The following is a 72,089-nucleotide window of genomic DNA, read 5'->3' as shown; positions in this document are numbered from 1 at the left end:
TTTTCCCATTCGTAAGGACACTAGTCATATTGGACTTAAGACCAAATAATTTTAAGTTTATTATATTTGCAAAGATACTATTTCCAAACAAAGTCACATTCACAGGTTCTGGATGGATATGAATTTGGGGAGGACACTATTAAACCCAGGACATGCTCTAAAGATCATGCTGGTGTTTCAGTGTGTTTATATAATTACCATCTTTCTTGGCCCCATCATAGAAACCTCATGTCTTTCTCTCTCCCAGGAAGGTTGGGGTAGAGATTCACCCATAAGGAACACCTAAATGAGCTAACACAAGAGTTGATACATTCACTGTTCCTATTATTATTCCCCTGGTCTTTTCCAATTCCAATCCTGTGACAATGTTGGTCACCAGTTTTAGGTATTTCTACTCAAACCACTTCCCACTGGTATTATTTTAATAGTAAGGTTAAACTAAAGGACTTACTTGAGAATAACCACCACACTGTGATAAATTGCTGAGGGTATTTACTAAGTTGTTAAACTAAGTATAAGGCGCTAACCACAATACAAATATGAGTTAGGTTCTTACTTGTATTTTACTTTCCTAGGAAATAAATAATATTCTCTAGTTGGGGACAGCAGTTTAGTTTTGTAGTCCTGATCTTGTAATCTATGAATTATGATCTAGCATCTTATTCTTGGCTGTACTGAGGAGTTAACAGTCTTACTCTTCATTTTACTCAACATCCAGTTGTTCTGTTACTGAGCTCTGCTGCTGTTGCCAAAAATGCTCACAGGGCCACTTCTTCCTTATTCATCTCCTTTGCTTCCCTTCATCCCTTGTGTCTTCTGCAACAAGCCCTGCATCATACTGTGTTCTCTGGCCCCTACTATGAAAGAATAAAGACAGAGAAGATGGTAGTCAAGACACAGGATGTGGATTTCAATTACCTGGGCTCAGATCTCAAACGTGTTACTTACTAGAGGAGCAGCCTCACAGAAGTTACTGTACTTCTCTGAGCCTCAGCTGGCAAGGAAGGCCTCTCTGAAGAGGTGACATGAATCTGAGACTTGAATGATGTGAAGATGTACGGAAACAGTGTTCAAGGCAGAGAATCAGCAAGTACAAAGGCCCTGAGATAGAAACAAAATTGACCAATGAAGACAAGTAGGCTGGGGAGTTGGCAGCATGGTATTCCAGTGCATAAGTATGTCGATGGGTGATGAAGGGGTAGGGGTGCCAACTGAAGTCAGAAAAATAAGGTAGAGGGCTTCCCTGGTGGCGCAGTGGTTGAGAATCTGCCTGCCAATGCAGGGGACACGGGTTCGAGCCCTGGTCTGGGAAGATCCCACATGCCGCGAAGCAACTAGGCCCGTGAGCCACAGTTACTGAGCCTGCGCATCTGGAGCCTGTGCTCCGCAACAAGAGAGGCCGCGATAATGAGAGGCCCGCGCACCGTGATGAAGAGTGGACCCCACTTGCCGCAACTAGAGAAAGCCCTCGCACAGAAACGAAGACCCAACACAGCCAAAAGTAAATAAATAAATAAATAAATAATAAAAAAATAAAGGAAAAAAAAAAAGAAAAATAAGGTAGAGCCAGATTAAGAGAGCTTGGAGGATTTTTTCTTAAGTATAATTGTTACTGAACTCAGGTCCAGCTGCTAACTGCTCGAAAGCCAATACTCAAGAGAAGAGTGTTGGTAGGAAAGGAAAGGTTGCTTTATCCCAGAGGTTGGCAACCGGGAGAGAAGCTGGACTCATGTCCAATAGCCAACTCCCCACTGCTGATTAGGGCACAAGAGCTTTTAAAGGGGAGTTTCAGGGGTGTATAGGCAGAAGTAGGGAGCTACATGCACAGCAGCACAGTCAGCTCGGACAGCCATCTTGAAATTGGTCATGTGATGGTCTGATCAGTGTCATCTTGATTGTTTTAAGTACAGTTAATCTTTAGTTCCAGGGTTGGTTTGTTCCCATTTCCTTGAGGCCAGTTCTTGAAAATGTGTAAGGTGGAGCAGCTATGTCATGGCTACAGTCTGGTCATCATGTAGTTAACTTCTTCCACCTGGTGGGGGTTTCAGTATCTACAAAACAGCTCAAAGGATATGGCTCAGAATATTATCTGTAGCCCTTGAGGAGGAACTAAAAGTACTTCACTTTGTGTAATGACTAAACTATTATTATTTTGTCCTGTTTGACTATTTTCCTTCACTTCTGCATTTTCTCACTTCTCTGATTAAACTTATTCTTTGTCTAAAGTTTTCTACAGACAAGAGGCAGGCAGAGGACATGGGGCAGGGGGGCCAAGGGTTTGTCCCAGGAAGGCCCCATAGGGTCCTGCTCCATTTCATAATGAGAAGTCATTGGATAGTTTTAACAACGGAAATAGTATTATCTGATTTACATTTCTAAAGACTCTCCTTACTATTTGGAGAATGACGTGTACTGGAGCTAGAGTGAAAGCAAGGAGACCAGTGAAGAGACTAGGGCAGTTGTCTAGAGAGGCGGTGATGATGGCTTGGACCAGCTTGGGAGCTGTGGGGATGAGCCAAGTGGATGGGTTGGGGAAGTACATTGTGGAAGGAGAGCTAGCAGGACTTGCTGATGGATTTGGATATGTCGATAATGGAAAGAGAAGAACCAAGGATTACTTCTAGATTATTTTTTTCATTTTATAGTGAGGGATCAAAAGTTCTGTTTTAAACTTTTTGGTTCAGCAGCCTAGTAGACCTTGAAATAGATATGTCAAGGGGGCAGTTGCATATATGATATTAGAGCTCAGGGAAGAAGTCAGGGTTGAACATCAATTTGGAAGTCATCAGCATTTAGATGTTATTCAAAGTCATGAGACCATAAAAAAACACCTGAGGGGAAAACATAAATGAAGAAAGAAGGACAGTCAACCACGAGGAATTTTCCAACATGTCATCTGGTAAAAACAAGCAATAATGAAGGCAGTTTGAGGGAGGAAGAAAATCAAGAAAATGAATCAACTTGGAAACCAAAGAAGAAAGTCTTCCAAGAGAAGGAAGTGGTCAACTTGATCTAACACTGCCAAGAGGACCTGTGAGGTAACCCATGTGGATGTCTTTGATCCTGACAAAATGGTAGTCATTGGTGACCTTGACAGGAGCTGATTCCATACTGTGCTGGGGGAAGAAGCTGGACTGAGTCAAAAAGGGAATGGAGGAGGAGGGATTGTGCATATAAAGTGCTGTTCTTAGCACAGAGCCTGGCACAGAGTAAGCTCCAATGAATGATAGGATGTATCTCTAGGCATCACAGGGCATGGCTCCTCTGCGGCCCCACGTGACTCCTAAGCTGTAGATTGCTACAGATAGAAATTCTAAAGTTAACATGTGCTCCAAAATGCTACATCACCCAGGAAAAGGGTACCAGCAGAGGAACTTGACCAAGACAAAGTACTTTTTTAATTTAAAAAAATGTAAATTTCTATTTTCCAATCATAGTAAAAAACTGATGATCAAAACTACTAGAAAATACATGATGTAAATGAAGAAGCTACAGAAGCTTGAGTCCTAATGTGCCAGCTGGGTCCTGAAACATGGGTGGAAGGAAGCGCACAGTGATTTGGAGGCGTTGTGCTGGTCATGTAGACCCAAGTACACACCTCGCTAGATGAAGGAGTTGTTCTGTGAATAAGTTTTTGTTTTTTTTTTTTAACATCGCATGCCCTGATGTCTCAGCACTTCAGCAATGTCATCAGAAGTGAGAGATGCTAGATGTGTGACTTAATTGGAAGATCACACTCGGTGACCTCTCCCACAGGCTGTAACAGCATGGTACCAGATCATCCTGTACATGGGAGGAGAGGAGAACCTTCTTCTTGCCATCATTATATTCATAAAGCATGTGAGTTCAGCCAAAAACCAAAGAAGCAAGCAAAATGCCATGGCCTCTTGCATCTCTGAGCCCCAAAGTTCTGAGACAGCAGCTGACCAGCACTGTCAGATGCTCTCCCTGTTTGCCTTGCCTCTTGGGCTCTGATTCCGCTGTGTTGGGACATGAGCAACGTGCTAGCCCAACCTAGCCCCACTTCTTTCCAAGCTCTGCAGAGATCCTTCACCCAGTGAGCCAATTGATGTGTCGATATGTCTGATAAAGAAGTAATCATGTAGAAAATGGAGAGCATCTCTCTCCATTCCCTCTCCAAGCACTTGAGGTGCAGAAGAGATGGATTCATTGACTCAAAGACTCAGATACTCTAGCTACATTCTGTGCTTCCTCACTCATTCAACAAAAATATATTAAAACCCTACTACAGGCCAGAAGCTGTTCTAGCCAACAATGCACAAAACAGCAACACACAAGGCAAAATTTTAGGGGCCCTCATGAAGCTAATTTTCTAGTGGCAGAGACAGACAATAAACTAGCGAAGGAAAGAGACTATAATACCCATTTTGAATACTAATAAATGCTATCAAAAATAGTATAACAGGTGAAGGAATAGAGGTGGCAGGAGTGGGACATGGGATGATTGCAGATATGGCCGACCAAGAGTCCTGTCTGTGGAGGTGCTGTGTTACCACTGAACTGGATGAAATGAGGGGACAAACCTGGTGAATATCTGGAAAAACAGCAAGGATTCAAGGGAAAAGTTACAGCAAGGATAAAAGCCCTGGGGCAGGGATGAGCTTGGTCTGTTCTAGAAATAACAAGATCAATGTCTTTGAAGCAAAATGAGAGAGAAGACACATGAAAGAATTCAAGGTTATAAAGTTACATAGACATCAGACATGTAGAAATTTGTGTGTCATGATAAAAAAATTTGGATTTTTTTCTAAATATGCTGAGAAGATTTTAGAGCAGAAGAATAGTTTTGAAACAGGATAATGGCATTTTCTAGTTTATATTTTTAAATATCACTTTGGTTATTTTGTAAAGTAGAAGCAACGGGAAGACTATTGCCAAGAGACGACGGTGCCTTCTACAGGGTGATAGTAATGGAGGTTGTATTAGTTTTCTATTGCTGCTGTAATGAGTTACCATAAACTCAGTGCCTTAAAACTACACTGATTTATTACCTTACAGTTCCTTAGGTCAGAAGTCCCATACAGTCTCATGATGCTAAAATGAAGGTGTTGGCAGGGTTGCATTCCTCTCTGGAGGCTGTAGGGAAGAATTTACTGTTCATTCGAGTTGTCAGAATTCAGTTCCTTGTGGGTACAGAACCAAGGTCTCTGTTTCCTTTCAGGCTCTAAAATGAGAGCTGTGCCAAGCTTCTAGAAGCTGCCACATTCTTTAGCCCATGGCCTCTTTTCTCCATCTTCAAAGCCAGCAACAGTGGTTGAGTCCTTCTTACATCTTATCTTTCTTACTGACCTTTTGCCTTCTGCTTCCACTTTGAAGGGCTCATGTAACTAGATTGGGCCACCAGATAATCTAAAATAATCTCCCATCCAAGGTCTGCAACCTTAATTACATCTGCACAGTCCCTCTTGCCATGTAAGGTGACAGTCATAGGTTCTAGAGATTAGAGCATGGACATTTTTGGGGGGCCATTATGTTGTCAACCACAGAAGTGGTGACAATAGATGGGTTCCAGATGTACTTGAAGGATATTTCCAACAAGACAATGGATGAAAGATGTGAAAAGGAGAACCAAAACCAGATGGCCTGACTCCAAGTGACATCACTTACTGACATGGGAAGCAGTGGGCTTGGGGAGAAATTTAGCACTGATGGGTAGATTTGAGGTGTCTATTCAACATCTAAGTGAGATGCCAAGTAGTAATTTGGATAACAAGTCTGAAGCTTAGGGGGAAAGTCAAGGACAAATATAAAAATGTGGAACTATCAGCTTACGCCTGTTTTTTAAAGCCATGAGACCTAGGGAGAGATTGTAGATAGAGAAGAAAATCAAAGACTCAGTCCAAAATGAACCAACATTTAGATATGACAAGAAGAGAAGAAGCCTAAACAACCAACAAGAAAAAAACATGGGAAGAGAAGTTAGTAAAGTAGGAGGGGGAGAAGGGAGCCTCATGGAAACCAAATGAGAGATTTTAAGGAGGAAGTGAGCAACTCTACCAAATCTCACCAATGCGTCAAGATGAATGCCACAATATCCATTAGATTTCATAAGATGGTGGTTGTTGGTGACCTTGACCACTGTGATCCTAACGGGAGAATAAAATCTTGTTGGAATTTGGAGGTGAGACAGTGGACTGTAATTTGGGGCAACTCTTTTGAGGAATTTTGCTATAAAGAACAGCAAGTTGAGTTGGTGACAAGAGTGGGATGAAAAATCAAAGAAGGACAATGTTTTGGTGTGGGAGCTGGTCAGCATGTCTGCTGATGGGGGTGACCCAGGAGAGAAGGAAAAATTGATGGTGCAGGGAAGCCACCTGCAGTAGCCAGAAGAGAGAGGGTCCAGGGCACTCTGGAGGGTGGGGTTTAGACACAGCAGACCCTTTATCACAAGAGAGAAGGCAGAGGGCACGAGTCAGACAGAGACTCTTGTTGGGCTGGCAATTGAAATAAAACATGATCATCAATTGGGAGTGATTATCATTCAGCAAATACGTGCTTCCTTCCCCCAACATCTCCATCGGAGGAGTAGACTTTCCCACCATGTTGATGTGGGGTTTGGTCTTATGACTTAGTTTGGCCAGTGGAATGTGAGTGAATGTGAGATGAACAGAGAATTGAAATGACCTTGCCCAGCTGGGCCTGGTCTCTTTACTTCTCCCACTGTCATGAGAAGAATGTTTCCCTGACCTCCAGAATAAGAAGAGACACATGGAACAAGCAAACCTGCTGATCCATAGATCGGTAAGCACGATCACAAATTCTTACTGTTGTATGCAAGTACAGGGATTTTTGTACTTGCTTGTTACACAGCAAAAACTGACTGATGCAAAAGGATATTGGCAGTTCCAAGGAGAGAGGAGAAAGTGTGAAGTAGTTCTCTCTAGATGTAATAGAAAGAATTGAATGGAGGAAGTAACAGGATAGCTGGGCAGTGCTGAGGAACTATGTGAGGTGATGTAATGAATTCAAAGTGGGACAAGTCAACACTGCTGGCAATTGTTTCTAGCACATTTGGTTGCTTGGAAGCAGGTGTGAAATAGTCAGAAAATTTACTTCAGCCACGTCTGAAGTTGCCAAGCAAATCTGAGAAGGGCAAAGAGCTGAGGGCATTCACAAGGGAGTGATTATAGTTAAGGACAAGGAACTCTAAACTGGGTTTTAAAAAAAGGAGTAATGCTCAGTGAAAAAGGAGGACCTAACCCTAACCAGTGGCCCCGGTGTAGACTAAGCATTGTGGGGACACAGGACTTAAGTACGTAAAGATAATAATTGAGGAGTTTGACGAACAACCCAATCCAAAAATGGGCAGAAGACCTAAATAGACATTTCTCCAAAGAAGATATACAGATGGCCTACAGACACATGAAAGAATGCTCAACATCATTAATCATTAGAGAAATGCAAATCAAAACTACAATGAGATATCATCTCACACCGGTCAGAATGGCCATCATCAAAAAATCTAGAAACAATAAATGCTGGAGAGGATGTGGAGGAAAGGGAACACTCTTGCACTGTTGGTGGGAATGTAAATTGATACAGCCACTATGGAGAACAGTATGGAGGTTCCTTAAAAAACTACAAATAGAACTACCATACGACCCAGCAATCCCACTACTGGGCATATACCCTGAGAAAACCATAGGTCAAAAAGTGTCATGTACCACAATGTTCATTGCAGCTCTATTTACAATAGCCAGGACCTGGAAGCAACCTAAATGTCCATCGACAGATGAATGGATAAAGAAGATGTGGCACATATATACAATGGAATATTACTCAGCCATAAAAAGAAATGAAATGGAGGTATTTGTAATGAGGTGGATGGAGTTAGAGTCTGTCATACAGAGTGAAGTAAGTCAGAAAGAGAAAAACAAATACAGTATGCTAACACATATATACGGAATCTAAGGAAAAAAAAAAAAAAAAAAAAAGGCCATGAAGAACCTAGTGGCAAGACGGGAATAAAGACACAGACCTACTAGAGAATGGACTTGAGGATATGGGGAGGGGGTGGGGTGAGATGTGACAGGGTAAGAGAGTGTCATGGACATATATACACTACCAAATGTAAAATAGATAGCTAGTGGGAAGCAGCCGCATAGCACAGGGAGATCAGCTCGGTACTTTGTGACCACCTAGAGGGGTGGGATGGGGAGGGTGGGAGGGAGGGAGATGCAAGAGGGAAGAGAAATGGGAACATATTGTATATGTATAACTGATTCACTTTGTTATAAAGCAGAAACTAACACACTATTGTAAGGCAATTATACTTCAATAAAGATGTTTAAAAAAAAAAAATTGAGGAGTTTGAGATAAATATATTTAGAATTAAAATTACGGAGGTCTAAAGAATGACCAAAAGAGCAAATGCTTGAGGTGAAACAGAGAAAACCTGTGTGTGAGCAGTGAGGAAAGGAAGGAGCTGAGAAGGAGCTGCATGTAGGTTTGTCATGAATGTTGAATCACTGAGAACCTAGAGCAGCGCTGAAGACAATGTGAAGTGTTCAGTATCTATATTTCCTCATATGAAGTTGGAGGTAGATGTGAGTCCCCAGAGAAAGAATAAATTAATTTTACTCACTTATCATAACTACACCCCTCCCCATCCCACACCCCAATTCTTGCCCCTGGGTTGATGCAGTGAAGGCTACATCAGATGTTCCCCTACATGTACTGCAGTTGCAAATGGAAATATGCATCTGAGTAGTTTAATAGGATGGCTTGTATAGTAGCCCTCCTCCCCTTCTTGAAAAAGAAAATTAAGACTTATCTCCTATCTAAGAAAAAACAGAGTTGGACAGGAAAGTGGTAAAAAACAGATTTTATTCAGAACTATTGCAAAAGGGAAAAAGAGACCCCAGTATAGACCAGGTTCAACTCTGAGTACAGAGTGGGCAATTGGGAATCACAGTCAAGGAGCAGGGTGGGTGCAGTGGAGGTGAAATTACTGAGAGGAAACATCAGGGGTAAGTGAGGGTTCTGGGTAAACTAACCTATCAAGACTCTTGCTAGAGGCAGCCCAGAGTGACCAGATATCATCTGGGGGATGGTGGAGGATGAGGAACCTGATCAGATATCAAGGATGGGGCTTCTGGTTAAACCGACTTAGCAAGGGTCTTGCCAAAACTGGCTTCTAGAAGGAAGTACACAGATGAGTCTAGGAGAATGTGCAGGAGCCCAACTGAAATTGGTCAAGGAAAGGATTTTTGTCACTCCCTAGGGAAAAAAATTCCCCTTGGAAAGGATCCTGGGTTCTTACCGTTTGGAATGTAAATAAATGACTCCAAGAAGGAGAGGAAGTGAGTGTCTCCAGCTTGAGAACCCAGGGACATGCAAAGGTGCTGAGTCCCATCCCCACCTTGAAATGTAAACACACACCTCCAGGGAGGTAGATCTCTCAGGAAAGCCTCTTGCTGTCTCATCACCCTTCATCTTCCAAGCCTTGTTCTTTTAGCCCAGGTCCCGAGTTTCAATAAAATTGGCTCAGAAAACCCTAACTGTACAGAAACATAAAAATATCTTCTCTACAGTTGCCCAGATAATAAGAATGAACTAAGTGTTCAAATCTTCAATGAGCAAGGAGAAGTGACCAGAAGATGAGCTGAGGATGGTGACAGGTAAGTGTGGTGTGATGGCTGATACCATGTGTCAACTTTCCTGGGCCACAGGGCACCCAGACATATGGTTAAACATTATTCTGGGTGTGTCTACAAGGGTGTTTCTTGGTGAGATTATAAAAAAAAAAAAGAATGTACATATATGTATAACTGAATCAATTTGCTGTACAGCACAAATTAACACAACACTGTAAATCAACAATACTCCAATAAAAAAATATAGGACAGGAGAAGTAAAGGTATGTGTGAGAAAATGAAAAAAAAATTTGAATCGGTAGATGGGAGTAAAGAAGGTTGCCCTTCCAGTATGGGTGGCCTTGTCTAATCTGTTGAAGGTCTGAATAGAATAAAAGGCTCAGTAAGAAAGAACTCTTTCTCTCTGCCTCATTGTCTTTAAGCTGGAACAGCCGTCTACTCCTACCTTCAGACTCGGATCCAGATGGGACCTTGCATAAATCAGCTCTGCTGGTTCTCAGGCCTTTGATCTTAGACTAGAACTTTACCATCAGCTCTCCTGGGTCTGCAGCTTGTCAACTGCAGATATTGGAGCTTCTCAGCCTCCATAATGGTGTGACCCAATTCCTTATAGTAAATATATACACATATTTTAGAATATATATATAGTAAATTTTAGTGTATATATATATAGAGAGAGAAATATATACTATATATTTAAAATAAAACATATAAAATATATAATATATACAAAACATTATATTGTATTATAATAATATATCCTATTATAGGAGATATAAATAGATATAGATATAAATATACAAATATATTCTATCTATTCTGTTTCTCTGGAAAATCCAAGACTAATACATATGGTAATGGCAATTACCTCAAAAGGCCAGAATCTTCGAGGAAAGCAGGGAGAAAATGGTCAGGGAGAAACCACATGAAGCAGAAAGGACGCTACCCCAGCTCCCAACCTGTGTTCCGTGGGGAATGGGAGAAGAAACAGCCACCACTCAAAAGGACGGCAGTGTCCTCAGGGGAGAGCAGATCTCATTCTGGGAAAGAAGAGAGCTTTCTGAGAAGAGATTGAAGGTTCAGGGGATTTTGAGGATGACAGACTTGATTGCAGAGGATACACTGGAAGGTTTTGAGTGGTGAGGAAGGGACGGGAGACTGAATCCTATTAAGGGATACAAAGAAATTTATGGGGCACAAATCAGGGTGGAAAAAGACCACCTTAAAGGCTTGGCATTCTGGTGGAGACTGACCTAAATGAGATGTACATACAGAGTGATGAGATGATTTCTGATGGCCTTTTAGAAGAAAGTGACTAAGCAGCTCTAATTCCATCCTCGGGCAGGGAAGCTGGGGGAGGGAGGTCCCCTTAAATATTTCAGTGACACATGAGCCCAAGAGAGGCAGCTCCTCCTGCAGGAATCACTGGCTGTGACCTTGGAGGGGGCTGTAGGGACACTGACCAGGCAGACTGCTCAGGTCACCAGTGACTAGCTCTTACTACCAAGAAAACAGGAGGTGAAGCTCAGGACTTTGGTTACAGACTGGAAGATGATTCGTGGTCAATGTCATCTGAGGAGACCCTGGCCATACAAACACTCTCCCTGAGAAGATCCTCAGTAACCCATCCCCCACGAATCATGGAAGACCCAGCCCAAGGGCAGGTCCTTTGTAATGTTTCCCACCTTCTCTGCTCTGGGCTCCACCCTGCTCCTCGTTGGAACCTGCTCCTCCCTAGACCACCTGTCTGCTGCCTGAGCATCTCTTGGGCTTCACCCTAACCCACTGGTAATATTCCTTCCTCTTCCAAGGACTTCTCTCCCCTTGGAGCCCTCCCTCCCTCGCACCGTGAATCAGTACACAATCCACCACATCACTGTCTTTGTACAACCTTTCCTGGGCTTCCTTGCTTCACACACCATCTCTCTACTCATTCATTCAACATTATTAAGAGCCTGGGGCTTCCCTAGTGATGCAGTGGTTGAGAATCTGCCTGATAATGCAGGGGACATGGGTTCGAGCCCTGGTCTGGGAAGATCCCACATGCTGCGGAGCAACTAGGCCCGTGAGCCACAACTACTGAGACTGCGCGTCTGGAGTCTGTGCACTGCAACAAGAGAGGCCGCGATAGTGAGAGGCCCGCGCACCGCGATGAAGAGTGGCCCCCGTTTGCCACAACTAGAGAAAGCCCTCGCACAGAAACGAAGACCCAACACAGCCAAAAATAAATAAATTAATTAAAAAAAAAAAAAAAAGGAGACTGCCCTCTGAAAACAACTCTTTCTAAATTGCCTAAAGGATGTGTTCTTCTCTGGAAAACATGTATGATGGACCGCTGGCCACAGTCCCATCTCTGGGTCATCTTTGGGGTCCCAGTCGCGCCATCCTTGACCGCCTCTCTTAGCATTATCTCTTCCTAAATGTGAAAAGCCCTTGAGATGAATTTTTTCCAAATAACTCACTGCTATATGAAAACAACAGCAAAATCTCCCAGACCCCACTCCCCGAAGTCAACTGTCCTCAATCACAAACTTGCTACTTGGTAATGAGGCTAACAGCTCACTTTTCAAAACATTCATTCAAACATTTACTCAGTTGATGCTACATTATCTAGTCTCTTACTTCAGCCGTCTGTTCTATGTTTTAATCTTTTAAGAAGGCATCAAATTACATCTTTATATCATGGCATGTCACATTGAGACAGACGTTAACTATTTTTATCTTAGTGATGAAATAAAAGTCAAGGGTACGTTGGTGCTAACCCAACACATGACCAATTGTAGCCAACGCCCTCTCACCATGATCTTCCATTGGTCACTGAAGCTTAAGAGTCGTCCATTTTCCAGAGAATAGATCTAAATTTTGCATTTTGCAGGTTGCCCTTGCGCCTGCCCACATTGGCCCTGAAAAGATGCATGAGTTTAGAGCCTGTTACACTCATTCATTTTTAGGTCTAGTTACTCCCATAGACCATGGAGAGGACCACTTGCATATCAGTGACAAGGGAAGCATGTTCATCTATACCCCTGAGCTTCTTCATTCGTTCGTTTCCTTATAATTATCATAATCAAAGAGCAGCTGCAAGCTCTGCACAATTTCTCAGCGGTTTGCCAATAAAGCAGAAAGACTTAGTCTTCAAATCGGGGTACCAAAGTTATATTCATCAAATCTGAGCTTTTTCAAGTCCTCCTCTTCTCCTCCTCCCCCATCTTCGCTTGTTTGATTGTGGAGTCAATCGATCAATAGGATAAGGAAAAGGGAGATGAGGGTCCCTGAGGCAGATGCTTTCTGGTGCCCTGAGTACCACCTCCTCGACCCACTGTCCACTGATGTGAGGAATTAGGGGATCCCTCAGACTCATCTTGCACTTTGCAGCCCCCTTCCACTCCCGACTCAGGCAGTCACCTTTAGTCTTTCCCATTTGTGCTGCAGGGTTTTCTCAGAAGCTGGGAGAGAAGGAGAAGGAAATTAATGTCCCCATCAGTGGGGATGGAGCAGGTGACAGGTGCTGCAGCCTATTGTCTTTCAGGGGGTTCTTTCCGGGGGCTCCCGTACCCTTCCTCAAGGAGCCCTCACTGGGTCAACAGCATCCCCGCTGGCTTTATAGATGAGACTGGTGACATGCATGCCTGCACATTGACTTCCCCTTTCCCTGCTTCCCTCTCTCGCTCCCTAACTCCCGCCTCGTGGAATCACCTTCTTTGGCCTTTGGTAGGCCTTTGGAATCACCTTCTTTGGCCTTTGGTAGGGGAGGAGACTCACACTAAAACTCTCCCCTTACCCCATCAATTTTGCTATGTGTGTCCTCAAGAAACTGAGTGAGGAGGTAACTGAATTTATGAGCCAATTTTGTTAAGTGACAATTTTGGATGATCTGAAAATTTCCCTAATTCCTCAGAAAGTCCTGGCCTGTACATTGGCTGCAATATAGCCAGTCTTTGAAGAAACACAAAGTAGACAGACCCAAGAAGCACAGATGTCTCTCTCTCTCAGACAATATTAGCTCATGTGAGAACCCAAACACAAGTCTACAGGGAGACCATGGTAAGCAGCAGCCAGCCTTAAAACAAGACTTTAACAAACAAATGACTTGAAAATTGGATGTGAACAGTATCTTATTCTTTGTGTCCTAAGGAACCTTGGAAAATCAATGAATGTTTATTGACTGACTCTTCAACTGAAGATAGCAAAATAAAGGTTCTGAAGCAAATTTGGCAGGATACTTCTGTAGTCCCAGAAAAGCTATGTCCCAGAGCAAATCAAGGGTTTATCTTAAAAGTCAGATCATCCAGCAGTGGTAAATCTCTCCTCAGTTATTCATTTGTAATTTTTATATAACTTTCACTCACAGTGTTTGCTGACTCACATGACAGAAAAATGTTTTATTAAAGTTTTCCTCTATTTTTTAAATGAACACGAATCATGTCATAACAACAAGTATTTAAATAACAGTCTTTATGTATTAACATATAAAAATACACTTTGGAAAAATCTCTATATTAAAAAATATTTATAAGCTTTAGGCCTGAATTTGTATAATTCTAGAGTGTTTTGGTTTGGGGGCGTTTGGGTGTTTTCAGTTTTGTTTTTTGTTTTGCTTATTTGTTCATTTGCTCATGTGTTTGTTTCCTGGTACATGAAAGGGATGATCTAAAAAAAAGAGAAAAATAAATGTCAGAATTAGGGTACCACTTTGTTACTGATAAGCTTAAAAGTACAAAATATATACTTTTGAATTATGGGATATCAGTGTTAGGATCTGACATAGATTTTCAAAAAGTATTTAAATGAGAGAAGTGCATTTGAATATCTTAAGTTACAGATGACAGAAAAGTCTATTCAGAAGGGGTAGGCACAGAGAAGTTTATGTAAACAGCCAGAAGAAAAGCAGCTAACTTTTAATATGGGCATTTATAGATAAGTAATGCATGTGTGGAAATGGGTTGTAATAGTCTGCTCAGTCTACCATTCAACATACCACAGAAGGGGTGGCTCTAACTACAGAAATTTTTTTTCCCCAGTTCTAGAGGCTGGAAATCCAAGATCAAAGTGCCAGGAAATTTGATTCCTGGTGATGTTTCCTCCTGGCTTGCAGAAGGCTGCCATCTCACTGTGTGCTTGTATGGCCTTTCCTCTGTGGGCGTTTGCTCAGAGAGAGAGAGAGAGCTCTCTGGTGTCTCCTCCTCCTCTTATAAGGACACCAATCCCTTCGGATTAGGGCCCCACCCTTATGACCTTGTTTAACCCTATTACCTCCCAAAGGCCCCACCACCAAATACTATCATATTAGGGTTAGGGGCTTCAACACATGAATTTTGGGGGAGACACAATTTAGCCCATGAGAGGGGTCATGCCCTTTGATGCAATAATGTCTCTTTTTAGAATCTATACTAAGGGATGATTCTAAAATCATCATTTATGCACATGGAAAAACATGTGCATAAAGATTTTTACTTGCAGAAAAAAAATACAGCACTAACCTAAAATGTGTAACAACAATAAGGAACATAAGGATGACAAAACCACATGAAGAAATATTATGTAGCCATTAAACATGGCAACTACAAAGATTGTACAGCAACAGGGAAAGAATTTATAATATAATGGCAGGTGATTTTTTAAAAGTGTGAGGAATTGAGTAAATCTAGGATCGAACTGGGTTTCAGTTTTTTTTTTATTGTTACTGTTGTAGACTGAGTTGCTCACCCCAAAATCCAGATGTTGAAGCCCTAACCCCCAGTAACTCAGAACATGACTGCATTTGGAGATGGACATTTAAAGAGGTAATAAATGTTAAATGAAGTCAAAAGAGTGAACTCTAATCCAACTTGACTGATGTCCTTATAAGAAGAGGAAGAGACACCAGGGATGCATGTGCACAGAGGAAAAACCATGTGAGGACACAGTGAGAAGACAGTCATCGTCTGCAAGCCAAGGAGAGAGACCTCAGGAGAAACCAACCCTGCTGACACATTGATCTTGGACTTCCAGCCTCCAGAACTGTGAGAAAATGAATTCTGTTGTTCCAAACCCCCAAGTCGGTGGTACTTTGTTATGGCAGCCCAAGCTGACTGATCCAGTTACCTTCATGGAACCAAAGGCTTGACTTTCCCTAAGATGCTCTGTGCTCAGGTGGGGGCTGGAGTGCAGAAAGGTTCTTCTCTGTGTTTGTGCCCCATCCTCAACTTTCACGCAGCCCTGCGCAGCTGCCTCTCTGAGTTTCCTGAGCTTCTGGGTGCTCTCGCTCCTTCCCCTGCAGCCTGCTGTTGGCTGCTCGGTCCTTGTTGGGCTGGCAGGACGACGTGCCCGGCATCTCTGTCACCCAGCCCAGCATCAGCCTCAGATGGTCCTGTGTGCTTGGGACTTGATGGTGGAGCTTTTTGGGTATCCCTGAGCCTTCTTCCCATGAAGGTCAAGCTGCTCTGTATCTTCAGTGAGTCCTACACAAGAGCGCTCCCTACCCACCCCAGCGACAGGAGATCCTAGTGGTGTGTGTAGGATTCTGGGCCCATGGCTTTCTCTGCCCCTCTCTCGGCTAGAGGGTCCATCTTCTCTCCTTCCCTCAGCAGCAGTGGGTGTGTACCTGCACCTTGGAGGCTACAGATCCCACTGCCTCTTCTCCCAGAAGCTTAAGGCTTTGAGTGAAGGATCAGGCCTTAGGGTGGGGTTTCCTGACCCTCCCCCCAACTTCCTGCCCACTCTACCCCTGCAATGATACCTAGATTGTCTGCAGGCCTGCACCACCAACGAGGCTCTCTCCAGCCTCACACCCGATCCACCTGGAGAGTCCCAGGTGGAGCTCCATAGGAGAGAGTCTGGGAGTGAGTGTGAACCCCATTACGTCTGGGGGTCTCTCTGCTGTCCCCATGCTAGTCCACACTAGGCCTGTAACGATTAGTTAAATTTTGCTGATTTCTTTGAAACACTTTTATGGCAGAGGTGACTTTCTCTCTGTTCTGATGCAGTACTTGTGTCCTGACTTTTCTCAGGGGAGAGACTCTGCCCCCTTGGAATTCAGGCTACTCGATTACCACTCTGATGGGTTCAGGAAAAGCTATGATTTTGTAGCTTATCTGGCTTTTTCTCATGAACGTCTGAGTGATGTTCTTTCCAGCTTTCTCCATCCTAGGCAGGAGTGGAACCCACATCCAATTTTAAGTGGCACCTTAGCTGCATGTAAATGCTGAATTCAGCACCGGCAGAAACACATTTTGCAAAAAGACAATGTCAAGCCCAGCACAATAATTACCACGAGGCTCTGAAAACTTCCAAGGAATGTGTAAATATCCAGTTAAGAAAAACAACAGATGGGAAGAGAAAAAATGAATACCTGAACATACCTAAACAGTTTGGGGGATTCCTCTCTTTTCCCTTTGCCAAACGTCCTTCAGAAGCCACACGTGACTCTGTGGACTGGGGGAAACACAGAGATATTTTAAAGCTAAAACGACAATCATGAGCAGATAGTCTAAAGACTCTTACACTTTCAAATGCAACGCCATATGAGTAAAGATTATTTTGCATATGAGTAACAATTATTTTGCAATGTCTATTTTACTTTTCTGAAATTAAATTCATAGATAATGTAACTTAACTACATACCTAAATTTCAAGATAAAAACTCCAACATAATGCCCTGTATATGATATAAAGGAGGTATACACTAATTATTAGAGAAATGCAAATCAAAACTACAATGAGATACCACCTCACACAGGTCAGAAAGGCCATCATTAAAAAGTCTATGAATAACAAATGCTGGAGAGGGTGTGGAGAAAAGGGAACCCTCCTGTACTGCTAGTGGGAATGTAAATTGGTGCAATCACTATGGAAACCAGTATGGAGTTTCCTCAAAAAGCTAAAAATAGAGTTGCATATGATCCAGCAATCCCACTCCTGGGCATCTATCCAGACAAAACTATAATTTGAAAAGATACGTGCACCCCTATGTTCATAGAATAGCAGCACTATTCACAATAGCCAAAATATGGCAACAACCTAAATGTTCATCAACAGATGAATGGATAAAGAATATGTGGTACTAATAAGAACCTGCTGTATAAAAAAATAAATAAAATAAAATTCAAAAAAAAAAAAGAATATGTGGTACATATATACAATGGAATACTACTCAGCCATAAAAAAGAATGAAATAATGCCATTTGTGGCAACATGGATGGACCTAGAGATAATCACACTAAGTGAAGTAAGTCAGAAAGGAAAAGACAAATACCATAGGATATCACTTATCTGTGGAATCTAAAATATGACACAAATGAACCTATCTATGAAACAGAAACAGACTCACAGATGAAGAGAACAGACTTGTGGTTGGGGGGGAAGGGCAGGGGGAGGATGGACTGGGAGATTGGGGTCAGCAGATGCCAACTAGTGTATATAGGATGGATAAGCAACAAGGTCCTACTGTAGAGCACAGGGGACTACATTCAACATCTTGTGATAAACCGTAATGGAAAAGAATATGAAAAAGAATGTATATATATATAGGTATAACTGAACCACTTTACTGTACAGCAGAAGTTAACACAACATTGTAAATCAACTACTTTTAATAAAATAAATTTTTTTAAAAATAAAGGAGATATAAAAGGGAAGTCATTTATAAGACAGCAAAAATAACACCCAGTAGGACAACACCAGAAGACATATGAAGTAGTCAAATCCCTGAATCTACAATAAGAATTACCAAGGATGCAGCAGCTATAAATCCAGATGGATCCCAGTACGCTGTAATAGCAACTCAGATATTCTAAGTAGCAGTGTTATCGGTGATGCGGTTTTCCAAAATGGCAAACAAGTCTTGAAGAAGCTTCTCCCAAAACCAACTTTAACTTTCCCTTGATTTTCAAGGTAGCTTCATTCATAGAAAATTAGATATACCTTACACACATGATAACTATACTTTATGATTTTTTTATTGTGAAATATTTATAGTGAAATATAGGCTCAAGTAAACAGAGTTATCACTTATGTAGATGTCAGATGGGATATTTGAAATTTTTCAGGCTTTTCCCAAGTATTGCAGGACATCTAGGAACCCGCCCTCAACTGAAAGTCACCAGGACTGTCAATCACTAAGAAGTTCAAGCATTGCACCTACACCAGAAGAAGGGCCACGCCTTTGACCAACGATGCCATGACTCAGAGGAGGTCACAGAGCAAGTTGGCTGCAAGCCCAGTCGCTTCTTTGCAGGGTGTTTCCTCTGCATCATGTTTCTGGGGGCTTCTAAGCTCCAAAAAGGAAAAATCTAACTCTGCAACAACCCCCACAAAATTTTTTTAAATCGTGATGATTACCTTAACTGTGCGTCTTTGAGCCTCAGCTTGTGTCCCCTTGGCTGGGGACACTGTGGAACCAGGTGAGCCAAGGAGGGGAGAGTGGCCACTAACGTGTGTTTTGGTCAACGGGTCTCGACAGCCTGGAGGTTCTGAAAATAATGTGAACCACAGCCTAAGAGCAAAACCAATTTCCATGTTCCCTTGCTGGTTCTGGAATAAATCGTTCATTCTGCAAACATTTATAGACCACGCGGAATGCACCTGCCCCGATGGGAGCAACGCCAGGGCCATGTGGGAGCAGGTGGAGGAGAAGCCCTCCCACCTTCGCGGAATTTAATGGGAAAGTAGGCAGTCCGTGATTAATTATACAATTACATCATTAATGCAATGAAGGAGACGCCTAAAATGACATATTAGCAGCATGGAAGCATTAACCCAGCAGGGAGAGAGTCAGAGTTCCATTAGGGAAGCAGAAAGTTCCGAGTGATACAGAGTAAGGGATTAATTACCAGAATTCCACCTCCCACATCACAGGAGATGCCAGGGAGGAAAAGGTCCAGAAGCGGAGGGTTAGATGGTCAGAAAAGAGTCACTAACCAGGGCCTGCGAAGGGAAGCTGAGAAGCCCACCGCAAGCGTGGTCCCTGCAATCAGGCCCCAGTAGAAGAGTGTGGTGTGAAGCAACAGTCAGCAGCCACGCAAACTTGAACCCGGGGAGAAACACGGCCGCCTGCCTTTCTCTCAGCTCACCCACCCGCAATGACGCAGTCGCCCTGCAGAAGCTGGCACCCTTCCCCCTAGAGCCACACACACGTGCCAGGACCCAGAGAAGCAAAGGAGAAGGTCACGACAGTGCTGGAGGGGCTGCAGATCCAGCAGGCAGCAGGCCAGCCTCCGCAGGCGTGAGCTCCCAGGGCACGGGAAGCTGCACACCACCCTTCCACGTGCATTGCCTCTGGCCCTTCACGGGCATCTTTCTGTGCGGGCAGCTCCCGCCCGGAACCACAGCAGGAAGAGTGGCTAACTGACAGAGTACAGAAACATCCAAAAGGCTTCACCAAGGATAAACTGAAGGATCAGCCGGAGTTGGACAAAGTGAGGGGAGGAGGAGTGAGTGATCCAAGCAGGAACAAAGACCCTCGGGTGGGCAGGACCACAGACCCCGGGGGAACCTTCCGTGCTTCGGAGACCACAGTGGGATTTGTAGAGAGTGGTGCCTGGCCAGGGAGGGTTGGGGATACACCCAGCTGATCCCTGGAGGCCTTGGCAGGATTTTAGATTTCGTCCTAAGAGTGGTGGAGATGCAGGGGAGATTCTGCCCTGCACAGAGGGTAGGCAGAGCACCAGCCTAGGAGTCCAAAAGGCCTGGGGTCAGAAGGCATACATGTTGCTCTGTGACCACAGCTTATGAGCTCACTTTGTTCATTGGAACCGCACAGGACTGAGCGAGGATTAAGGGAAATAACCCATGAAACTGCCTGTGTGCATGAGGCAGGTGGGCACACTTCTTCTGCAAAGGGCTATCTTATAGTGACTATCTCAGGCTTTGTGGGCTAAATGGTCTCAGCGGCTCAACTCTGCCATCAGGCCTGAAAGTAGCCATAGAAAACATGTAAATATTGACTGGGTACCGAAAAAATCTTACTTGTGGACACAGACGTTTGAATTTAACCTAATTTTCACATGTCATGAGATATTATTCTTCTTTCAATTTTCTTCAACCACTTCAAAATGTAAAAACCATTCTTAGTTCATGGGCCATATAAAACTAAGCAGCAGCTGAGTTTGACTCATGGGCTAGAGTTTGTTGGCCCCCGAGGTAGACACAAAACTAGTGTCTCTCCCCTTAACTTTGCTCTTTACACACACATGCACACACATATATATACTACCATATACACCCACACATAGAGCCACACATACACACACACCACACAAACACACACACATGCACGCGTGTACACCACACAACTGTGAAGAGGCTGTTGCCATAATATAAGCCTTCGTGCTGACTGCATTTCCTTTAATTCAGTCCAATTTGTACATTCTGAGGAAAACAAACAAAACTAGATCAACCAGAATTTTTAAAATTGGTTTTTGATTTAGACAATAATGTGCTATGATTTGAACTACCACAGACTTTATTAGCCATGAAATTGAAGCAGTTATTACCAAGAGTTCCCAAATTAAGTTACTCTGTGAAACATCCCACATTCTTAAGGTTTCTGTAGAGAAATGTAATCAATACATTCTGTACTACATTTTCCCCATAGACTTTACTGGAATCTTATACATCTTCTGCTTTGTCAACACAGTATGATTATGAGGCCAAGCATGAATCTCTCATTCTGAAGCCATTGGTTGAGCAATGATTCTCACAAAGCTTCCCACCAGCCCGCAGGGTCCTGAATCTCACTGTAGTTTTAGAAATAACATGTCTCACCCAACAAAAGAAGGAAGACAGTTTTGGGGTTGTTTCAGCTCAGGACCCAGCCTGCTGCCCCAAACTCTGCATTTTCCAGGCTGAGAAGCCAGGGCACCTGCTTCATAAACGTTGGAGAGTGAGTCTCATCCGAGGCCGTGGCCTGTGGCATGATTTACAGGCTGTGCAGGGTGAGAATTAAATATTTACCATCTGCAGGGGAACGCAGCTCCCTCCAAATGCTGCGGGGATGAGGGAGGCCTGCACGCACTCAGAGCAGGGCAGCCTCGGGCCTATGAACTGGGCCATGTCAGGTGAAGACAGGGCAGGGCGTGTATGTGTGCATGTGTGTCTGTGTGTGAACATCTCCACGAGGGTAAGCACCAGAAGGGACTTCAGGGGTCCATAATTCAATCCCTTTGTTCTACTGATGTGTCACCAAAGACATGACTTACTCAACTTCAATGCAGCCAAATTCCTTTCCCCGCCATGTGTGTCCTCTTTCGTTAAATGGATTCACCCCAAGGAGAGGAAAAAGCAGAACCCTACAAGGCAAAACGTCTTTCCCCGTGATGTCACGAGCACAAGACATGTCTCCATGCCTTGATTTGTTTCCTAAAGGTTGCCAAACCCTCCTGGCTGGGTGTCTTCTGCCTGCCTCTCCCATCCATTGGCTGCCCTCGCCCTTCTCCATCCCGTGTGGATGCCATCAGTGGGCTCCCTGGACCCCTGGCTCTGGATGGGCTTGGTGAGCAGGAGAGTGAGGAGGTGGCATCTTTGTCACCTGACTCCCTCCCTGCCAGCTTTCCAGAGCTTGGCTGTGTCCCTCTACCTGTGGCCCAGCAACCGTCAGAGACCCTCTCCATACAGGGCTGGCCACCTCTCCTACCCCGTCAGCCCTATGGATGGTGACAGCTCCGCAGACATACACATCCTTCACAGGCCTGCTGCACTGCCATCTATCCCATCCTACGTGCCCTTGAACCCTCCCTCCTGTCTTGCCGCTCACCTATTCCTCTCGTCTCTGAACTCCATGCTCCCATCTGTTCCACAGAGAGCATTTTCCTCCCTCTTTGCACAGGACACGTGTTCTTCCCCAAGGGCATCGTACTCACGTAAATGGCAGGTCCAGATGCTGACACAGCATCTCCTGTATCCTCCGCAGCATCCATTCACCCTGAGGTCATCACCGCCTAGGAACTGGCAACCCAGCCTTCATGCCCCTAAGTGTTTTCCAAGAACAGGGCCACATAGAGCAAAGGAAGTGCTTCTATTGGACCTCTCCAATTATCTTCAATGTGTTGACGTTATGACTTGAGTCCTACTCGTAAGTAAACGATGAAAGATCCTTGACTCCATAGGGCAGGCTTGGAATCTGGCAGCATAACCAGGGTCAAAGACCCTTGGAAGGATGGGCAGGTGTGGTCTCCCTGGGTAGCATTTTATGACTCAAGACTCTGAGGAACATTTGTTTAAATATATCTGGGCCTTCATCAGCCATTTATTAGCAGAGAGCCGTATCTATCTTTCTGAGAAACACCCTTGGTCGTGATGTTTTGACTCCTCTCACCCCTTCCCCTTGAGGCTGCTTCAGCTCTCTGCACTGCAGGAGTGAGAGATAAATTTGCCACATCAGCAAAATCCCATTATCAGTTGAGAGCTGCCCTGGGGTTTGCAGGATTCCTAAATAGAAACTGGCAAGTACACAGACATAACACTGAGAGAAAACATGGATTGCGTGCTTGTGTAAAAGAGCCCACCCTTGACACATCAAGGTCATTTCCAAGTAGCTAGCTCTAGGTCAGCACTGTCCAGAAAAAACTTTTTGCAACAATGAAGACTGTAATCTGCGTGTCCAATACAGTAGCCACTAGCCAGACGTGGTATTGAGCACTTGACATGTGGCTAGTAGGACTGAGGAAATAAATCTTATATTTTACTTAATTTCAAATAATTTAAATGCAAATAACCACGTGTGTCTATTGTATTGGACAGAGCAGCTCTAGATAGTTTTGTTTATAAAATATCCATACCCCTTGCAAAATAAAAACTAGCTAGGGGTCCCTTTGAGAAAACTTACTCGTAGAATAAGCTACTATAAGAAAGAACCTTTTTATTTGTGACACAGGAAAACTTCCCGAGCCTGATAAATGAAAAAATATTATAGACTGATTCACCAAGCACATAGCAAATTGAAGAAATTTCTATGAAGATCATTCGGCATTGATCTCCAGAGTTTAAAACTTGACGTTCAACTATATTCTACATGCAACCCCCCACCGACTTCTAAAATAACCACAAGAATATGATTCTTATAGTAGGCAGATGGCAAATATTCATTATACTTCAATATACTGTGTTTCTCAATATTGACTTGTTTGAGGTCAATATTTACTCTGTGCCTCCAGAATGCTAGGTTCTGTAAAGGTTACAAAAAGTGTAAATGACATGACATTTGCTTTGTCTCAGGATCCGTGTCCTGTGGCAATTTAAGGAGAGTAAACTATGAAGCGAAGAATATGGAATTCACTCACTGAACAGCTCTGCTTAACAGGAGACCAGAAGGTCTCCTGAACCTTCTGGGCTTTATCTTTGACTTGTACCCATTCAAGGATGGTGGCAGGAGACAGGATCACATTGACAGGGAGTAAAGAAGTTATAATAAACAAGAGTCTCACTTTTAAGCAGTTGAATTGTCAATTTTTCTCATAAAAAGGACTCTTTGGAAAGTACCAACTGAAAAAAATGCACAACGTGAGAGTTGTGAGTTAAGTTTTATTGGGGGCAAGATGAGGACTATAGGCCAGGAGACAGCATCTCAGATAGCTCTGAGAGACTGTTCTAAAGAGGCAGGGGAGAAGGTCAGTACATATGTGATTTTGTGGTGAAGGGGGAGTCCATGCCATCAAGCACATATTTTTTGCAGAAGGTTCTGCTAGTCTCGTGAAGGTTACTGCTAGTCGCAAGGAGCAGACGTCACCATGAAGGATTTTAATGTGTTTCTAGATATGTGGAGATGCAAGAATTAGGCTCATAAAAACCATCTCCTGAAAATAACTATCTGAAGGCCTGTTCTGCCAGTTTTTTCTAGAGCACAGAGGGCCTCACTCCTCATCTCCACCCTGAACTCCTTTCAGACGGTGTTGAAGGTCAGCAGCTGCAGTGGCTCATAATTTAATCCTTGTAAATCTAGATGGCAAGTGCCAATTTGTAGGTGACAAAAGTGATATAGCTATATTCATGGTGTTTCGAAATTTTGCATTTTAGTTCTACTCTAAAGAAAATAGTGACCAATTCCCTCACATTAGGGACACAGTCTTAGAAGAGGTGATCTTTTTTTTAGGATCCTCTAAGTAGCGGGCATATACAAAATATTTGACAACCTATAAAACAGGAACACCACCCAATCAGAACGGATAGTGTATGGGCACCACCCAATCAGAGTGGGTAGTGTAGGGGCACCGACCAATCAGAACAGTACAGAACAGAACACAGCCCCACTTTGTACCAGCAAATACCCCTTGAATTAGTTGTCAATTCATAGGAGGGGGTCCAGGGTAGAGACCAAATGTGATTTATGATGAAGAAATACTTTAAAAATCATGGTAGTATACAGGTACACCTTGTTTTATCACTCTTTGCTTTATTCTGCTACGCAGATATTGCATTATTTACAAACTGAAGTCTTGTGACAACCCAGCACAAGTCTATCGGCACCATTTTTCCAAAAGCATTTGCTCACTTCACGTCTCTGAGTCCATTTTTGTAATTCTTGCAATATTTCAAACTTTTTCATTATTATTATACTCGTTATGGTTGTGGATGAAAAACGTTGCCTGCCATATCAGCAAACAAAGGGTGGTGCAGCCATCAAGACCTCAGCCACTGCAGCCCCCCACAAGCGGTGTCCCTGAGGGGACTCAGGATGGGAAAGAAGAGGCTCCTGGCCCCAGAGAGCTGAGGTGCACATCGAAGGAATGATTGCAATGAGCCCAGACTCTTGCATCTTCCCATACATAGAAAAGCACTAAATTCCTTAGCTTGAGGTGTCTGGTTTTCTTTAATTAACAGTAACTTTTTGATGTTCCAACGATCTGCTCTTTGCTGCAAAACTACTATATATCCTGGCTCCACCCTGCCCTCTTTGGAGCGTTCCCTCAGAGTTAACTGAGAGGCTGCCTTCCAGGCTTGAAGTCCTCAGAAAGTCTGCCAAGTAAAACGTAATTCTCAACTTTTAGGTTGTGCAGCTTTATTCAATTGACATGGTGACCTGTGATCAGTGATCTTTGATGTGCCTATCGCAAAAGGATTGCAACTCACTGAACTCTCAGATGATGGTGAGCATTTTTTAGCAAGAAAATATTTTTTAATTAAGGTCTGTGCATTGTTTTTTATACATAGTGCTAGGGCACATTTAATAGACTACTGTATAGTGTAAGTGTCACTTTCACATGCACTGGGAAACCAAAACATTCTTGTTACTTGCTTTATTACTGTGTTCTGGAACCGAACCTGCAACATCTCCAAGGTCTGCCTGTATAGACTTCTCTACCACTGGATTAGCACGCAGGGGTGTGGAGTGATAAGAAACATCATCACGATGAATTTGTGCCTTTTACCAGGTAACTTCAAGGAATTCACCACAATCTTAACACTTTTAAAAGTCGAATTCCATAAAGACGCAGACCTATTAGAGAATGGACTTGAGGACACGGGGAGGGGGAAGGGTAAGCTGGGACGAAGTGAGAGAGTGGCATGGACATATATACACTACCAAATGTAAAATAGATAGCTAGTGGGAAGCAGTCGCATAGCACAGGGAGATCAGCTTGGTGCTTTATGACCAGCTAGAGGGGTGGGATAGGGAGGGTGGGAGGGAGACGCAAGAAGGAGGAGATATGGGGATATATGTATATGTATAACTGATTCACTTTGTTAAAAAGCAGAAACTAACACACCATTGTAAAGCAATTATACTCCAATAAAAATGTTAAAAAAAAAAAAAAAAAGTCGAATTCCACTTCAGCGATAGCGTGGTTGGGCCTGGGGGCCCAGAGCAGTTGCTAATTACTGACCATCATAGCAATCTGTTCCAACCAGTGCAGAGCACTGCCAAATAATAGCATCTACATTAAATATGAAGCGATGGGGTGGACAGCGAAATACACTGAGAATCTCTACATGAAAAAAGAAAAAAATTTTTTATAGAGGTCTCTGTTTTGTTTCTTGGAAAATTTTTGGTTCCTAAACTTTATGATTCTTTAAACTACCCCCAGAATAGTAAAGAGTTAAGAAAAGCAATACAAGTTTTTTGGTGTTTTCCCTTTTATTTATGAAAGAACATATTGCCCATTTCCAATTTTTTCATGGCTGGAGGTATGTCCCCCACAAAACATCATCCACATCTAACTCATCCGAGGACATGAGAACAAGACTGATAAGGGAGCAGATAAAAATGAATGTCTTCATGTCAATATTCAATAATGAGATATTTCTCAAGGTATGCATTAGCTTTAGAATTTAAAATTACTTATAACCTATAAGTTCTGATTTTCTGGGAAATTTTAATTTTTTGCCACGCCACGCGGCTTGAAGGATCTTAGTTCCCCGACCAGGGATCGAACCCGGGCTATGGCAGTGAAAGCGCCAAGTCCTAACCACTGGACCACCAGGGAGCTCCCCATTCTGGGCAATTTTAGATGTCTGATTGATCCTAATTTTTATCCTCTTTTTTTCACAGATAATATGCAATAATACCCACATAGTAAACATACATAAATATCACTTCATAGGATTTCAGATAATAAGAACTTCTTAAATGTCATGGTGGGATGTAGACTTATCTACCATTTGTTGGGTTAGCAAGCAGGAGTGGTGAGTGGTGAGAAGCACGATCATGATGAATTTGCAGCTTTTACTTAGTAACTATGGAATTCACTGAAATCTCGAAACATTTTAAAAGTCAAATTCCACTTTAGAAGCTGGGAAAATGGATTCCTCCCCTCCGTATAAAATATCCATTCTGATGATGCCAACATTGCTTCTTCTAGGTCATGTTGGCAAAGCTGGAGCCCAGCCACAGGATGATGGAGAGCAATGGCGACACCATTGTGAGCAATGATGACATCATCATGAGCAGGGATGACATCATCATGAGCGCTGACAATATCTCAATGTAGGTCATCAGCCAAGTGCCATGTGGAGCCAAAGGGATGCCTATACTATACCAAAGTCACATTCCTGACCTTCTTAGGACTGGCCACGTTAAAGGAAACCTGTGGGCGACTTGCTGGGCCCAGCTGGTGCTGATCAGATCCCTGGAGACAGAGAGAAAAGGGTAGATTGAGTTGGTTGAGATCACCATAACGGCACACTTGAGAAGGAAGCTCAACTCGTCAGCTAAGATAAAACGAGGGTGCAGAGAGGAACACAAATGTTAACACAGGTCCTTCCTCTATGATTTTCAATAACACACACTGCAGATGTTTCCCAAGTTCAGGGCCTAAAGAGCGATCCAATTCAAAGAATCCAGCGTTTGTATGAAGGCAAATTACAGTAAAGATTCACTGTTGTGTTTTTCAATATTACTATGGAAATTCTCACCATTGTGTGAAAATGTAAAATATTTCTAACCTTCTTTAAATAACACACATTCTTTCTAAAGGAAAGGAGCAAAACTGAAGAACTGACTCCGTGTCGATCACCCTTCTGTCTCCTCGGACAGTGTTCCTGGCTCTTACATTCTGAAATGTACTACCAAGCAGACCACTCACTCCTCTGAGGGGCCAATGCCTGTGGAAGAGTGTTGCCCTATTAAAATACATGCACTGGACTTCCCTGGTGGTGCAGTGGTTAAGAATCCGCCTGCCAGTGCAGGGGACACAGGTTCAAGCCCTGGTCCGGGAAGATCCCACATGCCCTGGAGCAACTAAGCCCGTGTGCCACAACTACTGAGCCCACGTGCCACAACTATTGAATCCCGTGCACCTAGAGCCTGTGCTCCACAACAGGAGAAGCCACCACAGTGAGAAGCCCACACACCACAACAAAGAGTAGCCCTTGCTCGCCACAACTAGAGAAAGCCCGTGTGCAGCAACAAAGACCCAACACAGCCAAAACTTAATTAATTAATTAATTAATTAAAAGTCATCAGTCCTTTACATTAAAAATAAATAAATAATTAAAATAAAATACAATACATGCAGCGTATTTTCCCGCCGCCCTGAGGATGCTGACTCAGACTCCAGGGCACCCGAGCTGCATTTAACGTCTTAAATAATGTAACTGGGTGCCATAAATAATTTACATCACAATGGAACGTCAGCAAGTCTGGGGGGTGGAATCACTCTGACTCGTGGTTTTAATTCATTGACTCCCCATCACACAAGGATGTAGCCCCACAGGGCTGATGGGGTTACATTGCACCGTAAAGACAGTTCTTCTTCTGTGATAATGCCTGGGATTTTTGCTGGCGTTTGCCTTTTGTCCCCATGACACGGTTGCACCAACCATTGTTGTTTTCTAAGTTTGTCAAGAGTTTATTTCTGTTGACCTCAATGGGGAAAAGATTAGCAGGGAAGACATCGTCCAGGTTTCAAGTTATTCATAAGCTCACCCCCCAAAACTGAAAGATTCAGGAGGAAAGACACAGAATTGCCTGAAATAACCAGAGAAATGGACTGACAGCGAGTCAAGGAGAGGAAAAGGTGGATCGTTTGACTGAAATATTCATCATGATGCAAAATATTTGCAAACCCTATGGCTTCCTAACAAAATAAAAGGTGCTCCCTTTCCCATTAACTGTAATTTTCAGAAAGAATTTCTGATGTTATTTATTAGTTTTGCACCAGTGTGTTTCGTGGGCAGTTATACCTGCGTTATCTGTACTTCACCAACAGAAATTCTTGTCTGGAAAATAACGTCAGTGTTATATATCCTAACCGGAGATGCAGCCAGGATAGAAATAATCAGTGTAGAAAAGTGTCATGTTTTGGTTTATGTCAGTTTGGAAAATCAGTCTCTTTTTTTACCTTCTGAGCCTTCTTAAAATTTAGTGCATGACCTGGGGTCTCTACAACCCAAAATTCTCTTTCTATCATTCATATATATTGAATGAGATGTGCCTTAGACCCACCTAAAACATGGGAGATTTAAAAAGTGTTCCTCAGCTATGGTGCCACGTGGTTATGGAATATTCTGGTGCTGAGACACTTCCATTTGACCCTCATCACGGCCCCACCACAAGCATCTCGGATCCTCCATGCTCTGTGGCAAGCTCCATGCAGTGAGGTTGTGAACACGGATCATTCCAAATGCACAGATGTAAGCAAACCCCCAAAACTCAGAATGACTTTCCCTTAGAAGCAATGCAATATGTGTCTGTTTTCATGCTGAGCCACAAAACAATTTCCTTAAAGCAGATTGCCTGGGGAACAAGGTAAAAATGCCCTTTCTTCAGTCGTACCTTCCAGATATTCTGATCCAGAAGTTCTGGAAGAGACTCAGGAGTGTGCATTTTAACAAGCCCTCCCCCCGCCCACAAAGAGCTTCTCTGTACTGAGGACCACGGCTCGATCAGCAGGTACCCAGATAAGTGTGTCTCTAGGCGCTGGCTGCACCTCCACGCTCAGTGAGCATTCTTTGGGACCCAGGATACAGGAAACACTTCCCCCGTTTCTGCCCATTGGTGATAGGAACGAGGATTCTCCATCTCAGCCTCTGGTAAAGAGCCCCAAGTTCACGGGGCACCCTGGCAAGGCAGCGGGCTGAGAGGTAGGGATGAGCATGGGAGATGCTCCAGGCGGCTAGCGGGGGCGTCTTCCCATGGTTTACAAGCCAGCAACTCCCAACGGACCTGGCCTACATCAGCCATGGCCCCCTGTGGCCTCTGACCGCAGTGGCTGGCCTTCTGTGGAGCCGACCTCCAGCCCACAGCCTGTCCCCGATGACACTGTCCCTGATGACACTGTCCCTGAGCTGAGCCCTCACCCCCTCTGATGTTTTCAAGGACGGTCAGCACTGAAAACATCGGGAGACACCTGGAGATCTCAGAAAAGAGGTTCGCCACGACATCCATACTGCCCTTCCCCACAGAAGAGTGGGCCTCTGGCGTTCCGGACCTTAACGGGAAGGATGTCGGAGGAGCGAGGGTCATGGGGGGCTGGTGCCGTGGCGGACGGGGTTTCACCCCTTCCTAAAGCATTAAGAATCCAGGCTCCTGTTCTAGTAACTGTTGAGCGTAGGATGTAATTTAAATCATACTTGGCAATGCATGATGAAGACACAGCATGTAGAAGCTCTCTGCAGCCTGCGGATGTAGACACAGGTGGTGGAACTCTGGGTGGGAGTAACCCTGAAAACCGCCCGCTCCTCAGCACCTGTGCTCAGCTCTGAGCGGACATGGCCACAGACTCCAGGGTCTTCTCTCCTTGTAAGGGGGTCCACATGATGCCAGCAAGAGTACAGGCACCATCAACCCCGGGGAGGGGTCCAGTACAGCCTCTGCCCGCTGTGGTTACCGTGAATGCCTTGGGACTCCGAACAAATCATAAGTACTGGATGGGGTGAAATGACAAAGTAGGCAAGTCCATCTTTGGCAAAGTCGCACTCTTCCCTCCTGCAAGCCCCACTGCCATCTTACTATAAGGCAGCCAATAACCCTTCAGTCTAGCCACGTGTCAGAGCCCCCTCAGCTGGCTCTAAAACGCAGAGATGCCCAGGCTGCCTCCCCAGCTCTACTGAGACAGGAAGTCTGCAGGTGGGGCCAAGAGCCTGGGCATCCCAAAGGCCACAGTGATGAGTCCCCTAAGCACCCCAGGCCCTTCGGGTTTCCCCTTTCTTGGATCATGTTTGAACGAGAGAGCCTTGAAGAAAACCCAAAGTGACCAAGATTACAAAGGAGCAAAATGGCAGTTTGACCTGGAATCATGTAACTTTCTTCAGGGATCCAAAACAAAATGTTGCATACTCGTCTATGTTGGTCAAATAGTATTTTTTGTCATGATTGCCCTGTGATGATCAGTCTATATGCACACAGGCTCCTGGTGTCACCCTGTTGGTTACACACAATGCTGGGCGTTGAGAACATTCTCCGCCGGAAGGAATTACTGTGTAAGGAACGCCCAGAATGTTGTGCCAGACTGTGTGTAGTCAATGGCCGCCCACTACGTAAGACCTCCTGAGATGCAGGGGGCAAGTAAGACACCGGCCGAGCAGAAGAGAAGACAGCGTGGAGAGAACACGCGCACGTGGACTTGTGAGTTGTTGTGCTTGCCAAAGCCAAGATGGCCCTGCTCTGAGTGAGACCTGTTGACCCAGAGCAGGAGCCTTAGCTGCTGTCATGCACACCCTGTCTCCACCCACAGGACTTGCATCCGACCCAACCAGCTCCACAGTGATGGAGTCTGGGCTGTGCTTTTGCTGCAGGCTGACTCACAGCTTGAGATATCTCAGTTTAACTGACAGGTTTTTCGGGACCTGAGCCTAGCGCAGATTTTCTGCAAAACTGTGTCATCTGTAGTCAACTACCCGGAACTCTAACAAGCCAGCTTCTCGGGCAGGAGTCTTGCTGGGCACCTGCTCTGGGCCCCTGAGGCCCACGTGGGTGGCCACACCCCACAGCAGCAAGGACGGCAAAGTGGACAAAATGAGTCACACAGAGACACGCAGAGAGGAAGGCAGGATGAAAGGACAAAGGACAGGGTCTGAATATCTCTCAGCTGCCTGTCCTGGGCCCTCCAGGGAGCAAAGCTCATTGCACATGGAGAAAGGTTATGAGGAAAGAAAGGACAGATTGCACTGTCCTTGCTCCGTGTCCTAAGGAGTTCTGAGGAAAGTCCGCATGAGCCTGCACAGCAGGGGATGTGGCCACACAGACCAGGCTGGGCTGCAGGCCTGGCCTTGGCAAGTTCTAAAGGAACCTCTGGCTAAGGGTCGCCTGGACCTGCTTCTACAGGCTATGGCTTGACAACCTGGTGGCTCTTCTGTAGCCAGATGATCGCATGCAGGACTATGTCTTCTTTGGAATAAGGACACAGAAGGGACCTACTGAAGGCCCAGCCCTTTCCTCTACTGACCATCTTGTTCCCTCCCTCCTTTTTTTTTTTAATTGAAGTATAGTTGATTTACAATGTTGTGTTAGTTTCAGGTGTACAGCAAAGTGATTCAGTTACATATATTGGGTTGGCCAAAAAGTTCGTTCGGGTTTTTCCATAAGATGGTACAGAAAACCCGAATGAACTTTTTGGCCAATCCCAATGTATATATATTCAGATTCTTTTCCCTCATAGGTTATTATAAAATACTGAGTAGAGTTCCCTGTGCTATACAGTAGGACCTTGTTGTTTATCTATTTTATATATAGTAGTGCGTACCTGTTAATCCAAAACTCCTAATTTATCTCTCCTCCCCCTTTCCCCTTTGGGAACCATAATTTTCTTTTCTATGTCTGTGGGTCTATTTCTGTTTTGTAAATAAGTTCATTTGTATCATTTTTTTAGATTCCACACAGAAGTGATATTATATGATATTTGTCTGCTCCTGTCCTCCTTTAAGTGCCTCACGGGAAGCATAGCTCACAGTACATCTCATGTTCAGGTTCTTCAAATGGGCATCCAGGACACAGTGCCTGGGCCCACACCAGCAAGTCACCCTTTGCTTAATGACCAAAGATGGGCCTCTTCATAAACGTGCTTGTCCAAGTTCCCTCGCTTAGAAAAATCCAGCTATTTAAAAACCCTTTGTCAGTTTCTAGCTCAGGAAAAAATAGTTCATCTTCCTTTCATCCTCTTTGTTTCTTAAGGACCCTGGTGCTCTGGCCAAGATGCCCTGCTTCCCCAGTAGCCTTACATACACTTCAAGAAACACAGATATGTGAGTTACCAGCCCCCAGGGCCCAGCACCTCAATGGCCACTGTTCTTTTTCCACCAATAGATTATTTAACCGGTTACATGTTTAAGTAGCAGAAACTTCTTAAATTTCTCTCCCTGTATATTTTCAAAACAACACTTCAAGCTTAAGAGCATCCATTCAGAGCTCCAAACGTCAGCCTCCATTCTTGTATCCAAATGCATCTAGACTTCCCCTTTCTCCTCATTTATATCAAGGGGGATCAACTGACATGACCCTCTTCTGTACCTCCTCCCCACCTGCCCCATCCTACACTGCAGACCTGAGCATTGTGGCTTGTCAGGTGGAAAGACACACAACAGAAAAAGGTAACCACAGAAAGGCCACGGAAGTAAAGATTGGCTTAAGTGTGTTCTTGGGGTGACCATGCTTGGTGCTTGGGGAGAGAGAGCCACTTCATCAGACTACATTCCCCACTCAGGTCCAGTCGTGGGGTCTTGACAGGAAACATCCTTCACAGCCCGGCGATTACTCCCTTTCACCCACCATCTCTTAGTCAAGAGACCAGCCCTTCGAAGGGGAAACAGTTGCATCTCTACAGCCAAAAGATATATGTGCCCAAGAGAGCAGCCTTGATGGGAAGAATTTTACGTCTCTATTTTCCTGCCACCCAGCCTGAGGAAGTAGCTTGAACTCGTACCGGGGGCTCACAATTTGTCACGTAGACCCATCTGCTTTTGTGAAGACCCCTCATACGTCTTCCCGCCTGGCTACCTTGGTTGCCGCTAACAGCATCATTTCGTTCCTCCCGATACATGGCTGAGCATCAATCAAAACTCCCCTTCCCCCCAAAGGCCGGGGAGGCACACATCACTGGCAAGCTGTATGTATGGAGCTGAATCCCGACTGCAGGAAGGAATATTACAGCCTGGAGCTGCCTGGAAACTCAAGTGAACAGCTAGGCCAGGAAGGAAACATGGGGCTTCGAAGGCACACGCTCAGCAGTAGCGCCTCAGGCCAGTAGCAACTCCAAGGCAGAACAAAGCCAAGGCCACCTGATCCAGCAAACTGCCGGAAACCCAATCTGTGAGTCTGGCTTTCCCAAAAGCTAAATGGGGAAAACACCCACTGGGGATATTATGGCAGAATCGCATCCAAGTACTTCTCCTTTGAAGATGCACAGGCCAGAAAATGGTCCTGGCTATATACACGTTTGTTTAATATGATTTTTGGATATAGAGAATCATATTTTCTGCATATGAACTCTAATTCATTCATGAGTGACAACCAATGCTAACTCGGTGTTGGAAAAAAAATGTACCGTGTCCTCACGGTTCCTAATGGATGGTTTTCTTTATGTGTAACGTCCCTTGGAAGGGAGGTGCCCATCAAAAGTTGCCTAGCAACCAGGAACACCTGCGATCGTGCCTCTACCTGGAGCCCCAGACTCACACATCCATCTGCACGCCCCATACCTCTGTGTGGACGTCTAACAGACACCTCAAGATTACCAGCCCCCAATTAAACTTCTGCTCTTTCCCCCAAAAACCCACTACAAAGAGATACTACGTGTTCCAGCCCCATTCCTCCATGCTGTCCCGTTGACTTGGAGGTGAGCAAAGGCCACATTTGTCCATCATGAATGTAATGTAATCACCTACCACGGGGGAAGGGTTTTTAAGTAGCAAAAAAAAAGTCCAAAAGGGAGAGGAAGGTCTGAGTCACCTGATGCGGTTGCCTACTGCCACGTTGTTCTGGAACACTGGATTCAGAGGACTTTGCAGGGAGAGAAGCAGTCTCTGCAACAGAAAAATGATTTTAGCGTCACAAGTGACCAAAACCACACTACCTATTCTAACAATTCCGATCCGTAAAGAAATACCTTTGCTTTTAAGTAGTGCCCCTGGCATCAATAATCTGTAACCACAAATGGGTTTTTTTAAGTTTACTTGAGGTTACATATTTTTAGAACTTTATCTTTCTAATGAAATTTAAAACGTAGCAAAAGGACTCAAAATCGATTCCTTTCTTGACACGTTAGTCTCATCCAGAGACAAGATGAATCCATAGCTTTAACCGCTTGTGGAGGGAAATAAACACAGGGGAAAAAAAGGAGCCAGAGAGTTTCAGTTTGGGCCATGATTTTGGTCAAGCTACATGATTAATCATATAAAATATTAATGAATAAATATTCTATCACAGGAAATTCTGCAAGAGGCTTTGATCAGATTATCAAAAGAAACTGTCTATGCTTTGTGGAATTCTTTTAAATCTGAAGCATACAGTCTGGAATGTACATAGGAGACAGCCACGGAAAAATGGAAATTATGGGGTTGCCAAGAATAGAGTCCCAATCTCAGTGAACAAAAGTTTTCTAGCCTCTCAGCAAGAATCAATTAACCAAAAATCTATCTCTGGAATTTGTTTTGTCGGCAACTTGTGAGGGCCAGTCTCCCTCCCCAACCGCTAAGGGGTAATTTGTACCATCTCTCTTTCTCTCAACTGCTTTCAAAAGGATCTTGGTTCAAATACTACCCTTGCCTCTCACTAGTGACAGTGGTTTCAGAGACACCCCCCGTTATGACTGTCAGATTGAAGAGGAAAAGATTTCTTTCAGAATTTCAGATTTAATTGAAGTTTTGGGGCCGTTACCCTCAATGTATTCAAATGCCTCCTCACACACTTTAAGGTAGAAGCATTTTTTTAAAAAGAGAGAAAACATTGAGAAAAAAATTATTTTTAAAAAACTCTTAGATTTCCACCTCGATTTCTTTTAAACTTTAGACAAATAGGTGGGTTTTGACTGTTATCTTCTCCTAGAATATTTCTAGTTCTGGAATGTCTCCTTCTTCTAAAAATTACTCCCCAAATAATGACCGCCAACCGCTAAGGCAGCCGCCTTCAGAAGCCGGTGTTTGATGGGCCAGTCTTTCTCCCGACACTTTCCCTTCCAGATCTTTCCACTGCACCCGCCCGGCCGCTCACTTGTGGTCCTCGGCTCATCTGAACTGTAGCCATAGTTTTCATTTCCGCTTTTTAACTTTGTCCCAGAAGTGTCTTTGTTTGTCTTCATATTTGCAGATTTCCTAGAATTAGACCATTTGAAAAAGCCAAATGTTAATCAGCAACGGATGCTCGGGTCTCACTACTCCACCCAGAGCATTCACACACGGTGAACTCACCACGAGGCCGAAGCTCGGGCACTGGCCTCTGGAGGGTGGCTAGCCACGGGATATACCCTCACAGCCACCAGCACGGCTGTGTGGACGGCCTGTGTCGACGGCCTGTGTCTCGCACACTCCCCTTATGGGGAGAAATGGAACTTCATCATGATAGGCCCATAGACTCCAGTCCCCAGGTGGTTGGTACTCAACTCTCAGACACCAGTGACCAAATAAAGCAGGGCTGGCCAGCTATGACCCACAGGCCAAATCCAGCTCCCTGTCTGTTTTTTTAACTAAAGTTTTACTGGAACCCGTCTGCTTCCATATTGTCTATGGCTGCTTTCCTCTTACAGCAGCAGGGTTGAGTAGTTGTGACAGAGAGCATGTGGCCCACAAAACCCCAAAGATTTACCATCTGGCCCTTGATAGAAGAAGTATGCCAGCCTCTGAAATAAAGCAAAAATTGGTGCAGCTTCCCAGGGAAAAGAAGTTTGGCAATAGATACCCAAAGATTTTTTAATATTTATGCTTAACCACTAAGAACTGATTATAATAAGCAAGGGAAATACACAAGGGTATGTGCAAAGATTTATCTGAAAGAATGTTCATTCATGAGCTATTTATACTAGCAAAAGTGCAAACACAGGTGCCCAGCCATAGGTAGGGAACTAGTAAACTAAATGACAATGTATCTCTAAAATGGAATTCCATGCCACCTGTAAAAATTATTACAGGTGAGAACTCTCATACACTGCTGGTAGAAGTGTAAACTGCTACACCTACTTTGAAAATTGTATGGTAACATCATCTAAAGCTGAACATATACCTGCCCTATGACCCAGCTTGCACTAATAGAGTATACCCAACAGAATGCAAAACAGGAATGAGGACTGGTATACATGTCACCAAAAGACACACACAAGATCGCTTAGTGCAGTAATGTTCGTCATGGTCCCAAATGCCCTTCAGTGTAAAATGGAAAAATCAACTGCCTATATGCCCCTTACTTGGTATTATATAGTAATAAACCACTGACATCTACATTCAATAACATGATCGATCTCACAGCCTGAAGTTCAAGAAGGCAGACATATCACGTGACTTCATTTATATCAAGTTTATACAACTCTAACTTCTGGGGATGTGGGGATAGATGTCAGAAGACATGACCTTTGAGGAAGAGGCAGCAGATGATTTCATGGAGGCCCGAGTAGGGGTTGGGGTCCTGGGGGTGTCCTAGTTCTGCGTCAGCAGTCCAGGTCCAGGTGCATATGTTTTATGAAAATTAATCAAGCTATGTACTCACGATTTGTGTACTTTTCTATACTTATATTTTAATAAAAAACTTTATTAAGCAAATGAAACAAAAACATTGTAGGCAAGTATTTGTCAACAGAAATAATCTTCAGAATAGTGTCAAGTGAGGAGAAACAGATATTAAATGATGTTTATTATGATCCAAATTTCACAAAACATATACGTGTGTGTATCTTGGTGAACACACATGTGTGTAAATATATACGTACTTAGGTAACAGTTACTTCTGGGCAATAGAATTAGGGGTGATTTTAAAACCATTTCTTATCAACTATCTTTACTTAAGATTTTTTTTCTAAAATAAGCATGCATTGATCCTACAGGAAAAATATATATACGAAATATATATACATGTTCTTTTAATGCAGTAGAAATCTGTGAGCAGCTAGCGTTAGCACTGTTGACCCAGTGGGAGGGGAAGCAGGTGCAACACGGGGGCCCCAGTGAGCTGCCCCATTTTTCTTCCCTGGGCCCAATGCACTTGGATCTAAGGGTGAGAGCTGCACACGGACAAGAGCTCAGGCCCTGAGCAAGGTCAGCTGGTTCACATTCGGACCCTTCCATTCTCTGGACAGGAGATACTGAGTACATTACTTAACCTCCTTATACCCCTCAGCTTCTTCATCTGCAAAATGGAAAAATAGCCTCATAAAATCATTGGGAGAGTTAAGGAAGATCACCTCCACCAAGTGTGAAATAGCCTGACACACACGCTAGGCACTCATGCTAGCTCTTACTGTCACTACTTTTGTCATGATTATTATTGCCATCGTTACTGTTGTTCTCTACCCATTGCCTTGAATAGCTGTTGATCACTGTACTACGTTTTGAAATCACCTAAGATCCCAGAGAATAGAATTGACATTACACAGTCAATAATGACGAACAGAAGAATTCAGACCGCCACCCTGCTGGTGATAGCAACTGAGAGAAATTCCAGTATCATTATAGAGGTCAGTTTTCCTTCCTCTCCTCTTGCCCCAAGTCAGGCCCCAAAGGAGGTGTATTTTCAGATTGCTGCTTTGTGGCACCCTCAGAGAAAGCGAACCACATTATCACCAGGGAGTGACTGGGGTCGAGGGAAAACGGATGGTATCTGTTACACGATGATTACACACATCGTCCTTCACCACATGTAGCCGGAAGATATTTTAAATCACAGCATTTCACATATTAAAATTATCTAATAAAATACTGAAAAGTAGACGGGGTTTTAATACCCCCAACAAAATCACCACTGTCTAAAAATCCTTCCCCTGAGTGTATTTATAATTATGTAAATATTGCAGACATTGAAACTGGTTTTAGTAAGTGCTTGACATAGTTACCTTAAAAGTGCTTGCAGGGCTTCCCTGGTGGTGCAGTGGTTGAGAGTCTGCCTGCCAATGCAGGGGACATGGGTTCGAGCCCTGGTCTGGGAAGATCCCGCATGCCGCGGAGCAACTAGGCCCGTGAGCCACAACTACTGAGCCTGCGCGTCTGGAGCCTGTGCTCCGCAACAAGAGAGGCCACGATAGTGAGAGGCCCGCGCACCGCGATGAAGAGTGGCCCCCGCTCGCCGCAACTAGAGAAAGCCCTCGCACAGAAACGAAGACCCAACACAGCCATAAATAAATAAAATTAAAAAAAAAAAAAAGTGTTTGCAGTTACTTCTGGACAGCCGTGAGAATGGCAGGAATTTCTCTGTCCCTCCGCCCTGAACAGTGAGCTATGAACACTCCTAATCTGTCTGCCTGGTCAGTTTCATTGCCTTAGCCACCCAGCTGGTCTCACTGCCCCTACCACCCCAGAAATTCCAGCAGGACCTCTGCCTGGTTCTTTGACATCCTTGAAATGGTCCTCACATCTCTAGCCTTGACTCAAAGCAGGAGGGCCAACAGTCACAGTACAGAGTGTCCTCTTGTGGAAAGAGTTGCGAATGCCAGACACCAACTAAAATTCCACTCCACTTTCCTAAGTGAGCAAGTCGAACTTAGGCAGTAGGAACCCACCTATTTTATTCTGCAATTAATGTTGCCCTATGAGTTTGTGACTGGCATACGTGTTTTTCAGAGTTGTCCATTTTTAGTACCTAATTTTGAGTAACATAATCCTAAAATCCCACCGCTCTGTGTGTCTATGTTGGTTGGTTTTCATTTGTTTTTTATTTTCAGAAAATTGATGTGATCTCAAACTTACCTTATTTCACTTTGATAACTAGATTCTGAAAAAAAAAAAAAAAAAAAGGAAGAAAATCACATTAGCAAAATCGGGATAATTATTCTGAAAATAAAATCTCATATATTTTTATAGGTCCCCTGATTTTAAATACTCACATTACTGAGTGTTTGTGATCCAATAGATATTAAGCTTCCCAACAGTGAACTATCAAATGGCTTCCAAGCTTAAGGAAAGTAGAACTCGCTATTCACTATCATAAATATAAGTATTTGTGATACTTGGGTACCTGAAATATAGTAGGTGCCCAGTAAGTACTTAGTGAGTACTGAATCTAATTTCTGAGGTTATAAAGACTCTACTGTTCACCATGAAGAGATGCTCTGTGTTCCCAGTCTGTGCTGTCAATCATTCAGTACTTACCTGTTCAGGCACCATGCCAGTGCTATGCAAGGTGTTATTTCATCTAATCGTCACAACAACCCAAGAGGTAGGTGTTAGCATTATCATATTTTTAACAAACTAGATACTATTACAAGAGTATAACCATGTCTTTAACAGATAAGGAATTTCATTGCCTCAGCACTATATTTCTTTTGTTCTGAAATACTTTTTCAATCAATATGTACCAATGTTATCAATTCATACAGTTGTGTCCATGCCCCAAAAGCTCTCATTAAGTTGCTAATGTTTTTAATCAATGGATTCTTGGACTGGAGGGACTCTAGCATTTCACAATGGGGAGTAACGGAGCCCACACAGCAGCCCCCGTCCATCTGGCACTAAAGCCAGTGTGCTTTGCACTTTTGCCGTCCCATCTAGGGCTCCTATGCATCAAGCTTTATCAAGATCAAAAAAAATATTCATTTTCCTTATTTTTTGGATAATGTTCTCACTTATTTGCAGTTCTGACAACATCCCCTGATTCACACCTCAAATTGAACCTCAGAAGCAATCTTATTTGAATTGAAGGGGAGAGATTATCTAGTGTCCCTCTGGTAATAGAGGAATGTCGCTAGTGTTCCTGTGAAGCTTCGATCCCAAAGCCTCCAGGCCACGTTGAGTGGGGTCCTCAGCCGTCCTCAGTCAGTCTCCAGTAAACCAGGCAGAGTACTGAGAATTCTCCAGGCACCAACAAAGCAGAGCACCAGAAAATACTCTTTAAAACACTTGCTATTTAATATTTTTAAGCATGGAAATAATTATCATGGGACAATCCAAGTCTTCGCTGGATCCTATACATTTATGTCAAGGTGAAGTGTAGCGTCCATAGTGAATCAACTTTTCAAAGTTAAATGAAGGATAAAATCTAGGACAGATCACGATCACACAAACTTTTATTACGTTAATTTACTTAATTCTCATAACCAATCTATAGGATAATACTTATCCCCATTTTGTAAATGAGGAAGCTGAGAATCAGAGAATCTCCCTGGTGCACATCCTGTGTGGCCACAAACCTTCTTAGTAGGCTGGCGTGGGACAGACAAAAGCCTAAGAGATGCAGAAGTCCAAATAAACAGAATGTTCTCCAAATATGCCACAATAGCTAATGTCAGAAATAATAATCTGAAGGCAATGAACAATCCTAGTCAGTTCTAAATTAAAATTTAAGTTATTCATAGTTTTCATTAAAATCCCGTGTTTTTTTTTTGAGTAACGCATCTGTGGCATACAGGGTAACTCCTAGGTAAAAACAAATTCCCATCAAATATGGGTCAACAGGTATTTACTACTTCTCACTTCTGTTTCCTAAAGAATAAAGGTATAGCACAGAATTAATTCCCCAAGGACAAACCAAACCCATGCAGGAGCTAAGGCTAGACAATTAGTCTAGTTAAGGCTGGACCATGAACTTCTCATGGAATATCTCACTAAGAGAACTATTCTGAGTAAAAGAGTTAGGTAACATGGTGCCTGGCAGACACACAAAAAGTGCTCATCGAATGGCAGTTAGTGTTAATAAAATTAAAAGTGCAATTAAACTGACATGTAGCTAAACATCAAAACTCTAACTTTAAGAAAATTAATTTCATATTCAAATTTAAATTTGAATATTAGATATTTAATTTAAATATTCAGTAGGAGTATGTGGAGGTTTCATGAGAGAAAGAAAGACAAAGATGGACACACACACTCAACACTTGGAAAGTCCTGAGCTGTCCATATGACAAAGTCCCTGTGGTTTCTGAAATCACAAACTAACTCCAGAATAAGCCCACCCTAATATTAATAAGCCCACCCCTATGTTGGCCTGCTCCCCAAACAAGGCCACTCCTTCATATATCTTGGAGTATCTCAAAAGACTTCATTTAGAAGACATGTGTAACTATTTTTATTTATTTTATTTGTACTATTTTTGTTAACAGAAGACCATGTTTTTCTTTCTACCACTACACCAATATTCACCTACAAAAGGAGACTCAGAATTCTACAAAATAGAAAATAATCTTTTGATGTGTTCAGATAGGTGGGTATTATTCTAGAAAAAACATAGCATCTAAATGACAGATTGCGACAGCCTTATGTCCTTGGCAGTAAACACAAAACTCAAATAGTCAGTGTCTTTGATGAGAAAGGCACTGCCTCTTGACCTTCTCAAAGTGTGAAGATCTGTCTTCCTTGGGGGGGTTGACTCAGGCCCCAGAGGAATGGCTTCCTTCCTTGAGAAAGTCCTTTCCCTCTCTATGAATGGCATGCATTTCCTTTCAAGGACTCTAAAAGCCAATATATCTTTTGAAAGAGCCGATGAGCTAATGAACTGCAAATGCCTGTACCAAAAGTTCAAAAATATATATAAATCTGTACGAACAACAACAAAAAAATTACCTTCTTTCTCTCTCCTGGAGACACAGCAGCAGAACATTATAACCAGAACAATGATCACAATCAAAAGCAATGACAATGATACTGCAAGTAGAGCTATGGCCCAGGCAGGCAATGATGTACCTGGTTTATCAATACTGTCTATAAGGTAGAAAGGAGAAAAAAATATATTTTAGTGATGCTTGCCACTGTCAAGGGTATGTAATCACTGATTCCGCCACACTATAAATTAGATTATGTTTTCCAACAATGTTGTAACTATTCAGTCTGCTACAGCCAGATGTCAAAGGCCAAGTTCCCTTCGGTGTGCTTAAATATTCAATGCTCTACAGTATTTTCCATTACAGTGTTTATTGCTGCCAATAAATACCAGCCTAGTAACACAGTCCAAGCATTCTCTGGTTAACCCCTCTAAAATTTCTGAGAGGTGAATAAGCTGGGCTGGGCCACGACTCCCTGAGGTTGGAACAGTGGTTTCCATGCTCTGACATCCTTTACTTATTCAAGAAATGCTTATTGACTGGATATAAGCCCAGGACTGGGATTGCTGAATCAAAACTCTAATTTGAAAAGATACATGCACCCTTATGTTCATAGCAGCACTATTTACAATAGCCAAGACGTGGAAGCAACCTAAATGTCCATCAACAGATGAATGGATAAAGAAGATGTGGTACATATACACAATGGAATATTACTCAGCCATAAAAAAGAATGAAATAATGCCATTTGCAGCAACAAGGATCGACCTAGAGATTATCATACTAAGTGAAGTAAGTCAGACAGAGAAAGACAAATATATGATATCACTTACATGTGGAATCTAAAAAAATGATACAAATGAACTTATTTACAAAACGGAAACAGACTCACAGACTTAGAAAACAAACTTATGGTTACCAAAAGGGAAAGGGGATGGGGGAGAGACAAATTGGAGTTTGGGATTAGCAGATACAAACCATTACGTATAGAATGGATAAACAACAAGGTCCTACTGTATAGCACAGGGAACTATATATTCAATATCCTGTCATAAACGGTAATGGAAAAGAATATAAAAAAATATATATATATGTATAACCGAATCACTGTGCTGTACCGCAGAAATTAACACAACATTGTAGATCAACTATACTTCAATAAAATAATTTTTTTTAAAAAAGAAGTACTTATTGAGCAGCTACTTCTGGACAAGACTGGAAGGGTGACCTTGGTTCTCATTTCCATGTCCCCACCCACGGAGAGTCAAAAGCCCAGAGGAAATCAGAGCAAACTGAGGAAGAGTCACTCCCAAAGGAACCTAGTGCAAGTCTCCACCCCAGTGCCACCCACACCTCACCTGCAATTCGCTTCTCTTCTAGTAATTGCCCCTCACGTGGCTCTCTGGGAGCCACCTTCCTTAGTGTCTACTTTGCCCTCTTGTTCTATCCAGTAGTCATGGAGGTGGGAGAGAGGAAGGATCAGGTGGGGCAAGGCAAGCAGAAAAATAAAGGAGCTTGGATATCGCTTGCTGCTTATTTTGTTCAAATCTGTACAGAGATTAACGGACATATAACTGAAACTCTCACCTACTCTCACCTGTTTCAAGCTATGGCTCGTCACCAACTTATTTTTAGGAATGGAAACAACTGTGACACTTTTGAAGTTCCTTTCATCTTATTTACATTAATGTGTCTAGTAGTACTTTAACAATGTAAAGGTTTTTTTCCCCCAGAAAGTAATTGCAACGATGATGTGTTCTACAAGTTGTTGATAGCAAAGACATTTTCCTTAAAAAGAATTTTGACGTACACTACTTTAAATAGGGTGCTGAAATAGTGATTGTGCAAAATACATTGTACTAATTAAGCAAGCTAGAAGTACTAAGAAAATTTGTGATTATTATGTTAATTTCTGGACCAAATAAAAAAGTGCAGTCAAAAAAAAGGGGGGAGGGAGAGCTGGGGAGAGAAGGAAAGAGAGAAGAAAAGCCATTTTGATTTTTCATAGCCATGTCCTAGCTGTAACTTTCTACTACATATCATATGGTTGTCTAAATTCAAATTTAATTTAACTTAAATTATATACAATTAAATACTCAGCACCAGTCACAGTGGCCACATTTCAAGGGCTCAGTTGCCACAGGTGTAGAACCTCACCTTCATCAGGGAGTCCTGTGGGACCAGGCCGCCTAGCCATGGGCTGTGGGAACTGCACGGGTGTCCCAGAGAGCCCTCATCCAGCATTTCACTTCTCCTACCGAACCACGTTGAAGTCAAACCACATTTACGTTGGTCAGCTTAAATGTGAATTGCTATTCAAGAAAGTCTGTCACTCAACCCTGAGTACGTGGGTAGCATCTCAGTGTAAATTTGTGCTATTTTATTAGATGCTAGTCATTAGAAAAATATTAAAACAACAGACTTCCTATGAAGGAAGATAGGGTTTGCTTTTAAATCAACGTCCTTCCCGCACTTTGGAACCAGAGATATAGCTGGAAAATGTCTCTTGGATGTTCTGACTTAGAGTTTTCCTTGAAATCATAGTTTCAAAGTTAAATCCTCAGAATAAGTTGCGGGAATGGTTAGAGATGATCACGAATGCTCTGGTGTCGACATCTGGTTGCTGATTCATGGGCGAGCAAGGATCCCACTGCAGAATAATCCACAGGCTTATCTCAAAGCAAGTGCTAAAATTCAGGGAACTCTGTGTTTTGAAGAACTATGTAATATAGAAAGATATTTGTCTTTTGCCCTTTGTGCAAGGCTTCTCTGCATTACCTACAATGGTTTTTACATTTCCTTCTTTTTTTTAACATATCACATTCGACGCCATCTTAAATGTCTATGAAATTGACCACTGTCAGGTCCATTCTTCTTACACTTCTGCTCCTATCTAAATTAGACTTAGTCCCCACAAGGACCGTGTCTTATTTTCCTTATGCTCCAAGCACCTGGCACATATCGGACACCTTGAACAAATGAATTGATAGATGGATGGATAGATGGATGGATGGACAGATAAAGAGGCTGAATTTCCTTCTGACTCTACATGGAGAAATCTGTACGTCAGGCAGTCCGCTGCCTCTGAGCCAGACCTAGGACTCATCTTTCTCCCATATTAAGATGCTCAGACAAGAATTACAGGACTTTAGAAAAGTCAGAACTAATGCCATCTATCTCCACATCAGTCACCATTTTTCTGAGGTGAGCTGGGACTGATAGAGATAAGAAAAGAGTTACCCTCCAAAAAAGTGAAGGAGGAAGGAACAGGATTATACACTTCCCATGTCCCATAAATGCAGCTTTAGAACAAGCCAGTCCCTAAATTGGGAGATTGGAATTAACATATACACACTCCTGTGTATAAAATAAAGAACAAGAACTTACTGTATAGCACAGGGAGCTATACTCAATATTTTGTAATAATCTACAAGGGAAAATAATCTGAAAAAGAATATATATACATATATATGTATATATATATAACTGAATCACTTTGCTGTACAACTGAAACTAACACAACATGGTAAATCAACTATACTTCAATTTTTAAAAATAAAAATAAAATAAAATATAGTATATGGTCCAAAAACAACAAAACAAGCCAGACCCTTCACATCCAGAGAGTAATACGGCTCATCCCCTTGCTCCACAGAAAACAGAATCCCAAGCATCTCCTGGAATGTTTATTGTGCACACGGATTCAGAGCCCACCTCCCGCGATGCTGAGTCAGGGGTCTGGAATGGTACCCCAGGTGATTCTGAGGCAGGTGGTTGGAGTCACACTTTGAGAATCCCAAAATGCAGCCAAAATGTAAGCACCGCCCAAGCAACCTGCCACATTCCAAGGCACCCCTATATTCTCCCTCTCTCTGATGTGATGATAAAATTATTAAGCCCAGAACTGCATTTAGGATATTCACAAGCAGACCACTCTATGGAAGCTTCCTGACTGACAGAGACCTTTGGGCTTTGTGTCCGTGGAACCAATCAAATCTCATGGTCACCGTGTCCCTGTGCTCCCTTTGGCCTTGGGCTCACTCATTGGTAACAATTCTCACCCCACCAGGCTGTTCAGAGACTCGAGAGATGGGGGTCAAGGTGCAGAACGCTGTAAAGTCCAGCACACGTGTTCAAGATTGCCGTGGTCATTTTAATTCGGTCTGATGAACTCTTTTACAAGCTGAAGTTTGCAAATAATAGGAGCTTTCATAGTAAGGGAGCCAGCTGGGGTTAAACATTAAGGTCTGGCTCAAGATCCAAGAGACAGGCTTGAAATTCTTACTGGAAAAAGTCAACACACTGTTGACCTACTCAGACCCTCTCTGTCAGCGGTGTTTCCTCCCCTGCTGGAGAAAACTCTCAGTGCGCCAGCTTCTGTCATCTGAGTCTTGGCATAACAACTTTCCTCTGATCTTGCACAGAGGCAGCCAGCGATCCCCAGGGAGGGCCTGTTTAAAGGACGGGAGGCCACCTCGCTGGGGTTGGGGACAGAATCAAGAAAGAGAGCGGGTGATATTGTGCCCTGCCTGCCTCTCATGTCCCTTAATTCAACCACCAAGTTCAATGAAGTGATGCTTGCACTCACCTGAAAGCCCCAGACTCTCACCAAAATGGCAGCCACAGGGCTCATTCTTTGCTTCCACTGGGGGTCAAATTTCCCACGGAGCTTCCTACCTAAGAAAGACTTAAACCCTCTACTCCAGGGGAGCCCACAGAAAAGTGTGAGGTGTGCACTGTGAAGAGATGTAATTTAGGATTGGAGCTACACAGAAGAACCTCCCTTACTTTAATAATAACTTTTAATTTATCATATAGCACTTACATATATGTGCACACACACATATATATCATGGGTATTTTTGTTTAGCATGAGGCTAATTTTTAAATGAGCACCTTTACAGTGGGTTGAAAGAAAAAGAAACAATAGTCATATATTGATAAAGCAAAAATCGTGACAGTGGACAGAAAACAGAATCTTGGAATGATCTCATCCATGACCCAACTCCTTCGTCATGCAAATAAGACACTCAGGATAAAGACTCGGTAAAAGGGTCAAGGGCGCTCAGAGCAGGGAAGCCCCAGGGGCTCTCACTCATGTCTTTCTACTCTGCCATGTTGGGTCTCCAATCTGGAAGAATCCTTCTGGGGAAGTTACAGCCCACGTCTTAAAGGAAACAGGGAATCTAGCTGGACGCCAAGCCTTACTGAAGGGTGTGGGTGTGATGATTCAAGGTGAATGGCAGATCTGCAGGCGAGAATAGGTATACTATACCTGAGAACTCACAAATAGTGACTAAGGAAGATTATCTCCAAGGTCAACACAGCTCGCCTTCCTCCCTACGTTCCTTCACACAACTACATGCACGTGAGGGCTGCATGACTGGATTTACTGTGTGATTTTAATCTCAGCTCCGAGATTGTCTTTTTCCCATCTGTGAAGACAAGGAAAATAGTGTTTCCCAGATGCTCTCATAGGAATGCTCAGAGTTTTAAAAGGGCACATAGAATTTCTCAAAACCAACTGGATGACTACAAATGTCACCACCAGCATGGGCAAAGCATGTTCCTGACTACAAGGGACACAGGAGATCTCTGAATCCATAAAATAAATGATAACCAGAGCTCACTCTCCTGTCTTGTGGGCTCTGGGACGGGGACTGTCCTAAGTGCTCTCGGTGTTTTAACCCACTTACTTCTCACAATAACAACTACCCAATAAGGTAGGGATTATTACTATCTCAGTTTCCCAGATGAGAAAACTGAGGCACAGAGAGGTTGTCACTTGCATAAAGTCACACAGCAAGTAAGTAGGCAAGCTGGGGGTTGAGTCCAGGCTGTCTGGTGTCCAAGTCTGAATAGTAGCACCTGATGAGGCTGGGTCAGGAGGTGGGGCCTTGGAGAGTTTCCATTTCAGTAGCCCCTAATCCTGACTGCTCAGTAATTTGGGAGCTTTTTATTTAAATGCCAATTCCCAGACTCCACACAGACCAAGTAAGTCAGAACCTCTGGGGTGGGGCCTGAGAATCAGCACATGTGTTAAAGCTCCCTTGACAGGCAGCCAAGGAGAGGGAACGCCTGCCCTATGCTCCTCCCCACCTCGTTTTACGGGCAAGAAAACTGAGCCTCGAAGGCCAGTGACTTGCCCAACATCACACAGCTAGTGCCAGAGTTCCCACCAGGACGGTCACTCCCACCACTCTTGTCTGCTCGTGAAATGACCACATCCCACGAAACTCAGATCATACCAGGAATCACTACAGTCTACAAGGTGCTCATGTGTCTGAAAAATATGGCTTCACTTTCACAGTTCACAGCCTACACACTTGTAAGTATGTAGAGAAAACAATCCAGACGGTCAGACAGAGGACTGAGGGACCTTGGCTCATGGCAGGCATGATGGGGGCCTTCACCTTCTAGCTGTATGTACGTCTGTGATGCTTAAAGTCTGTATTACCTCTATAATGGAGAAAATAGATTTTTTTAAAAAAACATTAGCCTGCGACCTTTCAATATGCTTTTCTTTAAAGAATCAATGTGTGTAATACAACCTTTTGGCTTGAACTCACTAGACTTCCTAAGCTGCCAGTGTTATTCTTCTTTCAAGGACTTGAAAGGATTATTCCGGAAATGAACACATATTCCTTGCACTTTTAGGAATGAGTGGCAGGACTGATGCTTTTGTCTGATTCCTGAAGAAGCTTGAACAAGCACAGCCTCGTGCATCTTCAGCTCTCTGTAAACGTGGCTTTGCTTCTACAAGCCAGCTCTCCCGGCCGAGGCAGTAACAAGGCCTTCAGACACTAAAACCTGCATAAAACACACAACGGCGCAGCCAGCCACCAGCTGCTCTGGATCTTGATGAAGAATTTAGAAACAAATTACCCTTCTCCAAATGAGTCCAATAAAGTCAGACTCATTGCAACACACCCCTAACTTGCTCTCCTCTGTGAAACTGTCGTGACTCCAGCTGCCGTAATTAAGGCCGCTCACTTCACTGGTCCCGGGCTAAGAAGAAATCAGCCGAATTAAACCCCATCACGGGAAACCGAATGTCCCTTGCCCTTCCCCTATAAAAGAGAAGCTTTGCAGGCGAGCTAATATCCAAATCCATTTCTGTGAGGCATCATCATAGACCAGAGCTCTTCGCTGCATTATTACCTTGTTAAGGTGTGTGGTTTAAACAAATTCATTCCATTTGGTGCTAATGGAACTTTTTTCAATCTTCCCTTTCAAAGCCTGGACCATACTTTGTCATATTTAAATTGCTTAAAAGCAAACTGGGTTGGCTCCTTGGAGAGCTGGCTGATTCCAGGCTGGAACAAGGGAAAGGTGAAGAAAGTTCGGAACATCTTAGTGAGTCAAGAGGAAGGAGATATGGGGATATATGTATACATATAGCTGATTCACTTTGTTATACAGCAGAAACTAACACACCATTGTAAAGCAATTATACTCCAATAAAGATGTTAAAAACAAAACACAAAAAACTAAGAGGGACACATCGGAAGGACAGCAGAGCCAGCCGGAAGGGATTCCCACTGGCCGAATCTGGAGGAATCTGAGCGTCGCAATGAGTAACGATGGAAATAAATCATAATGTATTGGATAAAAATGCGTCCGTACTAAAACTGTAAAATTTTTTTTAAAAAAGAAAGAAAGAAAAGGAAGAAAAGAAATGCCTCTTCTTTACAGAAGAATGCCAAACTAATAAATATAGAAAAATGATGGAACCAGAAAAATCACTCTTTTACAACCACTATAGAAATAAGTGATTCAGGCAACGACTTATCCATGAATGCAAATGTTATTATGTGAAAGATTGTCAAGAAACAAGATATTCACACAGTATTTGTAGATCGTATATTAATTATAAAGGCCAAAAAGTTACCTTTACAATGGAGAAATCTGGGGGACACCACCTTACCCAAATGATCAAACTTATTACCAATAATAGAGAAAATTGGCATCACATGCCCACATGACATTACCCATGTCTTGCCAAAAATATTTAACCAAAATCAAAGTACTTTGGGAAAATTCAGACAAATCCATATTGAAGGGTATCTTGCAAAAATGGTCTGGATCCTTCAAAGATGTTTATATCGGGAAAGACAAAAAGTGGGGGAACCACTGGACGTTAAAGGAGACAGAAGAAGATCTGACAGCCAGAGGCAATGCATGGCCTTTATCTGGATACTGGTTTGGGGGGAAAAAAATCTAGAAAGGACAGTTGGGGAAATTTGAATATGGACTGAATATTGTATAATAGTATTGTATCAATGTTAAATTTCCTGACTGCCAACTACATTGGGGCTATGTAGAATGGCCTTGTTCTTATTATACACATGCTGGGGTATTTAGGGGTAAAATGTCATAAAATCTCCAACTAAATCTCAAATGGTAAAGAAAGGAAGAAAGGAAGGAAGGAAGGGAGGAAGGAGGAAGGAAAGAAAGAAATTTTAAAAGGAGTGAGGGAAAGATGGAGGAAGGAAGGAAGAAAGGAAGGAAAGAAGGGAGGGAGAGAGGAAGGGAAAGAAAAGTGAAGAGAGAGAAGCAAACATGAGAAAATGTTAACATCTGTTGTATCTAAGTGAAGATACATTGGTATTCATTGTACTATTCTTGCACCAACTTTTCTAAAAGTTTTTTAATTGTCCAAAATAATAAGAAAGCAAGTTAGGTTTGAATTCTGGCTTCATCTTCATATACAGTCTTGGTAGGAAATAAGCTAAAATCCTTTGAATTTAATAAGCTGAAATAAGTTAACCTCGACTTAAAACCAAAGAAAATATAGATTTCTGTGTCCTTTACCCTCAAAAACACTGATATTCCCCAGAACCAGGTCAAAGCGCTGGCAGTCTGAGTCCCCATTCCTAATGGCAACAACCAGCTGGAGCTTGTACAGCTGCTCCGTGTCGATGGGGATGCTGTTTGGTTCCCAGCAGGCCCCTGCACTCTGTCTTCTACCTGACACGTGGATTCACTCACGCTTTAATTTCTGTTGTCTGCCTGGTCTCTGGAGACATCTGAGTTGGAGACAAGGGCCAGACATCAGGAGTGCAAGCTTGTGATGGTACTGCATTGGGGATCAATCTCTGCAGTGCAAAGCTCAGGATGACTGGTGCTAACCACAGCTTAGGCTCTAAATGGCTTTTTACAGGTTCACAGAGACATCATCTGTTAGGCAGTGGATTGTCTATCCCCAAAATTCATTTGTTAAAATACTAACTCCTAGTGCCTCAGAATGTGACCTTATTTGGAAACAGGGTTGTTGCAGATGGAATTTAGTTAAGATGAGGTCATAGGGTGGCCCCTGATCCAATATGACTGGGGTCCTTATTAAAAAAAGGAAATATGGACACGAGCCACACATACACGCAGAACATCATGGGAAGATGAAGGCAGAGATCAGGTGATGCAGGGTCTACAAGCCAAGGGACACCAAAGATTGCCAGCCAACCACCAGAAGCTGGGGGAGAGGCTTGGAACAGATTGGTCCTCAGAAGGAACCAACACTGCCCACACCTTGACCTTGGACTCTTAGACGCCACAGCTGTGAGAGAAACCATGTCTGTTGTTTAAATCCCCAGTCTGAGGTTACGGCAGCCCCAGGACACTCGCAAACCTTCCAGGGCCGCTCACAGAGGGAGGGCAGAGTGGACGGGCGAGCAGATTCTGGAGACACACTGGCGAGGCCACCTCTGCCGTCTACTATAAACGTGGGCAAGTTCCAAACAATGTGTCTCTGTCGCCTCATCTTTACATCAGGAATAATAACAGCATCCACTCATAAGAAAGTTGTGTAATTTGGTTAATATTTGAGAACTGCTTAAAACAGTGTCTCTAAAGAGTAGATATATGTACACGTATAACTGATTCACTTTGCTGTACAGCAGAAACTAACACAACATTTTAAATCAAGTATACTCCGATAAAAATTTTTTTAAAAGTAAAGTGAAACACTGAGTTGGGAAAAAAAAAAAAAACATGCATCTTTACTTAATAAGAGCTATGTAGTACAGTTTTTTATTTTTATTATTGTTATTATTAATCTTGCTATGGCTGTAACTTTATTCCAAAGTTTGGAAGATCTAAGTAGAAGTGTTTTCATAGTGGGAAGAGTTTTGGACCAAGGGAGAAGTTCCTCCTGGCTTCGGGATCCCTCTGTGCCATCAGCATAAGACCTGGAACGGAGTGTAGTCCTTTTCTGGGCCTCCCTTTCTTTCCTCTTCTGTAAAATGAAGGCATGAAACTCAGCCCTGGCCCCTGTGCTTTCTAGTTGGCCCAAGTGACCTCTGAGGTCAAGCAGGCTCAGAGGCCCCATGAAGGTGTGGTCAGAGTTTGGCGTTTGCCCCGGACCCTACAACAGAATTTCTTCGGGATCTAAACTTTAAACTTATGTCATTTTGTGAAGTTAAAAAAAAAAAAAACAAAAAACATACACCTGGTACTTTGAGATACACTGTGAATTTGCTGGGTAAAAAAATGAACCCTCCTAATCCCACTAAGATTGGAAGGAATCCTTGAGAACGTGCATGACCTCCTCAGATACTGAAAGAGCTCACTTCCTTGGCCCAGGGGATGGGATCAGACAGGAACAATGAGTGAAAGCTAGAGAAAAACATTGAATTCAAGTATTTACATCTGAACTTGATGCTATTTTATAAGTAATTGTCAAGATTCTCAATGGTTTCCATATGTAAGTAGAAAAGAGAGAGGCACTTGAAGACGGAATTTTAAAAGTGAAATTACAAGGTCATGAAGCTGACACAAGTCATTTGTCTCCATTACCATCCCTACCTGAGATCAAGATCACCGTGAGATTCTCCTGGGCATCACTGATTAAGCAGCACAACATACAAAACGTAAAGCATGCAATAATAATCCACTTTGTATAAAGCAAAACGTCTTCACTTACCCAAGGGAGGCTGAACCACAGTAAGATTTACAGTTACCGACTCGTGGACGTGCAGCCCCTTCATCTCAGCCACACATGTCACAGTGCCATTGCCCTGCGGCGTCAGAGCCAGAACGCTCACTGCGCTTTGAAGGTCCTCAGGCTCCAGGACGGAGTAATAGCTCGAATGGCTCACGGGAACCCCGATCTCCCAGGAAAGACGTGGGAGTGGGGTCCAGCCCAATGCGCGGCAAGTCACATTACAAGGCTTATCCTCCATGACTACTAGACTGCCTTCAGGAATGAACAACTGCCCCATAACTAAAGAAGAAAAGAAAAATGTTTGGAAGGAATGATCACGCTTCTCAGTGATAGATGTTTTTAAAATTCTCCTTCAAATCACATTGCATGAACACTATCTTCCAGAGCGCAAATTGACTGTGTCTGTATCTGGAAACCTTAACTCAGGTTTGATCTGTGTATTTAATTTATACCTGTCAGGTTCACAGAAGAAGGGGAGGTGGCTCACGAGAAAACATAGATTCCAGAGAAAATGAATAACTAAAAATCAGGATCCAAGGGAATATAAATTACATGGGAAAGAGAGGGCGGATGTGCCCACCATGGAGGGCTACACAAGCTCTGCAGTGGAGTTGCAAACTTGCCCTGGGCTGCCCTAGGAGCCAAAGCAAAAAGGGAAACAACCTGTACATTCTTTTCATTGTAAGGAGAACACATCTCAAAGTTTCATGGGAAGCAAGTCTCTCCTGGCCTTTGGTCAGTCAGATTCATTTTATTTTTGAGTCACATTTTTAAGGATAATTTCCTATGATATTGCCTTAAAATATTTTTCTAGGTACAAATTAAATAAAAATCTAATCTAATATAATTATAGAAATAACTACCTTAAATTGTTTCAGAATATATTACTTAGATCAATTATTTTAAAGTTTTTAGTAAAGACCCGCTTGCATATGCCAGGGTTCACACTGTAAATGACCCATCTGAAAATAGCACTTGTATTGCTAGTATTACTAAAATAACCTGAGGATTGGCCCAGGTAAAAACACAGCGTTAGTGAACTGTATAGACAGTGAAACATTCAGATTAAAATACCCTAAAACTCCCTGCCATGTAATATAATGGAAAGAACACTGGACGAAGAATCAAAAGATCTGTTCTCGATCTTGGCTTTCCCACAAAATTGCCATCACCTTGGGTAAGTCACTGAAATGTTCAGGCTCTCTGTTTACTGCCTGCTGAACAAGATGATTTAACAAGATCAGTGGTTTTCACACATTTTTGTTTCAGTAACTTTTATACTCTTAAACACCACTGAGAACTCCAAAGACCTTTGATTTACGTGGGTTCTATCAATATTTTCCATATTTGAAATAAGAATTAAATATTTGCTTATTTTTTTCCAACATTTGTTTTAAAATAACATTAATAACCTATTACCTGTTAATATGGATTAACATATTTTTATGAAAAATATCTTTATTTTTAACCCAAAATAAATTAGATGACATTGTTTTCTATTTATGCAAATCTCTTTAACATCTGGCTGGATTCTCATATCTGCTTCTGCCTTCATTCTGTTGCGATATATTGCCTTCTTTGGAGTATATGAAGAAAATCTGACTTCACACGGATATATGGTTGGGATGGTGAGGAAGCTTTTCAGATAATCATGGATATTCTTTGATACTACTGATACATCAAAACTTGACAAGTAGTGGTTGCCTAAAGGTTAGTTACACTGTGGAAACTGAAACCGTATTAAGGAACTTTCATGCTGTTACATTAGAATCCATTGCTCTAGTTGGCACTTTGGATGGATCTTTTACCCTTGTATGATTTTGTATCATTTTACATCAGTCATTTGGAAAACGCCGGTCCACTGAGTTATGCAGACCTTCCCAATGTACAGTGGGAAAATCCCTGTACACTCATGACAATGAGTGAGAAAGGCAACTAGAATCTTAGTATTACCATGGAAACAGTCATGACCACAGAGACCACCCTGAAAGAATCTAGGGGTTGCCTGGGAGTTTCCAAACTAGACTGAGCTGGATCAGCTCTGAAAGCTCTTCTTACTCCGAAATGTTAATTTCCAGTTTTTACTTTCTTGAATAATGTCTTGGAGCAAGTAAATCACCTTAGCTATTTCAAGGATTACTGTAAATGCAGCAGTGAGAAGGGAACAGATTTGTCCCGTCAGACTACAGAATTTTGTGTTTATTCTTTTTAGTTCATTCATTGTTTCATTGACTGAGAGGTTTAAGATGACAGAAACTGGGGGTAGGGGGGTGGTATTGCTTCAGTTAGTAACAGTTGATCTTGAACTCAAGTCTTAGCTTAGTGGCCTTCAAAACACAAGAGGTCTAGAGTTTGGTGTGTGATTAATTGGTGTATGGGCAAAAATACAGCAATCTGAAGCATTTCCTTTCTCAATATTTGTGATCCACCTTTTCCCACTGGCTTTCACAAAGGTCATCCAGTGGCATGACAAGCACTTTACACAGGGTGATGGCTAGAATATTCATGTAGATTTTGGATGACTCAACATGGAGTTATGTAATTTCTCTTTCTTTTCCTTGTGGATACACGGGAAGGAAAAAAACAAACTTTAGAAAATTCACTTTCAAAATAAACTGGATGCTTCCTCTTTTTTCATGGTCCTTTTCCCTCGAAGAGACCCTGTTGCCCAGAGAACTTTTGTTTCTCTAAGAGCAAAGTGCCATTCAGCCCAGTGCAACCAGGGTAAATGGATGGAGTTCTGTCTTGATCTATGGGTTCCTTCCACGTGACCTTGGGGAAGACTTTAACTTCCCTAGATTCTTGCTCTTCCATCTGTGTTAAAACCAAAAGCTACAGTAATTACCAACATATAAAAATGCATGTTAGGGGTATTCAGACAACTTCATAGATGCATCTTGGGAAAGATGCTATAAAACCACATGGATTTATGAATCTGATATGCCATAAGCATAGCAATAATAAGTCATGCCTTTAACCCTGTTTCCTTGATCCAGGGGTGCCCTCCTCCTCTCTTGCTTCCCCATTTTGCCTGTTATCTACAGACCTTCAAGGCACATCTCGTAAGCACCTGCTCCGTGGAGTCATGCTAGAAGCCTTCACTAAGTCTCTCATCTCCCTTCCCAATTTGAACCTTACCTTGTCTCCCTCTCATTGCACTTGCCAGCATCCACATTGCACCACTGTTATTCATGCACTTGCATTATCTACTCTTCTTGTAAGATTCTTGAGGGCAGGACTGTGTCTTATTGCATTCACCTTGGGTCCCCCTTAAATGCCTAACACAATGGCATGCTCCTACTGGGAATGCAACAAATAATAGCAAATGACTTTATGGGCATTTATATGAACCAGGTGCTGTTCTAAAGGCTTTATATAGACCTACTCATTTGATCCCACAACTGCCCTATGATGAGCAAACTAGGACACAAGGTCATTAAGTAACATGTCCAAGGTCACACAGTTAGTCAGTGATAAAGCTGGAACTTGAACCTGGCAGTCAGGGTCCCACGTCTGTGCTATTTACCACTAGACCTCTCTGCCCCACCAGCTTCATTTGCAGTAACTTGAAACAGACAGGGCTTTGGAGTCTTCAAACCATCCTCAGTCATTTTTCCATCCGATCCTCAGAGTAAACCTGTGATGTGGGCAGGGGAGCCTTATCCTCACTTTAAAGATAAAGAAATTGAGCCATTTCAGGAGTCACCAAGGTAGGTAACTGATGAAAACAAAACCAGAACCCATATCTTTGGTTCCTTGTCCTGTGTTCTTTCCTTTATACCACAAATTATTAGAATAATAATTTGGTCATGCAAACTAAGCCAATAATCCAGGTAGCTTCACAGAATCACTTATTTAGAGAATATCATTGTGCCCCTAATTAAACCACACAAAATTAAAGACACATAGAAGTAAAGATATAACAATTTGACTAAATTAAAAAATGCAAATAGAAATAGGTAGACATGTAACTCCACCAAACGTTATCAAATTTGATTTGATAGCAATATGAATATAGACCAAATCATTGGAAATTTCTCCTAAACAAACTAATAAACAGGCATAAGAAAAAATTTCAAAGACACAATGTAGTCTGTTAAAAGAAATGCTGCCATAGAAATCAGGAACTCTAAAAGCTCCAATGCATCTACAAATAGTACATAATTACATTTTTAAGGAATGCAAAATGATTAAACTTTGATAAAGATGTTTTGAATTCTTGTATCCTTTTATTTTTTTCACTAAGTAGCATAATCTTCAGCACCTGAAAATTACCTTTGATCCCACAACTGCCCTATGATGAAAATGAATAAATGATAAAAGGAAAAATAAGTTATCCATTATTATAAATTTTGTTTACTCTTTTATTTTCTCTAAAAGACTTGATAGGGCTTAGTGAACACACACCTTTGATTATAAGAACCACTGGGGGCAGTAAGAGTAATAGATTAGGGAAATTCAGCTGGAAAGAGGAAAAAGTTAAAGCATGATTCAAAGTTGATAAATGATGTCAGGCAAAGAAATAGAGTCAAGTATATGAAAAACTAGAAAAAGGGCAATGATCGTCAACTCTCTCTCTCTCTAAATCAAAGACAAGTGACCGCAACTGGCCCCAGAATTCCGGGATGTACTTCCAGAAAAGTTATTAGTACTGAAATTGGTCAGATGAAAAAGTGATAAAAGCTGTCTTTGATAGTCTTAATAAAAGAAAAAGGAAAGGAAAGGGAAAGGAAGGAAAAGGAAGAGGAAAGGGAGAGAAGCAGAAAGAAAGAAAGTAGCAAGACAGTCAGTGAGGATGGGAGGAGAGAAATAAACACATAAAAACAACAAACACTAGTCAGTTCAGAATAGTTCTAAGCATAGTACCAACTGAAGGCGAGTCCACATATGAAAGAAGGAAGGAAGGCCAGGAAGAAGGGAGAGGGGGAGGGAGCGTGGTGATAAGTAACAAAATATCCATCAGTTCAGAATAATTCTAAGCATAGCACCAACTGAAGGTCGACCCTATATGCCCCCATATATGACATGAACTTCAGAAGGTCCCTTTCAGCCCCCTGACATTTAACCCAGTGAACTCCAAATGCTCCCATTGGAGTCACCTGCATACACACCTTGGACAGAAAGAAAGGCGGATCCATCCCGGTCACTGTTCTGGAGGCTGCATTTGATTTGCCCCGTATCATTGAGTTGTACGTTGTGGATTATCATCTCAGAGATGAAGTTACCGCCCTCTTCATAACTCGCGGAGGTGAAGCGGTTGTTGGTGATGATGGGCTCTGTGGGCGTGATGCTCAGAACCACCGTGCCCTTCAGAGCCCACATGATGAGCTTCCAGCCCCGCGAGATGGTGCAGTTGAAGCGAGCCTCCGAGCCCTTCAGCGCCGTGATGTTCTTGGGACCCTCTATGATTTCATTGCCGGATCCACAAGCTAAAAGACAACCAATTTTTCGAGGTGGTGAGGGGATGACTACAGAAGTCAACTGTGCAATGTAGCACTTCTGTGTACCAGTTGTGACCACTGGGTGACCATCCCATGGCTCAGATTCCATGTCCTACTGGTCTCAACAACAGGTCTCCCAGTAGCTCAGGAGCTTCCAGTGGACAGGAAGCCACGTCCATGCCCGCCTTTCCATGGCCCTCCCCCCACTCCACAGTCCACAGAACTCCCAGCGGGGTTGGGACTGGAGGGAGAAATGTCCCTCCTCCACCTCCTGCGGGATGTTACCTTAAGTATCTGACCCCAGCCTGTCCAGAGAGCCACCACTAGCCTAGCTCTGCGACTTCAGGCAAGTTTTTCAGCCTCACCATGAAGTGAGAATTTTCCTTCCCGTGAAGTGGGAAGGACATGTGATTTCCACCTCAGAGGAGATCCCAAGGCTCAAAGGGGGAAGTGGAAAGAAGCTTCTCTTTGCATAGAGGGTGGAGACCCCAGGTTGCCGTGATCATGGTCCACCGCACACCCCCTGCACCCTTAGGACGGAACTGTCACTAATACCACACCCCTCTTCCTAAGGACAAGAAGAGATACGTGGGGGAGACACAGAGAGGGAAAACACATAGAAGGATGTAAGAGAGTGGGATCCCTCAAGGAGAACTCTGTGGGGATGTAAAGGATGCAGGAGAGTGAGATTCCTCAATGACAACACTGAGGGGATGCATTTGGCAGCCTTGTAGAGAGTCTTAGAGCATCTAGTGTTGTGTTTAAAACTCCAGCTGGTGGGCAGGTAGTTCTAGAGCATAATACTGTGAACTCCAGAGTCCTGCCTCACTGGGCATGTTGTCACACTTCTCCTTGACCACTCCCCTCACTGCAAAACAGGGACACTAGTACTGAAACCCAGTAGAATGCTATGGGGCCTTCCCAGGGACAGACCCTCCCCTCCCCTATCCCCTCTGCCTCTTGTTTGTAGAAAAACTTTAACCTCTTAGACCTTCCCTGAGTTCCAAATGGCAAATTTAACCAGAGAAGTGAGAAAATGCAGAAAAAAAGGAAAACAGTCAAACAAGACAAAATAATAATAGTTTAGCCATAAAACAAAGTCAAGGACACTTAGTTCCTCCTCCAGGGCTATAGATAATATCCTGAGCCATATTCTTGAGTTGTTTTGCAGATACTGAAACCCCCACCAGGTGAAAGAAGTTAAGTGCATGCTGACCACAAGCACATAGACTCCAGACCGGTTGGAACCAGAAGGCTGATGATGTTAACTCCTGAAATACTACCCTGTTATCTCCCCACTAACCGACCAGAAGAATGTCCATGAGCTGTTCATGAACCCCATGACCCCCTCCCTCACACTGCCTTTTAAAGCCCTTCCCTGAAAGCTAACAGGGAGTCTGGGTCTTTTGAGCATTAGCTGCCTGTTTTCCTTGTTTGGTGCTTGGAATAAATGCTGCACCTTCCTTCACCACAACCTCATGTCAGTAGACTGGCTTGGCTGTGTGTTGCGCAAGTGGACCCAAGGTTGGTTAAAAGTACCACAGCAACTAGTTTTAAGAACCAAATGAGACGATCCACATAAAGCCCCTAACATGACCCTCAAGCACTCAGTAAGCAGTCACTACTATGTGACTTACAAGACAAACCAAGAAAATCATAGAGGAAAGTAAAATGTTTCCTTCAGACTTCTCACAACATTCTACCTTTTGCTCACCAGATGCACTCTGACGCTGGTTTTAACTGGAATGACAACTCCTAACTGGCCTTCCCCATGGAGGGCATCAAGACCTCTCCAGCTCATGGGAACTCAGTCAGAAACACTCAAGACGGAGTGTGTTCTGCTCCTGAAGAACTCAAGAAATCTTTCGGCCATTTAGGACTGATTTTCTTATCACCCCAGAAGAGCGAATTGGTGGTCAGAGTTTTCCTAGACTTTCCCATGTTTGTAATAATAATTCAAAGTAGAACTTGCAGAGCAATTGATAATCTCCAAGATTTCTCATCTGTTACCTCTTACGTTTTAATGCTGAGGAAATCAAGACCAGCAACGTCTCAGGACTTGTGACCACAGTGGTGGGGCTGAGACACAAACTCAGCCCTTCCCACTCTGAATTTTCCCTCTTTCCCACTCTTTGCCCTCTGATCTCACTCAGAGTTTATAGTAAAAAGACCCCCCAACAGCCCACACTCTTGGTTTCTTCTCAGCCACACCTGCCACCATCAGTAAGACTACATGTTCCAGGGACTTCCCTGGCGGTCCAGTGGTTAAGACTTCACCTTCCAGTGCAGGGGGTACAGGTTCGATCCCTGGTTGGGAGCTAAGATCCCACATGCCTCATGGACAAAAAAACCAAAACATAGAACAGAAGCAATATTGTCACAAATTCAATAAAGACTTTAAAAACGGTCCACATCAAAAAAATCTTTAAAATAATGAAGACTACATGTTTCTATCACCTTCCAGAGCTATATGAACCCTGCGGGTCCACCAGGCAGCCCCCATCCACACTGGGTGCCCCCAAATAACTACAGCCCCTCTTTCCTTCCAATCTTATAAGGTCAAGTTGTAAGGCAGGTTCTAAAAGAATCTAATTACCACCTGAAAGATTTCTGGGAAGGAACCTCCCCACCAGACACGCATTAACACATTGACGCTCACCTGAGTACCCAGAATGCACTTCAGGGATGATGCCCATGGCAGGGCCAGGTCAATGGGAGAGAATGGGGTGTACAGGCAGCGTCCCTGAGGCCCGCAGGACTGGGTCAACTAGGAGATCCCAGGCTCCAAAGAGGCAGAACTGAGAGAAGGTCAGAATTAACTAGGACTAATCCTGTTTGGGGGTAAACATGATCACTATTCTTTGTTTTGCCTCTGGGCATGACAGAAAGAGAGAGAAAGTATGACCCTAAATAACCCCTCATATTGGGTATTCTCCCTTACCCTTGGGCACATCTTTCTGATCCAAGGATCCCTCTGATCTGGGATTTTAAAAAAAAGGGAAAAAGCCTGAAGAAGGGAAGTCAGAAATGATTCCCCAGGGAAGCCACAGCCTCTGTGCCAACTTGGCTCTTTCCACGAGCCCTGAATTGCATCTTAAAAAAAACTCAAAGGAAAGAAACAGCCAAATCTACACCCCGAGGAAAAAAAAGATGAGACGTGTCCTCATACTCCACACTGTGATAACAACATCTTTCCCAACTCAGACTCGGGTCCATGGGAGTAGGTTGAACACAGCCCACGGGTCTGGGTGCTGGGAGCGCAGGGGCGGTGAGACCCAGGCTTGCCCGGCCAGCTGCTCCGTCCAGGCCGCTCCAACAGGATAAGCAAAGCATCTGAAACCCTGGTTCTATCACTTCCCGGTGCCGGGTAAGTTATTCACTCCAAAACACTGTTCACTCCAAGCCAGTCTTTAAATCCCCTGCAGACTGCACATGGGAGCAAGAATGCACCAGGTACAGACCTTACTGTGTAGTTCTGGAGATGGGAGTTTGGGAGGGACCTGGACCAAATGGAAACTCTTCCACTTTGAACTTGGCCTTTAAATTAAACAGGCGGCATCAAATCCTAATCACTAAACTCCCCTGACATCGTTGCCTGCGATCCTTGCTACCACCGTGAGTAAACTCCCATCCAGCTCTGTCTTGTGACTCAGAAGCTCTATTTCTGGTAACGTGAGGCCCTGGAATCTCACTGCTCCCTCACCTGCATCCTATCAGCTGCGGTGTGTGTAACTTGCCCCACACAGGACAAATATGAGAAAATTGTAAATAAGGCCTTTCATCAAACAGTCCGCTTTCCCCTTTGCTCTCCCTTTCCCTTTGTAGAGCAAAGGGCCAAACCAGGGGCAGAGCCATGGGAACGATCAATGTCCCCGCACCCACCTCGGCCACCAGCTATGGTGATCACCCAACACCGGGTCCTCCCTTGCAGGAGATGATCCACTTGCAAGATGCTCATTCATGCCAACACCCTCCAATTCCAAATCCAGGGCTTCAGCCCTGCCCCCCCTTACTTTCCTCCTGCCTTGCAAATCCTGCTCCACCAGGCCTCTCCGTGTAAATGACTGGCTGCCACCCAGGATAGAGAAGCTTCTCTTCTACTCATTGTGCCCGAACAGCTGCAGAACTGAAATCACTCACACCGTAGCATATGGGCCAGCTGCCTGGCCCCTCTCAGTCCTCTGCAGATAGATCCTAAACATAAGTACCATTCTTCTGCAACTGCTTCTTCACTCCTTGGAGTAGCAGCCGGGTGTCTCCTTTGCGTGTGGGGCACAGAGGGTCTGCAACAACTAACCCCTCTACTCTTCCACTTACCTCTTCTCCAGCTTCCCTCCTGCACCTGTAGACCCCTCACCTGCTCCCATCTCTTACTTAACATTGGAAATGAACAGACAAGCAGACAATTAAAAGCAGAAGGGAGAAAGGGAAATAAAGCAGAGGGCAGTAGAAGGGAAGTGCCCAGGTAAGACAGCTCCGATGGAGAAAATGGGAGTCAAAACACATCGGGGTCTGGGAGCATCAGGAGGAAACTGGAAAGTGAGGGAGGGGGTCCCGAGGTGTATCAGAGCTGCCCCCCATGTCCCGCTGACCATAGCAGGAGGTCCCATCATCACCGCTGTGCCACCACCATCACCCAAGACTGCTTTCCACGTGGCAGCCAGACGGGTCTTCTCAACATGCCTATGTGACCAGGTACCCTTTCCAACCTCCCACCACCACACCCCAGATTTTGTTTAAAATATTTCCATCCTTTAGGATACAGACCAGATCACCCTTAACACTATCATATCTTAAGACCCTTCTTAGTCTCACATCAACATCTTCTCTAACTTCATTTTGCCCCAAACTCCGCCCTCTGCCCACCAGACCATCTTCTATTTATCCAACTCACCAAGTCTTTCTGGCCCCAGGGCCTTTGCACAGGCAGTGACTGCCTGAAGAACTAGTCTCGCTTACTCCTCAGCTCCCAGCCAAGTCGTCTCCTCCTCAGGAAGCCTTCCCAGACCACCCTATGCAGGTCAAATGATCCATAACATGCTTTCGAATCAGTGAAGCAATTGTCATGGTGGTGATTTTGTATTGATTTTTCTATCAATTGATGTCTAAGCTCTTTGTTAGCAGAGACTGTGCCTGGTTTTGCTCACCCCAGTGCCTGCACCTAAATGGCACGTAAGAGGCTCCCAGTGAATATTCACCGAGTGAACAAATAACCCATCACGCTAGGAGAAAGGTGGACAGGCGAGGGTTGGCAGGAGTCCTTTGGGGACACGTGGAGGTTGTCCTCAGCTATTCAAAGCCATTGGAGGTGTCTCTACCCAACGCTTTCCAAGATGAAGCATCCTAGGAGTTCAGGCTTTTGCAATGGACCCCATCCCCTAGGGGGCTCTAGGATTACCCATAATCCTCTCCCCTCCTGAAATAGCTATCTCTAGACCTCAACCCAAGCCACCCCTGCCTTCAAAACAGTACTTCAGGAAAAATAGCTCAGAAAAATTGTAGACGCAGAGTTCATCAGTTTCCCGCTAAGCCGCCGGAAGAGACTTTTGCCACCGTGGCTGAGATAGCCACGTTGGCGCCATATCCCTAAAATGTGTGCTGAGCCTGGTTTGTTAACCCCATGAGTCCCTACACAAGCAGGGAAAATGTTTTCCTCTCCACCCTATAAACAAATGCATATCAAGCACCTACTAAACGCTTAGCACCATATACTACAAGGCACGGGCTTCCAAACATCTTTGCCCCTAAATACACGTTAACACCCACCACAGCCTGGTTCCCTTGGCTTAATGTGTAAACACACCCAAAACCAAAATTTGTAAAACAGTCCTGACTGCACATCACACACTCTGATCATTCCTATGCTATTTTATTCTGTTTGATTTTTTTCAAGCTGTCGTGGACGGAGTTAAAAAAAAGAAAAAATAAACTGTTATCTAGCCATCTGAAACAGAGTTTATAGGTGTGTAAAATATAAAGCAAGCAAAACTTATCTACACAACTAAAAGTCAGAACTATGGTCACTTTGGGGGAGGGGGAGGGGCTGAAGGAAGCATTTGTGAAGTGTTTTTGGCCCCATCGTTGACACACAAAGGTGCTCAGTTTGTAAAATTTCATCAAGCTGTACCTTTATGACTTGTGCACTTTTCTGTATGTATATTATTCTTCAATACAGCACCTTAAAATCCCTGCAGTAGGGGGCTTCCCTGGTGGCGCAGTGGTTGAGAATCTGCCTGCCAATGCAGGGGACACAGGTTCGAGCCCTGGTCTGGGAAGATCCCACATGCCGCGGAGCGACTAGGCCCGTGAGCCACAATTACTGAACCTGCGCGTCTGGAGCCTGTGCTCTGCAACAAGAGAGGCCACGATAGTGAGAGGCCCACGCACCGCGATGAAGAGTGGCCCCCGCTTGCCACAACTAGAGAAAGCCCTCGTGCAGAAACGAAGACCCAACACAGCCAAAAATAAATTAATTAATTAAAAAAAAAAACACAAATGAGTTAAAAAAAAAAAACTGTCACAAGTAAAATTAAAAGAAAAAAATGGAAGTTTAAAAAAAAAAAATCCCTGCAGTAAGAATACCCTGAGGACTTTAAAACCTAGCTACGAAAACAAGACAAACACACCAGAAGCCATAGAAATCAAGACAAGACATAGTCAAAAGAAAGCTGGTGTACAAACTCCTGTTCCCCTAACCACCCCGGGGTCTGCACACTCCATCTCCTGCAACGCAGAATCTGATCCAGAGACCCTGGCCTGGGACAGCTGGAATCTATTCCGACTGATACTCTGGGAAAGTTCCAGGATGAGGAGGAGCTGTGGGGAGGACTGGGGGGTCTCACAGGCAATGGGTCCCTCACTCTGTCAACAACGGGAGCTGGGTCTATCACCCAGAAAACTGCAAGGTCAGGAAGGCTTCAGGGAGGAGGTGATGCCCAAGTCAGGTCTTCTTTGAAGACCAGGTAGAAATGGAAGGGGAGAATATCCAGGCGGGGGAATGGGATGCTTCAACGAGAGCAATGACCTTGGGAAGGTACCCAAGCAAGGACCCGGATGAGGAGGGTTGGTGGGCTCCTGTGCACCTGAAGGACCCTTCCGGAGTGAGGCCGACGCAGCAGGAAACGGAGGAGGTGGGGGGGGGGGACCCAACAGGAAGAGCCTAAGGCAGAATCTGCTGGCAGCCACGCGCCCCCGTGGCCTCCTCCAAGTCCCTTCCGCGCACTGCAGGTGGATGCCCGGGATCACGCCAGCCAGCTCCGTGGTCCCTACCTGCCAGCCCAGCCAGGACGACCAGCGCGGCCAGGATGTCTCGGTAGCTGCCCGCATCTCGCATGCTCCTCCACACCTGGGAAAGCAAAGCAGGCAGGTCACAGCCTGTCTCCATTCAGAGGCGCATGGGGACCCTCCCAGCTCGTGTGTTTCCCTGGAGAGATACGTCAGCGTGGCCAGTGGCACCTGCCTCATCTTGGAACTTGTTAGAAAAGCAAATTCTCGGGCCCAGCCCAGACCTACTGGATTAGAAGCTTTGGGGGGCACGCTCAGAAATCTGCCTAATGTTCAACATGGGACCGATTCCTGTACGTGCTCACGTGTGAGAATCAGTGTATTCAACGACCTTGCTCCCAAGCCCATGTATAAGTCGTGGGAAGCACGTGCTATACCATGACCACAGAATCACTAACCAGAGGGTCAGAGTGTGGACTTACTGCTACTCACTTCAATCAGGATGCTTTAATCATTGAGAAAAAAAATCCTACTCACAGCAGGTGTATATTAGCAAGAGGGAAGACAGACAGCAAAAGGAAGGACTGGATCATAAGCTTATTAGGTGGTAAGAGGCATGGAGACAAATAGAAGAGAGCAGTGTGTGTGAGGGGATGTGTGTTTGGTGGGCTGGCTGGTGCTTCGAATGCAGAGGTCAGAGAAAGGCTCCCAAGAAGATGCCCAGTGAACAGGGAAGGCGGTGAGGCGACCGGCACATGGGTAGGTACAGAAGAGCTTCCCAGGCAAAACAGCAGGTGCAAAGACCCTGGGGTGGGACCGTGCCTGGCACGTTTGGGGAACCGTCGAGGGGGCTCTGGGGCTGGGGCAGGAGAGAGGTCAGGGTAGACCAAGTAAGGCCTTCCTGGCCCCTTGGTAGCACATGCTTGGATCCTGTCATGTACATCTCTCGGCCCTTCCTTTGTTCTTTCATAACCCTCTTGCTCACTCTCCATCCCTGCATTTTTTATTTTTATTTTTTCCTTCTCCTTGGGACAGGCCTATCCGGGGCGGTCACCAGCACTGCTTAGAGTACGTAAGTTAAATCTCCCACTGAACATATCGTGAACTGTCTACAAAAACACCAGCTTCTCAGCCCCAGGAAAGGGTTTCTTTATTTCACACGTCCTTAGCACAGCGACCCGACCTGCGGGGAGTTTTCACTTTGGCTTTGGCCTCCACATGGATTTCACAGCTCCGCTGGCGGGCATACGTCCCTTCCCCCCAAATCAGGGGGCAGCGGGTTCCCTAAGCGAGCCGGCGCGGGATTCTGTGATAAGCTGCCACACCCCCCGGGCTCCATATTGTCGTCTCTAACAGGACATAGGCCACCACAACCCACAAGCCCAAAGACAACAACTGAAATAGACACAGGTAAGAACCGCCCCACCTCCTCCCTCAGAAAGCACCTCGTACAAGCTGCTGAATCAAATAGAGTGGGGTGTGAGGGATCGGGGGATGCCCGGCCCATGACCCCACTTTACCTGTAAGGGCAGCACTGGGTGCTCACAGCTCACGAGCAGGAACGTGGGGTTTCCACCTCTGATTTCTGATGTCTTTGGAAAGCAAAATTCAGCCTGTAGAGTAAACCATAACTGCTCGTGTGTGTAATGTAAGGGTCCCAGCAACTGTGCTGCAGGACCTTCCCACCAAGCAACTCAGCTCCTGACGTCATCTAAAAAAGATTCAGTAAATCCCTACAAATACGCCTTGATACCAAGCGGTCCAGCAGCTGAACACAAACCAAACTGAAATCATGGCCTTCCCAGATGGATCCAAGATCCCAAATTACCAAGCACCAAATAAATCATTTACTAGTTTTCAAGGTTCAATGAACACAAGTGGACCAGCCAATCGCTCTACGAGTCACCTAGAAATCTAGGCTCAAGCGGAGGATGGAGGAGAGATTGAGCTGCCGAGTTATAAAAGTCACACATTTTCCTGAAAGCAATAAATGTGAAGTGCGGACCCAGCATTACTGAAACTGCAGCATGAGCTTAAGGTCCACCAGGAAAGGCTTCTAGTCACTGATTGTCTAGTCAGCCAGGCTGCAGACTAGCACCAGATTACTTAACTCGCTTATTCTCTGTGTGACAGAACGAGTCCATTTCTAAGAGCCCAGCAGAACCTCCCGAGCGGGGGCACGTAGGAACACCCCAAGTGCTACAGGACCCCAGACGTGGATCTTGAGGGGACAGTATTTTTTGAAGGGTGTGTACAGGAAGGAACTTGATTCCAAGTTGTAACTGAACTCAGACAGTTTGCTTTAATTAAAGGAAGGCTCTGCCAGGTAATTTGCAAGTTCATATCTCTATGGAGTAGTTTGAGATTTTACTTCTCATTCATTTTGTTACAGAAGACTTGGATTACCTACTTTTAGTTGACAAACTACAAAGTCTTTCAAAAATCGTAAATCTTATTAAATTGCATTGAAACAGAAATAGGGTTACAGTTGTAGAAAATAAACTTATGGTTACCGGGGGGAGGGATAAATTGGGAGATTGGGATTGACATATACACACTACTATATATGAAATAGATAACTAATAAGGACCTATTGTATAGCACAGGGAACTCTACTCAATACTCTGTAATGACCTATATGGGAAAAGAATCTTAAAAAGAGTGGATATAAGTATATATATAACAGATTCACTTTGCTGTACACCTGAAACTAACACAACATTGTAAATCAGCTACACCCCCATAAAAATATTTTTTTAAATTGCATCAAGACAGGATTTAAATCACAACCACTTCCTACTGCCCAGACAAGGCAGAAACACTCAGGAGACCCGTCTGCACCCACCAAGCCTGTCATCTCAGGAAGAAAATTGCCAGATGTGATCATTTCACTTATTTACCCACACACACAAACCCTTATGTCTGGGTTCTTGGAAAAAGCTTGAAATCATAAAATCCAGAGGCTGCAGACATCCTGTTTTTAGGCATCAGCATAAATCCTAAACCCAGAAACAAGTAGGACAGGAGGGAATTTAAATACACACCAGGGGCTCTCCACAAACTTCTATGTGCACATACAAAAGCACCAGGGGCCCTCCTCCACCCCAGTACCCCAGCTCTGGGCGCCCCCGTATTCGGAGGTGCCTTGGCCCTGCCTGCTAGACGTGGGGAATCTTAGGACTTCCAGAGGTTTAGAGCAATTTCCTTTCCATCAGGCCTCTCATTGGGGAAGAATAAATGGCATTTAAAGTCTGTCCAATGAATAACGGGAGTGCCAGGAATTTTCCAGCCTTTGAATCCAGACCTTTCAAATTCCAGCGAGTCTCAGCTTTCAAGGCGTTCGGAGAACAGCTCCCTGTGAAGCTTGATGAGAAATCGTCTCAAGTTCCTAAACTCGCAGAGCAGCCTGATCTTTTAATTTTTAACTCTGTGGAATTTGGGAAACAGATACGTGTTGGATCGTCCAGCACTTCCCCCCCAAGACCAGCAAGCGGCCTGCCCGGGGCTGAGCACCGGCTCCGCAGGAGGAAGCGGGTACCTGCGGGGAGTCCGCTGGCCACACACACCAGGCTCACGCGATGTCTCACCTGTGACAGGTGGATCTGCCCGTTGGGGCTTCAGCGAAGGTACTGCGGTCCCCAAAGGCCCCTCTCCTGCCTCTGAGCTCTCCCCACAGAAACACAGGAACAAATCTCTCAGCCACGGAGAATCCGGACCACTCTCACCTGTAACCAGGAAGTCGCTCACGTCACAGGCCGGGCTGTGCACACACAGGTGGCCTCCCTGCCTCGGGCCCTGGAGCCGCAGACTCCCCGTTAATCATCAGCCAGCCCCGGGTCCGCTCAGGCTGACAACGCCATGCCTCAGGGCCAAGGCTGCCCTTGCACTTGGCCTCCACCCCCTGTTCCTGCCCCAAGCCTTTCTTATGTCCTGCAGGAGGCCAGCCGGAGGCTGGTGGCCCCCTCCTGCCCTTGGCCTCCTCCTGCACGTGGACGTGGCCGGCCACCGGCCAACCTTGTTTCTTGGCTCCGGCACAGGCCCGGAGCTGGCAAAGCGGGTTTCTTCTCGCAGCCCGGCTCCTCCACATCCACAAGAACAGGTTCTTTTGTGAAAGAAAAAACAAAAAGTCCTGAGAGTGAAGTCCTCTGGAATGGGGCCAGCTTTAGAAGTCAAGTCCAGTTTCCTGTGGAGCGTTTGCAGGAGAACTGCTAAGAGGTTTTCTGCAGGCACCCCAGACCCCACTCCCAGCCCCCGGGAAGTGAACTAAGGAACTTGGCTTTTCAGAGCATTGACAATTCCTGGAAAAAACCATCCCCCCAAATCCTGAAGCAGCAGTGTACTGAATTGTCTGCTCTCTTACGGTTCTTTTTGAGTATCTGGCTGGTCTCCCTCATCGCATTCTAATCCTGTCATGGGACTCAGGGTCAAGGGTATCTGCACAGAAGAGGTGACAACAGAAGGTATGGACCATATACTTAGAGTAAGACGCTGAAGCGAATAAACAGGGGAAATGCTGTGTCTTCCAGTTGAAGGGGATCAGAACATGCCACCCCAAAACATGTCACTTTGGCATAAAGATTATTTTTAAGCTGAAGATATTTGAGAGTCAACAGATGCCAAAAAAAAAAAAAAAAAGGAAATAAAGAAAAAAAGCTTTCTCAGAGCTTCCCTTTACTGACTAAAAGCAGGACCTCCTGGGAAATAAGGCTGCCATAAATTCCTCTCCAGGGTGGATCTATGCCCAGAAGGGAGAATACAAATAAAACCTACTCCAAATCCCTTCTTCAGGGGAGTTTATGATGCTAAGGAAGACAGAAAGACCACTCATACCTGTATAGACAAATATTACCACAAATTTCTCAACTCCCATCTGTCCGGAAGAAACATAGGTATTCTTCCCCTAAAATACCTTTTCTCACCCCCTCCCTTTCTCCTACTAAATTAGCTATGTAAGTCTTTAACCATTCAATGAGCCAGTTACTTCCTTTGTTGGCTCCCATATGCACACAAAATAAACCTTTTTCTCCTATTCACCTTTCTTTTGTCAGTTTAATTAACAGGCCTCGGTAAATGAACATAAGAGGGTAGAGGAAAAGGTTTTTTTCCCTCCCTACCAGGCTCTGGTGCTAGGAGCTGGTCAGAAAAATGGTGAACAAGCAGATAGAGAGTCAATATGTTTGTCAAATAATCTCACAAATATACACAGGCTTATAGCATCTTATTTAGGAGCTGTGTCCCTGAAGGCCTAACATAATTCAAAACTCAAATAATTCCAGGGCAGTGAGCCACAAGAATAAAGATTGAAGGCCAGTGTAGCTCATATTTGCCCTAATGTGCTTTTTTAAATTTTTTTGGCTTCATTCCTTCCTGACATTTAGAATTTCATTCACCAGTTCTGCAGACTGGCCTTCGGAGCACAGTATCAGCCAAGATTTCCAGCCCTACCCTCAGCCTCAGCAGTACTACTGGAGAATATCATTAGAGCTTCTAGAAAAATTTAAGGTATAATAACAAAGAGGGTGTAGGGGAGGGGAAAAACAAACTTTACCCTCCTCAGTCTGTGGCTGGGACCCTGGAAATTAAACTGACAAAGACAGATCAACAAGAGAAAAACAAGAGATTAACAAGAATTTATTAACACATGCAGTACAGATACATGCAGAGGAAACTCATTGCCGGGTAGCTCAAAGGGGTGGTTAGGACTCGGGCTTATCTAGTATCTAACAAGAGAATAAATTTGTAGAGAAGTGACAAGAAAAGGAAAAGGAGTTCAGGCTATTGGGGTGGCAAACTGTGGGAAGGTGAGTACATGGGTGAGACTAATGGAAGATAAGTGTTGTGTTGATAAGGT

General features: G+C 43.9%; 1 protein-coding gene across 11 annotated transcripts; it reads right to left on the bottom strand.

The window, feature by feature from the left end:
* Positions 1-14,055: 14,055 nt before the first annotated feature.
* On the bottom strand, positions 14,056-70,340 carry IGSF5 (immunoglobulin superfamily member 5). 11 transcript variants are annotated; one of them, XM_059921587.1, is made up of 11 exons: positions 69,964-70,330; positions 67,759-67,851; positions 66,284-66,359; positions 58,685-59,002; positions 53,553-53,852; positions 42,654-42,791; positions 39,846-39,870; positions 36,172-36,272; positions 34,912-34,985; positions 16,958-17,030; positions 14,056-14,267 (listed from the first exon to the last, which is right to left on the bottom strand). In XM_059921587.1, exons 3-11 carry the CDS (start codon positions 66,345-66,347, stop codon positions 14,224-14,226), a joined length of 1,137 nt encoding a protein of 378 aa, XP_059777570.1. In that variant the 5' UTR covers positions 66,348-66,359; positions 67,759-67,851; positions 69,964-70,330; the 3' UTR covers positions 14,056-14,223. The 11 variants fall into 11 exon arrangements, with proteins under 11 accessions (XP_059777570.1, XP_059777568.1, XP_059777572.1 ...); XM_059921585.1 differs by lacking the exon at positions 69,964-70,330 and adding an exon at positions 69,826-69,911; XM_059921589.1 differs by lacking the exon at positions 69,964-70,330 and adding an exon at positions 69,543-69,567.
* Positions 70,341-72,089: the final 1,749 nt, after the last annotated feature.

Source organism: Balaenoptera ricei, chromosome 4 (genome assembly GCF_028023285.1).
Source record: "Balaenoptera ricei isolate mBalRic1 chromosome 4, mBalRic1.hap2, whole genome shotgun sequence".
Taxonomy (NCBI): Eukaryota; Metazoa; Chordata; class Mammalia; order Artiodactyla; family Balaenopteridae; genus Balaenoptera; species Balaenoptera ricei.
The sequence above is the reverse complement of the archived record's forward strand: the minus strand, read 5'-3'. Positions and strand labels throughout refer to the sequence as shown.

Bases quoted from the DNA above. Each gene is read 5' to 3' on its own strand.
- IGSF5 (XM_059921582.1), bottom strand. From the start codon at position 70,325: ATGTGGAGGAGCCGGGCTGCGAGAAGAAACCCGCTTTGCCAGCTCCGG. The intron at 59,003-69,825 runs GTGAGACATCGC...GTTGTCTTTTAG, and splicing joins GGCAGATCCACCTGTCACAG to CTTGTGGATCCGGCAATGAA. The intron at 34,986-36,171 runs GTGAGCGGCCGG...TTTCTGTTGCAG, and splicing joins AGATGAGCCGAGGACCACAA to AGACTGCTTCTCTCCCTGCA.